The following is a 58,125-nucleotide window of genomic DNA, read 5'->3' as shown; positions in this document are numbered from 1 at the left end:
CCAGACAAAAGGTGCCACCACAGAAAGGTCTTGCTGCCCAAGAAGTGCCCAGGCTGCCCCACCAATTACACCTGAAGCCAAAGCTTCCAGTTTTTTTTTCCTTAGGGAAAGAGCTGCTGTTCTCTTTTTCAGCCCTGCTCTGCAATGACTGGTCCCACCTCCTGGAAAATGGAATTTAAATGAAGATTCCTGCCAGACAAAAGGTGCCACCACAGAAAGTTCTTCCTGGCCAAGAAGTGCACAGGATGGCCCAATAACTGCACCTGAAGCCAAAGCTTCCAGCCTTTTTTTCCTGGTGGAAAGAGCTGCTGTTCCCTTTTTTCACCCCTGCGCTGCAATGGCCTGTCCCACTCTGAAAAACTGAATCCAAATGACGATTCATGCCAGCCAACCGTGCTCACCACCGAAAGCGTTCTTGCTGCCCAAGAATTTCCCCGGCTGCAAACCCAATCCACACCTGACAGCAAGTTTCCGCTTTTTTCCTGGTGGAAAAAGTGGAAAGAGCTGCTGTTCCCTTTTTTCAGGCCTGTGATTCAATGGCCTGTCCCACCTTTTGAAGAATTAAATCCAACAGAAGATTCCTGCCAGACAAAAGGTGCCACCACAGAAAATTCTTCCTTCCCAAGAAGTTCCCAGGCTGCCCCAACAACTGTACCTGAAGCCAGAGGATCCAGACTTTTTTCCTTAGGGAAAGAGCTGCTGTTCCATTTTTCAGCCCTGCGCTGCAATGGCCGGTCCCACCTCCTGAAAACTTGAATCCAAATAAAGATTCCTGTCAGACAAAAGGTGCCACCACAGAAAACTCTTCCTGTCCAAGAAGCGTTTAGGCTGCCCCAACAACTGCACCTCAAAGCCAAAGCTTCCAGCCTTTTTTTCCTGGTGGAAAGAGCTGCTGTTCCCTTTTTTCAGCCCTGCGCTGCAATGACCGGTCCCACCTCCTGAAAAATTCAATGCAAATGAAGATTCCTGCCAGACAAAAGGTGCCACCACAGAAAGCTCTTGCTACCCCAGAAGTGCCCAGGCTGCCCCAACAACTGCACCTCAAAGCCAAAGCTTCCAGCCTTTTTTTCCTGGTGGAAAGAGCTGCTATTCCCTTTTTCAGCCCTGCGCTGCTGTTGCACAGCAATTTAAATTAGTAGTAGAATGGCTAAGGCTTAGTAGAAGAGTAGGCCTAGAAAGCAACTTTGTTTGTGTGTGAAGTGGAAACCATAATCAAAAGATCTAGTCAGGCATGTATGCAACGATTTGTTACCTAGGATGAGGTTAAGGTCTGTTAAACAGTTTCTAGGGATAAGACAACTTAAGCAGATTTATGATTGGAGTAGATGATTATTAATTGTTATCAGTATGAAGTATGAGCTTGTTTGCAACTGCACCTGGTTTGCTGTGGAAACTGTAACTGTTTTGCCGTGGAAACTGCACGTAAACTTGTTTCTGTATAAAAGCTGAACTGAAAATGAGGGTCTTCGGAATCCTGACTTTGGACGCTAGTCCTCAGGTTCCCGGGGCCCCGAATAAAGCACCGCATAAACCGGCACTCTGTTGGTTTGTGTTTCTTTTAGTTACGGGCAACAGTTTTCTGGCGACCCAGACTGGGGACTCCGGGGGTAGCTGGGGCGGCTCACGAGCTGATCTACTCCACGCCGGCAACCAGGTGATTTCTGGGGAGACATCGACCCGTGCCCGACCCCGCACCTGCCGGACAACCCATCCAGGTAAGCCCGGAGGTGCTTTATTCTTTTAGGTTTGTTGGTTGGGAGCCTGCCTATAAGACGGGACCGTGAGTTACCCGCTGGGTTGGGCTAAAGGTACCTTGGTTGGGAAGCCTAGGCGCTGGTCGTAAGACGTAGCGAAAGCCGCGCTGTACCAGCACTCGCCACTCAGAGGGAGAATCGGCGAGTTGGTTTTGGTTTTGGTATTGGAATATGTACTTGGTTTATGTTGTTGTGTTGTCGTGCTGGTCGTTAAACGTATTGTTTTGTATGATTGTGGTATTGTGAATTTGAGGAATTCACATTGTGGTGTATTGTGAATTTGAGGAATTCACATTACGGTGTATGTGTGAGCCGGTATGATGCCGTTTAAAACTTTTAGAGCATTATCTTGTGCAGAAAAAGATATCCCTAGCGATTCTCCGCTTGGTTGCTTGTTAAAACATTGGAAGGAGGGAAATTTTGGACAAGAGTTAAACAAGAAACAATTGATTGATTACTGTAATAATGTATGGCCTCAATATGAGACAGAAGGAATGCAGTGGCCTAGAAATGGTTCATTGACTTTGGAAATTATAACCCCTTTGATGCGATATTTACGAGAGAATGAGAAGTGGGATGAAATACCGTATCTAGACTTGTTTTATTATTTAAAACGTAAGACTGAATGGCAAAAAGAATGTGGTATGTTGATTTTGAAAGAATTAGATGATAAATGTAAAGAATGTCAAGAGCGGAGTATAATGATATTGAAAGGATTGGATGATAAATATGAGCGGAAATTACGGTTTTCAGAACCAGAGGAGGATGTGTCTTTGTTAGTCTCCCCCAGCATAACTCCAAGTGCGCCCCCGAGAGATAGTCTCCCTTCACGTGTGAGGGCACAGTCACCCACCATGCCCCCGCTAGAATCGTCCTCGGATGAGGAAGAAAAGAGAAAGGGAGAATGTGATTTTGATAGAACTCCTTTAGCTGAACGAACGCGGAGAGCACGAAGAGAACGAGGGAGGAGTAGAGAAAGATGGCGGGGGGGGGGAAAGTTGAGGGAAGTTTCGCTTTCACCCCCGAGATTAATGGTCCCTTCGCGGGAAGCAGTTGGAGCGGACGGGGGAAAAGTCATGATGAAAGTTTCTTTTTTTACCTAATGATATATTAATTTGGAAACAGTCAGCTGGGTCATACAGAGAAAATCCGGAGCAGGTGACTTGTATTATAAAAATGGTTAGAAAAACTCAAAATCTAGACTGGAATGATTTACAGGTATTGTTAGATACAATTCTAGATTCAACTGAAAAAGAAATGGTATTAAGAGTGATGGTGGAAAGAGCGAAAGAAAGAATGCGAACTCTGTCCCGGGCGGCGGGGGGAGCAGTGGATGATTTTGTGCCGCGGGAGGATCCCGGGTGAGATCCAAATGTGTCTGGAGATTGTAGAAAGTTGAGAATTTACCGAGAATTGTTGGTGGAGGGAGTGCAAAGTGAGATACCAGGGACGCTGGACTGGTCAGGGCTGTGCTCGGTGGGACGGAATAGGGGAGAATCTCTTTCAGCCTTTTTAGAGAAGTTAAAAGAGGAACCTCTGAATGAAGTTAAAAGTAGTAAAAAAAAAAAAGAGGAACCTCAGAGAGAGATTACAAATAGCCCTCTGATAAGAAGATTAGTAAAAGGTGACTTTGAGGCTAGGACGCTGAGGATTCCCCCTGAAAGTCCCTTGGGAACCTCTTAGAGAACCGGAGTTGTTATTCCAGCACTTATAGAAGATCAAAGGAGAAAATGATTAAGTATTGTATTGAAGTGTGGGGAGGTAGAAGAATAGGAAATAATACTTACTGGCCCATATATGGTACTTTTAAGAATTGGGTCTGTGAACTTTTAATTTGGTATGTTAGCAATAAAAACCCTTTTGCCCAGAGGAGAGTTTTTATGCCGATATATGGTTAGAAGCCAGTGAAGATATTTACTTGTTTTCTTTAAGAGAAAGAAGGAGCACAACCCGTTAGAGTGCGACAATACCCAATTAGTTTAGAAGCCAGGAAAGGAATAGCTCCTATGATCACACAGTTTTTAATTTTAGGGATATTAAAAGAATGTGAGTCAGAGTTTAATACTCCCATTTTTCCGATAAAAAGCAAAATGGTAAGTATAGGTTAGTGCAAGACTTTAGAGCAGTAAACCTCATCACAAAAGATATCCACCCGGTTGTAGCTAACCCTTACACCTTGTTAACATCTGTTTCTGAGAGATTTCAGTGGTTTACAGTGATTGATCTAAAGGATGCCTTCTTCTGCATACCACTGGCACGGGAAAGTTGGAAAATCTTTGCCTTTGAATGGGAGAACCCAGAGACTGGACGGAAGTGACAGCTTACTTGGACTCGATTACCACAAGGATTCAAATGCTCACCCACGATATTTGGTAATCAGTTAGCAAAGGAACTTGAAGAATGGAAGACTACTCAGGTAAAAGAATCTCCTTTTTCATATATAATACTTCAATATGTTGATGACATCTTTTTGAGAAATACAGAGCAGGGACTCTGTCGTCAATTAACCATTGAACTGTTAAACATGCTGGGACAAGCAGGCTACCGAGTCTCAAAAGAAAAAGCACAACTAGTAAAACAGAAAGTTATTTATCTAGGATGTGAAATCTCCCAAGGAACCCGACGCTTAGGAACAAATAGGGTTCAAGCAATATGTGCTATTCCTGTGCCCCGAAATAATCAGGAACTGAGATCTTTTTTAGGAATGGTCGGATGGTGCAGACTGTGGATTCCCAACTTTGGACTAATTGCCAGACCCTTATATGAAGCAGCAAAGGAGCCCAAGCTGACCTGGGGGACGAAGCAAGAGAAAGCGTTCCAGGAATTGAAGAGAGCCCTCCAGGAAGCACCTGCCCTGGGACTGCCGGACCCAACCAAGGAGTTTCAGCTCTATGTCTGCGAGAGACAACGAATGGCTTTAGGAGTCCTCACTCAGCGTCTAGGATCCTGGAAAAGACCGGTTGGATATTTCTCCAAACGGCTAGACGCAGTAAGTGGGGGATGGCCAGGGTGTCTCAGAGCTGTGGCAGCAACGGTTATTTTAATACAAGAAGCACGAAAATTGACTCTGGGAAAACACATGGTAGTGTACGTACCCCACATGGTCATAGCAGTCTTGGAACAAAAAGGGGGGCATTGGCTCTCATCTAGCCGTATGTTACAGTATCAAGCTTTGTTGAGAGAACAAGATGATGTTGAACTGAAAATCACTAACCATCTCAACCCAGCAGAATTCCTTAGGTCTACACAGGAAGAAGGTATTCTGGAGCATGACTGTGTAGAGACCATTGAACAAGTCTACGCGAGCAGAAGAGACTTGAAGGACGAGCCATTGACAGATCCTGACTGGGAATTGTTCACTGATGGATCTAGCTTTGTGGAGAACGGTACCAGGTATGCTGGGTATGCAGTGGTCACTGAACAAGAAGTGATAGAAGCAAATGCACTACCCCCAGGTACGTCTGCACAAAAGGCCGAAATATGGGCATTGGTGAGAGCTTTAATATTAAGCCAAGGAAAGAGAGTTAACATATGGACTGACTCCAAATATGCTTTTGGGGTAGTTCATGTTCACGGAGCACTCTGGAAAGAGAGAGGACTTCTTACTTCTCAAGGGACAATGATTAAACATCGGGAAGAAATTTTACAATTGCTAGAGGCAATACACAAGCCCTCAGCAGTGGCAATAATGCATGTAAAAGGACATCAGAGAGATCCCGGACGAGAATTTCGAGGTAATCGACAGGCGGACCAAGCGGCTAAGCAGGCCGCAAGAGAAGTATGGACTCAGATGGTTCTTTTGCCTGTTCGAAATAATCCAGCAATACCATATATGGAAGAAAAACCACATTATTCACAGGAAGATGAGAAATTAGCTCAAATGACAAATGCAAAGAAAAATGTTAAAGGGTGGTACATTTCCCCCATAGGACAAGTGATTCCACCTGTCAGAATAATGAAAGCAGTGCTTGAAGCAGAACACAATAAGTGCCACTGGGGTGCAGAAGCATTGGTAAAATTTTTGAAAAATGAGGTTCTCTCAAACCAGATGTTAACATTGGCAAAAAGGGTAAATGCAATGTGTCCTATGTGCATAAAGAATAACCCAGTAGTCAGGAAGCAGGTGCAGATGGGAAAATTACAGATAGGTCAGTTACCGGGAGATTACTGGCAAGTAGATTTTTCTGAGTTGCCTAAAGCCCAATCCTATAAGTATTTGTTAGTATATGTCTGCACCTTTTCAGGATGGCCTGAGGCTTTTCCCTGTAGGACTAATCAAGCAAAGGAAGTGGTAAAAACTCTCTTGAGGGAAATCATCCCAAGATTTGGAGTTCCCCTAGGGTTGTCCTCTGATCGAGGACCGCACTTTATAGCAGGAATAGTACAAGATGGGTCAGTTGTATTAGGGATAACATGGAATCTCCATACACCATGGAGACCACAGTCTAGTGGACAAGTTGAAAGGATGAATCAGACATTGAAAGGTCAATTGAAGAAAATTTGTCAGGAGGCAAAGATTCCGTGGCCCCAAGCAGTATCCATTGCCTTGTTGAGAATTAGGATCAAACCAAGGGAGAGAATAGGAGTAAGTCCATATGAAATATTATATGGCAAACCTTATCATGCAGCTACTTACCAAGGGGATCCTCATATAGTAGGTGATCAAGCAGTGTTTAATTATGTGTTATCTTTAAATAAGACTCTCACAGCCCTCAGAGGAGCATTGCAGTGGAATCGACCTCTGCCCCTGGAGAATCCAGTGCACGACATTTCTCCGGGAGATCATGTCTACGTGAGAAACTGGTCGGTGGAGCCGCTGAAAGAAACATGGGACGGTCCTCACCAGGTGATAATGACGACCTACACCGCAGTAAAAGTCGAAGGAATCGACAGCTGGATCCATTATACTCGGGTCAAGAAAGTTCCAGTTTCGTGGTCGGTAGAACCTCTCTCACCCACAAGAATGGTATTTCGAGCCAACCATTGAGGATCATAGTGTTCCTGGGGTTGATAAGTTTAGCAGAAACCACCGTGAGAATTGAGACCCCAGATCCTTATTTATTTGTACCAGAACACACTGATGTAAACTTAACTTGTCTATTTTCAGATGACCAGGGAGCTGAATTAAGAGATATCCATGTCAAGTGGAGATGGAGAGATCAAGACCAAATTATGACAGAAGGAGTGACAACAGTTTGGGATGCTACACAACAAAAAGGTTACACCGTTCTGCAGGTACCCAAAGTGTACAAAGCTATGGAAGGGACATATATGTGTGTAGTTTGGATTTGGGAAAGTTTTGATTATGGACATATAGAAATACAGACAATAAACACGACTCAGAAGACGGTGACCAAAGTGCGAGTTTTACCCACTAGGAAACAATCAGACATGTGGGATGGTCCTCCTTTAAAAATCAATTGTACCTTCCAATTTGATGATTGTCGAAAATCAGTTAAAGTAAAGTGGTGGAAATTAAATGTGGCAAATCAATCTTGGGAATCACAAAGTCAAGGAGTTAGCTGGTGGTCAAATAGTAAAGGAGGTAAAGGGTGGCTGAATATTTCTAATCCCAGAGTAGGAAAGACAGAAGGTACATTTCTTTGTGTAGTCTCATGTGGAAAAGAAAAAGATCACGGGATAAGGACAGCAGTAGCCGTATCACATCAAGGAATAAGAGTTAGACCAGAACATAGTGTTTATTCGACCCAGGAAGGAAGAGATCTGATTCTAAGTTGCAAAATTCCAGAAGGACAGTATTCTGAATATGGGTGGTGGTTTAAGGGACAGAACTTGAAAGTTGGGAAGAGACATCAGATTGGAAAGAGAGCAGACGCAATAGTTTTGAAAATCAAAGAAATACAAAGAGGAGAAGATGAAGGCCAATATACTTGCTAGATAAGTAAAGATGACTGGTGAGATACTGGAATTACTGTCGTCCACGTAAGGATTGAAAGAATAACCCGACAAGTAAGTAACCTGCAGATTCTAGATAGAGAAGTAGAACAAGAAAACCTAGTTGTAGGCCTAATTCGTGATTTTGGGAGAGTACAGAATGTCACAAAAATTACTGCATGTCTCCCTATGCCTCATGCTGCAGGAGACCCAATCCCATGGGGAATAATTCCAGTACCAGAAATTCCTAAAGTGTTTAAGAATACTACATAGAATTGCAGATTTGTAACCAAAACATGGAATGAAATGATAGATGCATGTCTACTCAAGAACGAGATGACTAAGAAACAATGTGAACAAGTGCCTGGATTTTTCCTATGGGTAGTAGTTGGAACATGGGTAACAAGCAAAAACATTGATTGCCGTACCACCACAGTTAAGAGCCCAGGAAATTTAGTGTGGGTCGTGGGACATGGTCAGTGGACCACCCACATGCCAATAGATGGTCCAGTTGTACCTGTCACACTAGGGATACCTACTCTCTGTCCATTCTGGAAGCAAGATAAGTTAACATCAGTAGAAATACAACCACGAAGGAAAAGAGAAGTTGGTAAAGATATTGATGACCTGGGGTTGGGAGATTGGCATGAACCATCAGCAGGAGTTAAATTTGGATGAGCATTAGAGTCTCTATTTGCACCAATCTCAACATACCGGAACAGAGAAATGTTGTTTAAATTAATGGGACAAACTGAAAGGTTAGCAGCAGTCACTAAGAAGGGATTTAAAGATCTAAATTTACAATTACAAGCCACCTCTAGAATGACCATACAAAACCGCATGGCATTAGACCTAATATTACTTAAGGAACATGGAGTTTGCGGCTACCTGCATGCAAAGGACGAGCATTGTTGTGTACACATCCCAAATGTCACTCAAGAAGTAGAAAAAGATATTAGTCAATTAGAACAAATTGACGAGAATGTTCATGAACTGCAAAAAGAAGCAGAACATAATTGGATAAGACAATTATTCAGCTCCCTAGGTCTTCATGTGTCAGGATAGATATCTTCTGTTATCCAGTACGGAATATTAATTGTAATAATTATTGTCATAGCCATAACTGTTTACAAGTGTCTTTTAGGAATGATTGTAAAAGAAGGTCAACATACGAGACGCATCATGAAAGCTATAACAAGAAAAGAAATAATCTCACCGCAAAATGAATCACCTCCTACCTACCAAGAAACTACAGCCTGAAGATTGCTGTATTTGAGCATCCTTGCAAGCAAAGCCTGAAGAATGCTCAAAAGGGGGGACATGTTGCACAGCAATTTAAATTAGTAGTAGAATGGCTAAGGCTTAGTAGAAGAGTAGGCCTAGAAAGCAACTTTGTTTGTGTGTGAAGTGGAAACCATAATCAAAGGATCTAGTCAGGCATGTATGCAACGATTTGTTACCTAGGATGTGGTTAAGGTCTGTTAAACAGTTTCTAGGGGTAAGACAACTTAAGCAGATTTATGATTAGAGTAGATGATTATTAATTGTTATCAGTATGGAGCATGAGCTTGTTTGTAACTGCACCTGGTTTGCTGTGGAAACTGTAACTGGTTTGCCGTGGAAACTGCACGTAAACTTGTTTGTGTATAAAAGCTGAACTGAAAATGAGGGTCTTCGGAATCCTGACTTTGGACGCTAGTCCTCAGGTTCCCGGGGCCCCGAATAAAGCACCGCATAAACCGGTACTCTGTTGGTTTGTGTTTCTTCTGGTTACGGGCAACACTAGAATCTTGATAGTTATTTATAGACAAGAGGCAGAGCCTGGGAACACCTCCTTGGCAAAAATACTCCACCAACCCCACCCCTCAGTCTTTTAAACAAGGTCACAGACAGGCAATACCAGTCTGAGTATGCATCTTCTGGTGAGGGAGAGCCTATCTTCTTGTCCAGGAAAAAATACCCACTCCACAAAATTGCCATCACTGTCCACTGTTAATCAGCAGAAGATCAAGTAATACCAGAAATAAACCACTGTAGATCTGATGAGTGTTTCTATGCAGAACGTATGTATATTCGTTCTTTATGGTTCTTGATTCTGAAGAAGTACATTCATTAATGCAAATCACTGCTTTTTACTAAGTTTTGCAGTTCTTCTTACATTTCTAAGACAGTAGAAGCATATTTTTAATGAACCTATGTATCAGAGCAGAGAATATAACATAACACAACACAGGACAATCCAGTGCTAACTGATTAATTTCCTTCATGGGTTTTCATCCCCTGTGCTAATTAGAGCTCCTTCTTGCCTAATACATCCAAAGATAAACAATCCTCTAAGGTTTAAAAGTAAAAGGTAAACTACACTTCAGCCAGTCAGATGGGGAAAAAATCCTTAGACTGTCAAATCTCTGTGCTTTCAGATAAGTAGGAAATGTGGTTTCTGGTTCATCATTCCCGATTCCTTTCATTGCCACAGCTTAATGTAATGGATATGTGAACTTGACATTCAGCTGCCATGGTTTAGAGCTTGGCATAACAAAATAAATGGAAGTAGATGAGTGTAAGGGGGGTACTTTTGAATTAGATGATCAATGGAGCATAGAGGCATGAGAAAGGAATCATATTAGGATGTGAAACCAGCTAGAGTATGGTACAATGTAACTTCATGGCACAAGCGAATTGTAAGGTCCATTGTGCTTTTTAGCAAGTCAGCTTAATATCCCCTATTATCAGAGCTGAGTTCTTCCTTGGTTTTGCTACATATTGCAAGATAGATACATCTACCCTTGAAACACAATGGTAGAGGTCATACATAGGGGTGAGAAAGATGATGATGGGAGGAAGATTATGAGGGCAGGGGTCGCTGGCCCCTTGCCCTACAAGTAGGGCAGGCCCAGACTGTTGCCATCAGGCAATGATCGGGCGGTGTTTGGCTGCCATTCAGGCATCACCTTACACTGCGTCCTGGCCCTACGTAGTGTAACGTGGAGCTGATAAAAATGGGGTGTCGGGACTGCTGAGCTGAGCGATCCTCATCCTGCCACCGAGCCTGTGTTGCTCCGCGGGGACGCCCGCTAAGGGATGGGCACCGACCAGCTGCTGCAGATCCTGACAGCCCTGGCCTGTCTGTGTGGGTAAGCACAGTTTTTTGATAGGAAGCAACTGAGAGAACAAACTTTTTAATATCCTTTTAGTGTTCCTTTAATTCCCCTTTTTATTATTGAATATTGTTACATAAATAAGTTGTTCATAGTATTTCCCTTTAATTTCCCTTTTTACTAACCAATATCGTGTTAATAGTTATCCATAATATTGTGTTAAGATCCCTTTTTTGGTATCCCTTTAACCCCCTTTTCACTAGTTAATACTGTATTAAATGCTGTTCGTAGTATTTGTTTCAATGCCACCCGATAAGGTAGTTAGTTTGTAACCTTTTTTTTAGTTTTTAATTCCTCTTGCTAAGTTTATGACTATTATTATTATTCTTACTGTAATAAAAGATATTTTGTGTGTTTGAATATTTCTGGCACTTGTCTTTATTCCGGACATGTATCCAAACGAACTGTTACAATGAGGGCTTCGGTTCATGTGCTGGACTGTGAATGGCAGATGGTAAGGTGCATTCTCAGTGCCTGTTTTCTGCCTCTGTTACAGGGGTAGTTTCATGAACCAAGAGGTAAGGAAAGTAACCTTGTACTCAACCAACCATTTGCCATGGCCCCTAGTTTGGGAACTGAATACAGTAAGGTACAGTCTCCCTGACTCATAAATATAACTGAACAGAAAAAAATAGGGATTTTTTCCTTCAGTTGAATATTTCAAGTCTCCTCATGTGCTAACATCTCATGACTAATGACATAAATGACAAATCAAACATATGAAGTAATGACAACCTGATTTCCACCTTATGCAGCCAATGAACACTGGTTAACCTTGGATCCTTGGGCATGCTAAAACTTGCCTGCCAAGTCAAGGAAATCAAAGGTATTCAGATACAGTAGACATATCTTTACTACCTCTTTGCCAAAAGGGGATTATGACTGAAAAACTTCCGACCTTGTCAGCCTAGAAAATAGTTACAGAATCAAGAACCTAACATCTGCTGAAGAAAAATACACAGTATAATCTCAGAAAGAGGTGTCTGTCACAAGTACAGCACTATAATACTTTATGTTTTCTTTTTTTCCTTTTACATCAGAAACACTAGAATTGTTCTGTAAAAAAGCAGAAGGGTTTTCATAAAGCAGTTCAACTGACAGTAAATCTACCACAACCAGAAGGGGAGCCCAGGCATGCTTTAATTATTTTGTATGCAGCCTCTTAAAGTGTGCCTCTTTTGTATGTGCCTCTTAAAATTCTTCATTGTTGTCGTTGCTATGTGTTTAACCTGGTTAAATTTCCTCCTTCCCCAATCCCTATTGGTTTTGTTTCTATGCATTGCAGAACTTTATCATCTTTCTCCAACTGCACTTATTTAATTGGATTCAGGAAATGTGCTGTAGTGCCATGTTCTCTATATGTACAGTTAAATACAAGAGCAGACAAACTTCAAATGGAATAGTGACCTTCCTTTTTCTGTGACCTAAACTGTTGCAGAAAATACAGTAAAATTGCACTTTTTTAGTGAAACTTCAATCTGTAAGACTCAATAATTTTTCTAAATGTCAAAGACTGGAGTAGTTGCAGAAGTCATGTAAGAGGATTAATGCTAGCTCAGAACTCTCTCTTTTAACTTGAGAAACTTATGTGCAACTAAGGTAACAAATATATTTGGGAAAAAATATTGGGCTCTGAAAATATCCACTATATCACTTATGATTTTCTGCTCTTTTTTCATTTTCCAGTTGCATCATCCATAAATATTGAGTCTAGGCACACTAAATGTAGTAAAAGTTGTAATTTTTTAAGCGAGAAGCATAAAAAAATGTTCTCTCAGTGAGAAGGAACCCAGGGACAAAGAAAATGTGACAAGCTTCTTGGAAAGGCCTTCTGGGCATGGAGAGTGATTTTAATGGTAATGTTTCGGGGTTTTGTTGTTTTCTGCTGTCAAATGCCAGCCCTAGATGTGGGGTTTGTGTTGACGTAAGGGAATTAGAAAAACACATCCCTGTTATGTACAAATTAAACATCTCTGCTCTCTTAGGGCACAAAAATGGTACAAAGGGTGAAAAAAAGTATAGCAAAGTAAGTGTCTACACTTTTTTGCTCTGCTGCTGTTGCATAACACTGTTCTGAAAACCACATTGTACAGGAATCTAGCAGTCCAGATAAGCTGCTGAAGTGAGAGATTTCCATGACATTCTAGCCTAAAATTTATATCCTCAGTATGCATGTGTAGGACTCATTTACCATAGCAGACACACTGGGAAGACATAAAAGTAGCTATAGCTGTGAATAGCAGGAAAAATTATCCCCTTGCCATCTGATCCATAATTCCAGGAACCTTTCTGTCTGAAATATTCTAAACTTCAGATCACACATTGCTCACTGGTGCAGTCACCTAGAAACATGGATTGTGCCTAAGTGTTTTACTAGAGCAGTGGTGACACAACCACCATGAAACTTCCATCAGCTTTCTGAAATCAAGATGTGAGCATTGCAAGAAGTTCTTTGCTCAGTGCCCACTGTGGAAGCATTACTTTGATACTGTACATACCAGTCACTGCTACTTAAACCCAAAATCCTTCAGCTTCCCTAGCACCCTGGTGCCAAAGATCATGACAAAGGTTTTACGGTCATAACCCCTAGTACTGGTGCTGTTGCTCACTTGAGTGGATGATGATGATTTCCACATCTTTGACAGGAGTAGAATTCAGAGGAGATTGTTCTTCTCCTAAAATTTCTTGCTGGTATCAAAGAAAGAATGAAAACAAAATTTTAAGAAAGGAAAAAATGGTGAGACATCTAAATATTCAAGTCATACTACTTGGTGAGAATCCCAGTCACAGATTCATAGCAATTCTGCATTCACCCTCTCCAAACTGAGCTGTTGCCACTGTCTGCTCAAGCCAAAGTTTTCAAAAAAGCTAGAGCTTTTGTTCCATGTAGTGGCCAACATCCCATGGAACTGGGTGCTAAAATATTCAATGGCTTCCAATTTGTTATCTATTCTGTATCACACTAATGGTCCTCCTTTAATGGTGTTTCTGAGAAATTACTTCATTGCTGTGTTGCTACAATTGCCTCAGACACAGTGACTGAGGGAAACTAAACCTGATAAAGATTTTAATAACAGATTGCAAGATTTTATTAGCTATTGATCTTATGTCACCTATAGGAGAAAACCTGGAGCAGATGACCGCATCTTGAAAAATTCTAATCATTAGAGAAAAATGATCTCTTTGTAAAAGGGAGCAGAGGAAATAAATTATGGCAGTTCATGGGTAAGAAATAAAAATGGAGAAGATATGGGTCACACCACTTTTATACATTGACATGCTTGTTCATTCAACACGCTGTGTCAGAATTTTGCAGATGGGAACCCAGTAAGGAGTCCTGTAACTCAGAGATCATCTGAAACTACTTGTAATTACTATTTTGTCAAAGAGGGATGGACTGGATTAAACATTTGGGATTGATGATTATTCGTATTATTATTTAAGAAATCAACTGGACAATTCCATTAGTTTGATCAACAGGAAAATTCGTGGGGGAAAACTATTTTCTCATATAGCGGGAGCTGTGGATGAAGCTCTGGGGGGAAAAAAATCCACGGCTGCAGTTAGGAATTATTTTACTTCATTTATATGAAACTTGGGTCTTCACGGTTTGCAAGTTCCTGAAAGAAGCAACACCGTGCAACAGCGCAATCCCTGCGGGACCAGTCCCACGCTCCCTCGGCTGCGCGAGACGCGCTCCCCCAGTCTTCCATCCCTGCGGGAGCAGTTCCGCGCTTCCCTCGCGCCCCGCGGCGCGGCGCCAACGGGCTCCGGGAGCGGGCGGGCAGGCGGCGCGGCGGGCGGGCTGAGGGGCTCCCACCTGCCCCCGACCGCCTCCACTCCCGGTGCCGCGGGGCGGGCGATGCGAGGGCCCCTCGCCCGCCCACCCGCGATGTTCGGGGCGGGCAGGTACAGCATCCCGCGGCCCGTCACCAGGAACCTCGAGGACCTGGACTCGGTGCAGAGCGTCCTGCTGCACAGGTCAGTGGCGGGGACGGGGAGGCGGCTCTTGCGAGGGGGGGCGTCTGCCTTCGCTTCCCGAGCTCTGGAGGCTCCAGCGCCCTGCGCGCTCCGACCGGTTACCCTGAGAGACTCGCCTCTGCCCCTCCGCAGAGCAGGACTGGCCGGGCGGAGGGACAGAGGAGCACCCGGCTCCCCGGCAGGCTCCCCTTTTGTTGTGGTGGCAGAAAGGGCGAGGGGCCGTGTCCTGCCGCCCCGGGCGCCGGTGGGCGCAGGCAGGGGGCTACGGGAGCCGGGGCTGCCGCGGCGGACCGGGAAGGGAAGGGACTGCTGCCCGCGAAGCGCCGAGGCGCCCTCGGGTTTCCCCCTCTCCTTCCTGGAGAAAGAGGAGCATCTGCAGGTGAGGGGAGCTACGGGAGCAACGCCTGGGTCTCTTACATGTGTAAGGAAGGGTCTGATATGGATTGATGTTCTTGCATCAGTGCCGTAAGCATTTTGAACCTTCTTTAGGGGGAGGGAAAAACGTATCCTAAGGTCCAAGGGGGGTGGAAAAAAAATCATTCAGTGGATGTGCAGGAGGAGTGCTGTGTGAGAAGCAGCTGCTTTTCCCCCTGCCTTCGCAATTCCTAACATGCGATTTTCCACAGTATCCCCCCACAAAGACATCCCGACAATAAGATCTGGCCCAATGGGCCCAAGCCAGACTTTGAAAAGCCACCCTTAAAGCCATTTTTCGTGCACTAGCTGAGAGCCGCTTACACTTTACAAAGAAAACAGCATCCCATTCAACAGTATCCAAGAGAAGCTCATCTCCAGTCGTTGAGTAAAGTGTCTGTCTCCTATGTCGCAGCTACACTGATTTCTTTCCTATTGTAAAAGCACACGGGTACTCCCAGTGCCAGCTCCAAACAGCTCTTGCTATGGAAACTAACAACTGATTATTAACTCCAGCTCAAGGCGTCACTTAAAATCCATTGCTATGAACACTGGGGATGCAAACACAGAGTACAGCAAGGAGGGCATGCCAGAATCAGCCTGCTCCTGCGTGGCAGTCTGAAGCTGCTTTATGAGCAATAAATGTATCCATCTGCTAACAGGGACCCTCTGGTTGCATGGATTTGTGCATGGATTTGTCAGTGACTTAACAGAAAATGTTCCATTTCAAAGCTGGATTAAAAACATGCTGCCCCATGGTATTGCTTATATTAATATACTCTAAGTGTAATAAGGGTATTCATGCTTGAAACATTTGCATGTTGACTGACTGCAAATAATGGTTTTCTTTCATGCTTGACATGCCTGCTACGCATAGCAGGCGATCCTAAAAAAACCCTGTAGATTTAAAGTGAAGTAAAAACAGTAGAAAAAAAAAGTCATATTTGAAGTTAGAGCTGCTTTTCATGCTAGAGGGAACTCTTAACTCTATAGGACTGCTTTCCAAAAGAATGAGATGGGTTGAACTAGTCTTCCCAGATTCTTCATGGCTGTCTTCTTGTTGGTTTTGTGTTCTTGTAAAATACTTTCTGTGATCCAGCAGAGTTGATACAGAAAGCTTAAGAAGTCAGAAAGAACAGTCTATTTTAATTATTGAACACTGGAGTGTTTTCTCACAAAATTTCTGTTCCTTTGGTCCCAAAGGTAGTCTTCATTCTCCATTTAGTCTGTTTATATGTAAATATCCCAATAAAAATGACAGTCCAGTGTTACTGTTCAATTCATGCTACTTTGCTGTGGATGGTCTTGATGCAATCATAAAGTTGTGAACAGAAGATGCTGTAATCACAATCTTATTCACGTAGTTTTATGGAAACCTTGTAATAAAAAATCTTATTTAATAAGAAGTGCTTGTGAAATGTGCCTTTTGTCCTTTAAGAAAGACTTTGGCAGGGCACGAGAAAGCTGTGCTGTTGTCATGAACTTTTAAAAAGAGGAAATTATTTCTGTTATATTTTTGCTGATGCTGTGCACTGGAGGAATAAAAAAATAAATAGGGATCAATAGATGAAAAGTATATAATGCCACTCTTTAGCATTCCATTTTTTCTTGTTAGTTTTTCTTTCAGTAAAGCAGGTGTTAGCATCAAGAAACAGAACTGATAAACAAACTATTTTCCTCTTAGTTTTCTCTGTTAGTAATGTATCAAGTTACATATGTAATGTATCATTTGTGTCCAGTTGTTGATAGAGCCTTTCTGGAAATAGTAATGGATTTGAAAACAAGCAGAAAGGAAAAAATGAAACAATAACAAGTCACTTAGGCCTTCTTAGTTCTTTATCACTAATGAAGAGCTGTAATTTGAAGTATGGAAGGAAAAAGCAAAGGGACACTTAAAATGCTGTTGATACCCTTATAGTAAGAAAGACAGATTCTACTATAGTCCAGGTGTATCCAGTGAGATTTGTCTTGCAGGGTTACTATGGCCTGTTTCTAGCGCCTGAACTGTACAAAAGAGCCAGGGAGCTGGCAGATCCAATCTTTGGAGAATTCTTCCAGTTTGGAGCACTGTTCAGATATTACAGGAACAGCACTGCAGTCATTGCTCTTCCTCACCCACACTGGCAGTCACTAGGGGGAATGACCCTGAAGAAGAAGGGGAAATAGCTGAAAAATCAGGGATCTGATATAATTCCTGGATAGCACATTGGCACCTCACAGGCTTAAAGCAGGTGCTCCTAAGTATCAGGTAGCATCACTCATAGCACAGGGTACCAAGGGCATAATGCTGTCCCAGTTTTCAGCTGTGTGTTGAAAAAAGCCCAAGTACATCCGTGATTCAGGCCCAACACACCTGCAGAATGTGAATCAGTGAAATATTTTGGAATACCATCAGTGAATTATAGGTCCTGGGAACATTGCTAAGATTAGGCCTGACTATACCAAACACAATAAGTTAGTCATAAACACTAATCTTAAATTTCCCTGTGCTCTTCCATCTAGGCACTAGGAAAGACTCTAACTCCAGCCTCTTTTCTTTATCGTCAGGTTGAAAAAATCAGCTGTCAGTATATAACAATGAAAAATACTAGTAGTTGAAATTGGGCAGTGGTTGGAGTATCCATGCAACTGCACCAAAAAAATAAAGTTGCACTCTAGTTATTTTAGTAGTTTATTAGACAGAACCAGTATATCTCTTTAGTTTGTCCTATACTCTGTCTTCTTTTAACTTCAGTCTATTTCTGAATATTTTTCTGTTGTTTTCTGTTATTTTTAAAACACAGCAACTTTTGAAGCAGGTTAAGCTGAAAACAGTAACAAGAAACTCTTGTTCCGGAATAAATTTATACACATGGATTTAGTTCTTTGGAGGAACAGCTAATCAGAACAACCTTAAGGCAAAAGGGAGTGCTTTTTAATTATCCACTTTTAAGTGTTCATTAACCAGTTGTCCAGTGAGGGTGAGCAGTACTATTGATGCCAATGATACCCTGTGGCAAGTTTTTACCATCTGCTTGTTAATAACAGCAACTTAGCCTAGAAGGCTTATGGGTTCCCTAGCAAGAAGCATCAGCCCAGCTACTTGGACTAAGTAGCCAAAAGACAAATTATTTCAAGTCTTTTCCTAATACTTATGCCCAAGAAATGAGAGGCTTTCCTCTCAAGAGGGATTGTATGGGAAAATCTGTGTCTTCACTAAAATAAAATCCTGCTGTGTGAGATATATGCCTTGCAGTCTTTAATTGTTCCCAGAGCAGCAAAAATTCCACATTTGTTTCAGAAAAATACTTAGGTGACTCCCAACTACCCCTCTCAGTGGACCAAATCTTCCATCACTCTTCCATTCATAATGAGCTTATTCCTATAAAACAGCAAGTGGTGTAAGACCACTGCCTCCTTGAGAGAGCCTGTATTTCTCACTTAGAGAGCAAACAACTGGAAACAATTAACCAGCTCTTGAACTCAGTGAAATTTAACTAACACAGGACCATCTGGCATTGACTATCACTTCTCTACAGAAACGCTTCAGCGTGCTGCTCAGCATATTTAAAGTGCTTGCAAATGTAAGCAGAATTAGGGAGGGTGGGACAGTGTATCTCACCTACTTCTCCTAAAATTCTAACTCCTGCAGTATTGCTCTTAGGAAATCTTAACTCATTAGGCTCTTTGGGAAATGCTGATTATGCAGACTATTTTGTTTTCACAAAGTAAATTGTCTGGGAAGTGGGGTACTTGAAAAATATTTTTTCTGCCTGTTCTTCTGGAAGTTCTAGACAGAATGAAAGTTGGTGCATAACTTGGAGTCTGACAATTGCAAACAACCAAAGATCTGATTTTTAATTTTATTTTTTTTTTACCATGCATGGGTTATGTATTTTGTGTGGCGTGGTTGTTGCCTGCTCAGATAGGGGAAAAAAGCCCCTTAAAGTAACTACACTGTCCTGTCCTAAACCAAATAAAACCATAGCAGAACAAACTTTTTACTTTAGATAGGGAATGTTTCTGTCTTCCCCCTTTGGATAGTTTTGTAGTCTTAAAAACTATAAACCAGTGATTTATCTGCAAAATCAGGTCTTGAAAAGGGACTTCAGAATGGCCACAGTATTCAATATAGGTATCTTTAACAACTGCAGTTGAAGCCTAATCACATGGATACGAATCCAAAACATTTCTTTCTGTTAATTCACTTGGAATCACACTTATTAACAAATGCTTCCCTAAAGCAGTTTCAAGCACAGGGATTTCATACTAGAATTCTGTGATTCCTACATAGTACTCCAGCATTATAAAACCCTGCTGGCAAAGCTGTGCAAATATCCCACTGAGCAGACCTTAAATCCAACATATTAAAAATGTTCCAACAATTATTCTCCATCCTTTCCCTATTCACCATGCGTGTCCTGATGGGTTTTACTGACATAGCTACACAGCAAGTTGCCTGTGGGGTTGCCATGGGTCTTGTTTTTCATGGATGGGAATAATTTATGTCCTGAAAACAGAGTAGAGGTTTTTTGTCTCTCCTTTGACTGCATGATTTTCACGTGTAGATTGCATGGGCTGGTTTAAGGTGCTTGTTTGGGTCTGTCACATCCTTGTTTCTCCTGAACCCCACTGTTCTCCTGACTAACCTAAAAACAAGTTACCTCAGTTTCTCACAACTCCATAAACAAATATAAGAGTATAAAATAAAGCAGAGAGGTATCCCACTGCTACGTATTTGACTTGACAGTCACTTCTGAGCTCCCGTTTCCCCCTCCAGATTAGTGTTTGATTACAAGCAATGCTCTGGCCCAGGACTCCGAGTTTCACTGCCAATCTCGTTTATGGGACAGATGTGGGACCTTGACATCGGGCAACTAAATAAATAGTCTGGTCATTTGCGTTCCATATCGACCTACTGAAAGACTTTCAAGGGATCGCTAAGGCAGTTTTTTTGTTTCGAGGAGGCGAACGGGGGAGGTTGGGCATTACTTTCAGGTGGCGCACTGAAGGCGCAATTTCCCCCGGTCGAGGCGGGGGCGGTGCTGCCCCTCCCGGCCCGGGCCCCTCGCGCTTCCCGCCGTCTCCATGGCGCGCGGGGGCGCGGCCAATGGGAGGGCGCGGCGCGGGCCACGTGGCCGCCCGGCGTGGGGGGTGTAATGGCGTCCGGGGGGCCCGGCGGGAGTGGAGCCGCCGAGGCGATGGAGCCGCTGAGGGGAGAAGGCGCTGAGCCTGCGGGCACCGGCAGCGAGAGTGACTCCTGCGGCTCCTCGCTGTCTGCGAGCTCCGAGTAAGGGGCCGGGAAGGGCGAGCCGCGGGCCCTGGGTCGGGGGCGTTCGTGGGGTTGCGCCGCCCCGGCGCAGCGGTCGGAGTCCCCCGGCGCTGTGAGTGTAGCGGTGATGGTTCTAGTAGCAGAGAACGCTCTGTGCTTTCTGAGACGTCTCTCTGCCGAGCCCTGACGGTAACGCGGCTAGCAGCAGCGTTAGTTCAGCTGCGGGCAGTCCTTGGGATGGGTCCTGTATCCCAGCTGGACACGGCCTGCGAACCAGAGGGGAAGGAGGGACATCGCACGTGTGTTATAAGTGCCAAGCTCAGACAGAGCTGAGAAGTGAATGGTTACATGTGCCAGCGGGAAAATAGCGTGTTTGTGTTTTTAGTAGTTCTATTTTAACAGAGTTTAACATTTTCTGTCACTAAGTCAGAATCCTTCTGGGCAGCTATAGCCAGTTAGAGGATGGCAGCTTTGCCTATACCAAATCGATGCCTCAGCATGAAGTTGTACTTTGTTGTGGCACAGCCAAAGGTTTGAAAAACTAAAGATGACGAACTTCACTTCTGCAGAGTCTCATACGGGTGGAATTTAACTCGAGTGCAGTTACCTAAAAGTAGTTAATCCTTGATTTGTTGTTTAATTGCTTTAAAACAGGCTCAAAGGCTCACAGAATCACAGAATGGTTTGGATTGGAAAGGACCTTAAAGATCGTCCAATTCCAACCCCCTGCCTTTGGCAGAGACAAGATTATAATGGTTTTATTGTTTCAGTTTCCATGGGTGAGAAGAGCCTTCTCTTGCTTCAGAAACAGAACTTGGATCCTTTATTTCTGGTATATCTTTCTTCCATACATGGGCAATTTCAATTGGCACAGTTTTTCGGGCAATGGAGGAAATAAATACCTGTGTGTGATCAGTGAAACTGCTCTTAAAGGAGTGTGGGTCTTTCAGAGTTTTAGATCCCTTAACTGAAGCTTCCAGACCTAGATGGAAGCACTTGTTTTGACACAAGGGAAGAGAGATGGAAATGAGATTTTTTTTTTTCCTTGCTTAATTTAAATCAATTGTGACACTACAACATTAGGGGGAAAAATGTGTCATCGTACATGTAGATTTCTTGTTTCAGACTTTGCTTTTCCAGATGTCTGTACAGATATGTATTTCAAAAGTGATAGTTCCTTTACATTATAATGTAAATACTACAAATGGCCACCCCTTTTTTTTTCTTAGTCCATAATGTACATTGTGGTAAGAATACACAACAAAGCTGGAGAATGTGAGTGTATGAACTGACATCCAAGTTGAAATTTTGACATTATCCCGAAGATGAAAGAGCTTTTTTACTAAGAGCACAATCCTTTTTTATAGAGGGAGTAAAATGGCTATCATACATCACAGGAGTTTCTGCTAATCCACATGTTATTTCTTTGTAAATTTCTAGTGTTTCCTTCGTTGATTTTGGTTTTTCCTAATTTTGCTTACATGTACCAGAATGGAGAACTACTTAAAAAACAAAACAAGGAAAAACTCTGGCATGTTATTTCTTGCCTACCACCTTTTGAAAGATGTCGGATCAGATATTGTCTGGCCTTAGCAGCCTTGAGTAAGATACACAAGATCTTGAGTAAGACTTAGTAGTAAGTTGCAAACTGACTTACTGATGACCATTGGGATTAGCCAAATCCTCACAAGTCATGACTCTTCTTTTAAAACTATCAACTTGGGCACAAAAAATTAATAAATGCAGAGGAAGTATATGATGTTTCTTCCTGTGCAACATCCATATAGTTCTCACAGTAGTTGGGGCTCCAGGAAGAGAGTAATGCCAATGTTTTCTATGTTCTTAGTCCAACCAGATCTTTGAGCCCTTAAAGGTGCTATGGCGCAATGTCTTTGCATAGTGTTCTCTGTTCAGCTATAATTTGAAGCTGTTTCATTTATCTGCACTATTTGAATTATTTAATACTAGTTCTAAACACAACTCGCACTCATTATTCTGTAAAATTAGTTCTTGTATAAAACGTATGAATGTATGTTAACTTTAAACGATGAATGAGATGAATTCTGATGTAAATCATAGACCTAGTTTTTCCTTATAAGATTTTTATGAAACACGGAGACCTGTTTGTTGTCTAGTTGGGATGAATGAACTGTCTTTGTCTGTTCCTGGAAGTCTTCCATACAGAACATTTTAGATAATTAAAATGCTAAGTACTCCTACTTATTGATCCTCATCCTGTAGTAACATTTGGTGGTTCACCTTGGGGTTCATTTGGCCTGTTGCCTCTCAGCAACCCTTTTTCTGGTTGCTTTGTTTTTTTTTCTCAGCCAAAAGAGCATGATTTTCTTCAGTCTCTTTCCCTTTAAAACATGTTTATACACTACTTACTATTTGTCTCTGTGCTCTGGATATGTTCCAGTTATTCCATGTTTCTTAAAATGTACTATCCGAAACTGGACATGGTTGACATATTATTGTTGCCAAATTAGGACAAAAAATTTTTTGTGCTGTGCAGATGATACTTTTGGTAATACGTCGTGGAGCCGCTTTGCCTTTGCTTTGCAGCAGCATGTTGCTTGTGACTTAAAGTGATCCACTCCAGCTGTCAGAACTGTTTCTATAGCAGTGCTGCCTCTTTTTAGCATGTATTTTTGCATGTGAGCGTGAATGTGCTATTTGGAACTTGACTTTTAAAAAGTGTTACCTCAATTTCGTGTTGCGTTGTTTGGGGATTTTTTTTGTTAAAATTAAGTGACTTTAAAATGTTAATCTTGTCTTGCCAAAAGGCTGACAGTACAATCTGTCTTCCCATAGCATCCTTAATTAGAAGGGACCTACAAGAATCATCAAGTTCAGCTTCAGACTCTGCACAGGACAACCCCAAAAATCACACCGTGATTACATTATAAAGGCAAAAATAATATGAGAGAACTAATAGGATGGCATTTTTTCTCCAAGAGAAAGCCCCATCACGCCCATTAATGTAATTAATAATTAAAACAAGTTTGTGGTTGTATTTTGTTGTTTGTTATCAGAAAAGGGAATATTGCTTTTTGCAATGGCTGTTTTTCTGTAAGGCACTTGAAGAAACTATTTTAAGTTCTGGGAGGGGTGTCTTTCCTTGCCATTTCCATCATTTGTCTAAGACAAGCACTAATCCTTATAGCAGACTTAAGCAGTTGAACTGTCAGTGTTCAGGAGGCAACTATTTTTTTTCCTTTTTTTATCCCTTGCACACTCTGTCCCCTTCCTACTTAAAACAATCAGATGTCACTTGCATAGCAGTCTTCCTCATCAGAACTGTCACTGATCATTCTTCTTTCTTTCCCAGTGATCTTGAGCCTGAATGGTTGGATGGTGTGCAGAAAAACGGGGAATTATTTTATTTAGAATTGAGTGAAAGTGAAGAAGAAACTTTGTTCCAGAACAGCTGTCCAGAAATGCCAGCAGTGAATCATGTCAGGTTTCGTGAAAATGAAGCTGAAATTATTCAAGAGGAATCACGAAAGGAAAGAAAGTATGAACTGAAGAAATGGACCAAAATATTAAAAAAGAAAAATCTTTTACCAAAGCATTCTAGTAAGAAAGGCAGTGGAAGCTGTAATGTGCACTCCACTGGTCCTACTTCCATATTGAAACACCCATCCACACAGAAAATAGGTATCACTGTTCCGCAAAAGTACAAAGATGTGTATGTTTATGTAAATCCCAGAAAACTGTACAGTGCTGGAGAAGAGGAGCAGCAGAGGCTGCTGGAGGCCTTAGTGGGAATTGTCCATCAGTCCTCATGGAGCAGCAGAAGAGTGGAGAAACAAGGCAGGAAGGATAAAGTCGTCAGAGGAGTTGGTGAAGAGAAACTTGTGGTACATGGCTTGGTGCCAGGTAGTTCTGCAGTGAAAACAGGTCAAATCTTGATCGGTAAGTAATCAGAGGAATAGTCAACTTCTGCAATCTTCTGTTGAAATGAAGACTTACGGGTTTTTTTGCTTTTTTAAGCAGCTGATTTGAATATTCCTGAGACATAAGCAGTTACATCAGTTCTTGAGGGATAATTTTAAATCAATGTCATGGCATCTGATGCTTTGTTACCTAGTCAATTTTACTATATTAGTGGTTTTAAGAACACGTGGCATAATATAAAAGGTGTTACTACAATAAGGAGACAACTATCCCTTAGTGTACAGGGATTGAGCAGCTTGAACATGGAGCAAGAAATACACCACCACCAGCGCCCCCCCCTTTAATTTAATGCAGGATTTAATCCCTAGATAAGTGGGCCTGGGGAAAGCCTACAGTCTGCCAAATACTGTATTTAGTTTTCAGTCTTTTCAACATCATCCCTCTTGGATGAAAAGCTTTACTGTATATCCTTTAAATGGATTTTGTATCATAAAAATTAGGAAAAAATACCAAGTAAGATATATGTTTCTGCGTAGCCTTGTTTGGTTATTTTTCTGTTTAGCAAGTCTAACAGCTGCTTCCTCAGCAGTTGTGATCAGGGGACTCCAAATCTATAATGGTGCTGCAGTTTAGGAAGGCAGTGAGCCAGCTTACTCACTCTTCTTTGCGTTGGTTTGGCTCATCAGACGCTTCCTTGAGCTGATACAACTAAATAACCTGGCAGGAAACTAACCCCAAAGAAAAACTGGCTGTGTAGTTTTTTGTGGGTGTAGTACGTTAAACCTGGGTCACAGAAGGTCTGACAAGCACCCAGATGTGAATAATTGAGAGGAATGAACTGCTGGGAGTGAAAATGAGGGAGCAGAAATACTCCCACTTTAATTGAGGCCATTAAAAGGACTTGGCACTCACAGGACACCAACCTTGGAGACAGTAAATGTGAGACAACCAGGCCACCTCTGCAAAGGGCGGAAGGTTGTTTAATTACCCTTGAAGTTGGTCCCTCATGGAGCAAGAGAGCAAAGATGTGATGTTGGTTAGAAGATCATGAAAATCTTAATACTATAGTAGCACAAATCCCACAAAGTCAGCATGAGTTCTTTTGAAATTCCAGTGTCGTGTGTGTAAAAAGGCAAATCGTGCTTTGACTAGCTGATTCTTCCAGCACGTGTTTTTGGTAGGGATCCTAAAGAATACTCCAGAGGGAAAACTGGATAACTTTCACATTTTGCCAGCAAGAACTGATTAGTCAAGAAGTGGGGCATGTGGATTGAGGGGGAGGAGTGAATGAGTTTGATCTGTTTAATGGTATTTAATCTAATTAGTGCAAGACTGTGTATTTATAACCTCTAAGTTAATTTTGGGACACAAATTTGTATATAGCCTGTTCATAAGAGCAAGTGTGAAGTCAAAACAGTGTAGGCAAATACCAGATCCTGGAGATCAAGTGAACCTAAACAGAGATAGTATTTCATCTAATGCACTTACTGATTCAGAGCTAGTGAGGACAAAATCTGTGGGGTTTTCGTTTTGTTTCAAATAGAAGAAAATTTACCTTAATCTAAAAAGAGTCTTGCAGTTTAGTGTGTCCTAGGCTATCACCAACCCTTGCCTTGGTTTTGCACATTGAAAACAAAATAGTTTTAAGCGTACTGGAGTTATTCAGCTCTTAACTAGGAAAATGAGCTGTATTCAGCGCCAACAGTATAAAATATATAATTTTCATATAAAAATACTTTCAAACTATGTCTCTATAGCGAAGTTGAGTACTTTGGGATTTTTATGTGGTGTCTAGAAATAGGGATGCTTTGCATGAATTAGATGCTCAGATTTCAGTGCTGTCTGCCTAAAGAATATACAGTAAAATTTTTGTTCTTGTCAAAAACTGTCTGGTTTACTGCATCTGTATTGCACGTCAGAGGATGGGATAGCTGTGGTATACACCCAAAGCCTGGTTTTGAAGCAACTGTAGTTCAGTAGATCCTCACAAGAGCAAAGGTTGGACAGAAAGTTCAAAAACATACAGTAGAACTTTGCCTTCCTGTTGTTGTTGATAAAAGTAGGTTTTAGGAATCCTGTTCTGAATTGTGGAAACAGTCAATAAAGAATATTTTTGTGGTCAGGCTAAAATTGAAGAATTAGCACAAAAGTGACCAGCTTCTTGAGCTATCACAAATGAGGAATATCTGATCAGTACAGCATGGTACCTGCTGGCTGGTGTGGTTATAACTCTGTTCATCTTCATTTACATGTGTAGGCATAGACGTTAACCTGTTCTTGTTTTGCTTTTTAGTATTTTAATGGCCTCCAGTGGTGCAGACCAGTTTTTGTAGTCTTCCGTGAGGCAAATACAAACTATATTTTCCTTTTAAAATACATGCTTTAAATGAGATCCAGTGATCTTCCTTGTGACCAGTTTGCAGCGCTCATTTTGACTCACAAAGTGGTTATTGCTTTAACATTTTTAGTAGAAATAGCCACCTTTTCCATCCTTAATAATCACTTTCCTCAGGTGGCTTCTTTTATTTATTTTGAAATGTGTATCCCTTATAGCTTTGAACACTTAAAACATCTGTTTATTATTTGTGCACTGCACTTTAATTTTTGTTTTCAAGATTGCATATGGAAGTCGTAAGTCTTTTTGCTGTACTTTATTAACCAAGTAGAATGCAGACACTGACCATATGAAAGTAAATACAATGGTTTTTCAAGCTTAAAAAACCCTGCTGCTTCGTAACTCTAAAAAGATGGCACTCCATCCATGTGGGTTTTATCAGTTCATTTATCTTTTTTTATTAATATTTAGCAGTTCAGTATCCATCTTAAATTTTCAAAATGGAAAAGCCCTCATTGATTTTTAAACTCTTGCTGTCAATTTCATTTTGGTTAAGATGAAATACAGTTGGTTTTATCTCATGTTTTTAAAGTGTCTTTTGTATTTTTGGCAAAACATTTTCTTTGCCTTATTTTCAACAATATATAAAGCTTGGTCTGCTATGGAGAACTTTCTAATTTCGTCTTTGAGTGTATTTTCAAAAAGGAAAATGTCCCCAAAATACTCAATTTTAGATCCAGACAAATAAGGGGTATGATAGGAAATGCTGTTATGATTTGCTTCCCGTCCCCCTTCAAGTTGAAATCTGTCCTACTCACAGCAGGGAAAACTTCTTGTAAATGCTGATGAGCATCATCTTTACTATAGTACAAATGAAAAAGTAATTTCAATCACACTGAAAGTACAGCAAAGCTCTTGTCACTAGCAGAACGTACTATTGTTACCCTCTTTGAAACTGTCTTACTGCTCTCATCACCAAATATCTCAGCAGGAATCTTGTCACCTTATCAGTACGTGCAATTGTCAGAAAAAGTGAAAACTCCTCAGGGACAGCAATTAATTGTGGATGATAGTAAAAGTGGACTCTAATAATCCAGTTTTGAACAGGTATGCAAAAGCTACAGGCTGCTGTTTCTCTTGAGAAGTCTATATCCTTAGAGTCCTGTTAGGAAAATACGTCCTTGAAAGGACCAAAATACGGTGAGAGTTCGAGATTTTTATGTGGAGTTACATGGTGTATTTCTGGAGAAGATTCTCCAAAGCAGAGACTTCGGGCATGCAAGATGGAAACACAGTGCTTGCATAAGCTTAGCTGTGTTCTCACTGTGGTGTTTGGGATATGATTTATATTCTTTTAATCTTCTCTTGAAGCATAGCAGCATTGGTTTGGGCAGAAGCAGCCTGCTAACATATAAAACAAGTAATTGATCTGGCTTTCTTCAGAAGGAATGTGTTCCATAGTTTGCCTTTTTTGGAAAGAGTATGTGAACTTTTGTGCATACTTCCACCAGGTCATTACCAAGAACAGGGGAAACCAAATACTAGGACTCCATGACAAAAGTGTCCTCCGTCCTCTCCCATGTGAACAACTTGATTCAGAAAAAATGTTCATTTTCCATCACAGTATGGAAGGATCACCAATCATTGTCCCTTAGCTTAATGCATTAAGGGACATACATACCGATACATAAGGGACATGCATACAGATCTGCTTTTAGAAATGGTACTTGCAGGTTTATCATTAGGGAATGGATAGTTAACAGAAGTAACAGTCCTGTGCCTTGCCTCATGTGGCAAAGAGATAGGCAGTTCTGAAATAAACATTCTAGGGATGTCAGCAGTGCCAAAGACTTTTCTAAACTTTGTCTTTAATGAGGCAGGAATAATTTCGTCAGCTGTGTTTAAACTGGGTGTTTGAGATCAATACACACTGTTCTGAGCTGCTGCTGACTGGATGGGAGAAGTCTCTTCTCATGAGAAGATGGCAAGACAGAACAAATAAAACAGGAAAGAATTCCTGCCTCACCTCTCCTTTTCCATCAATCAAGTAAAATTGAGTTGTGCTTAACATTGTGTGGAGAACATTTATGGGTATCTTATAGCTTCTTTGCGGACTGAGAATCATAGAATGGTTTGGGTTGGAAGAGATCTTACAGATGATCTAGCAACACACCAAGTCTCTCAGAGCTCTACTCAACCTGACCTTGAACACTTCCAGGGGTGAGACATCCATAACTTCTCTGGACAACCTGTTTCAGTGCCTCATCACCCTCACAGGGAAGAATTTCTTCCTAATACCTAATATAAATCTACTCTCTTTCAGAAGGACATATATTTTTTCTAACAATAAGTTTGTTAACTCAAGGTCTGATATCTTGGAGCTGCCTGAAGATAATTCATTTCCTCTATTGTAGTTGCTCAATGTGTCTCTAAAAATGGAACTAAGATTTTTTTTTCCTAATGTTTCTGTCTACATCTGTAATTCACCAATATTTAGTCTGGGATAATTCGACTTGACTCTGCAGACTATCGAGTTAGATGAACTTAAACAATTGCAATCGCTATTTAGACTTTTATTTCATTTAACCTAAATTGGTTGAGCATTAAGTGAACTCAGATTAAACTTTATACATTTGTGCAATTTTTTTTACATACCTAATGTCTAAAGACCTAAGTCAGTCTCACTGTCTGGAAGTTTTTCACACTGCTAAAGGAGAGAAGACAATTCTCAAATAAAATGTAGATGGGAAGCTCTAACAAAGTTAACTTGCATGTATAAACTCTTTCACTGCAATTATCACACTGGGTAGGTCTTGGTCATGTCCTACTTTAAAGATATTTGGTATTCATAATTTTACATACTTCTTACTTTTCCTAGTGATGTAGTTTATTCTGTTATTTCATAATCTCTATTCTTTGAATGCTGTTGTGTTTGGCAAAAAGAAGGAAAAAATGCAAATGCTCACCCCCACCACCTCTCAGCGCCAATTCTGGAAAGTCCATACTGATGCATATAGATTTTCTCAGCTATATATCAAGTTGCTCTTCCTTGATAGCGACATAGTATTTTCAGGCAGAAAAAAAGGCAGCCTTACAGGACTGCTTTGGCTGTGTCTTCTGGAAAGCTGTTCCATTTATGATATGTGATTACATTTTTTACTAATTGAATGGAATAAATATTTATTGCTGCAATGAAAGTTTTACATACGTGCCTTAGGGATACAATAAATAATACACTTTGAGTCATCATCATCATCATGGCTGGGCTTCGCGAACGAAGATTTGGGAAGGCTCTATCCACATTTGTTACAAGCACGCTGGTGGCTAATAAGGCCAGTACGAGATAGACATGTCTGATTGCAAAAGGCACAGCAGAAAGACTCCTTGGGTGGTATATTCTGCAAGACACGATTCTTTCTGCGTTGCCTTTTCTCCTCAAGGGTGATCCTGCGTGCGTTCTCAAAGGCATCAGCAGCGTTATAGATGGTGTGTCTCCAGGCCTCCCGATTGGAGGCCAGAGTAGACCAGTTATGATGATCAATATGGCCAAGGCTGAGATGTTGTTTCAGGGAGTCTTTGTATCATTTCTTCAGGACTCCTCTCTTGCGGCAGCCAGTGGCAAGACACTTTGAGTATGTAACATGTAAATAGTGATGGCTCTTCTTTCAAAAATTTCTTTGTGTATTCCACCCTGGGAGATGTGGTTCCAAAAGTGCTAAGGTGCATATGGCTTCACAAAGCGTGTGCAGCTCCTTTGAATGGCTTTGTGAATCAGATGACTGTTCTCTTTACAACAGAATTCCTAAGGTCTCTAGAAGTTACTAAACAAACAGAACACAAAACAACTTTTGTTTAAACAGTGCTTCAGTTAAGTAGAAGAGCAGTTTATGCTTTCTTTTGTAGTTTTGTGAGTGATTATTTTTAATATAGTGTTCTTAATAAAGAACATAATAATTCTGTTCATAATTCTTGTTATATTAGAGTAGTCTGAATGCTCTGCCTTTCGTTACTAATTTTCAAGTCCCTGACCTCTGGCATGGACTTAGTGAATTGCTTTTAAATGCTTTTTAAGTCTCAGCTTTTCTGTCTTCGAATTACTGTTGTGTTGAAGATTCGCTAGGCTAGAACTTCACTGTACTGTGCATCAAGAAACACATAAGTTAGTGAGAGAACTACTACTACTGAAAGAGAAAAAACAATTTAACTTATTCCAAGGGGAGATAACTTATTTATGTATATAATACAACTTAACCTTTTCTTGGTTTTGCTGTCAGAAAGAGTAGGAATGAATTTTTCTTTAATGTAAATAAGAGTGAGTGGTTGGTTGTTGTCTGGTGTATTAAAGAGGAATATTGCTTGCATTTTTGGGGAATTCAGTATTTCCTTAGTGCTGGTTAGTTAAGAAGAATGTTCTTTCATTAACTGTGTGTTGCACTGATTTGGAGCAATCAACCTTGTACTTGGGAAGAATTCCCGTCGCATTTGATGGTACTTAACAAGAAGACAGAACATAGAAATAATGATAAAGTGTCAGTATTCTTCTAAACTTTCACATTCTGTGGCCTTTAGTAGATTCTCAGGAAATGGAGAGACCTTAGAGCCACAGGTTGTGCTTTTCCTTAGTACGCATGTCGTTATCATCACCATGTCAGTTTGAGCTGAGCAAGTCTTCTCCCTTGAAAATTGAAAAACATACTGAACCTTACAGTGGTTCAGTACTTTTATTTCTGCAGTTACTCACATTTTTGTTGCCAAGTGAAGGCTTAAAATATAATTATACTAACATGCACATTTGCTACAAATCCATATCCTTTTTCTAATGTCTTTACACTGCCTGAGTGATGAACACTATATTAATAATCTTGGAAAGGATGTGGAGGTAGTTTAAGGGAGTCTTTGTGCAGCTGAAGCAAAATGAGGCTTGATTTTCAATTTGCTCTTCCAGAGGAGCTCTTGGTATTTTTAGTTCACACGTAAGAATGACCTTGAAATCAAGTGACTTTCAGTGTTAAGAAGCTAATTTCTTTATTTCCCTTTCTACAGACAGAAGGTACCACCTAAAAACTAAGCAGGTTTTTCACCTGATAGGAGAGAAAGCAGAGACAACTGAAAGTGACACCAAAGAAATCAAGTAGAAAATAAAGGCCTATTTTGTTACTCTGAAGTTGAATATTTGGCTCAGGAAAGGACCTAATGAAGCATCAAATCCTATATCCTAGTGCCACTGGCAGTCACCTCATATAATTCTTGTCATGAATTTATGCTGCCTCATCTGATCACGACAGATTGTAAGGAGGACTCTATGGGATCACTTACCTACCTTCTAAGGAAAGGCCTTTTCTGATGCATCCAAGTATTACGTTTGTCTTTTTCATGTTTTATGTTACTCGACTACCTTCCTGAGAATGAGTATCCTATTTAATTCCATTATATTTCTGTTACTCCAGTAATATTTGTTGGTTTCTTCCTCTGTGATATAGTCTGTCTTTTATACTGAACAGTGCTTCCAGCTTCAGATGTTGACATTAGAGAAACCATGAAGGACTGTCCTTTTAGTGAGAGTTTTTCTGACTTAGGTTCAACCAAAAATCTCACCTTAAGCACTGGACTGATGTTCTAAATTGCCAGCTTAAGTAATCAAATTCTTTGGGTTTAGTCTCCGGCTACCACAGCTAAAATATCTTTAATATGTATCCTTTTTTTAATGCTGCTTCCTTTTTTTATTTTCTTAATGAAAGTAGATGAATGGTAAAAAACCTTCTATTTTTACTTTGCAATTTCTATTTCTTTTGACAGGTCTATATAGTTTTATCTTTTGATGTTATTTTACTTTTATGTTTTCTAACTTCACAGGTTGGTTTCCATTTCCCCTGGTCTCATATTTTTCTTGCACACTGTGCTTAAATATGCATCTCTCTGAGGGGGATGAGGCAGAGGTTATCAACTAATTATCACTGGGTTACTTCTTGAGAATATTTTCCTTCAGAGAGAAATCCCAGTTTGGTGTTTGTACTTTAAACTTGAATGTTAATTTTAAGTCTGTAAGCTCTAATTTGGTTCTGTTTGTTTTTGTGATTGGTGCCCTTAATTTTTCAAAGTTTTTCCATTTGCAGTTAATGACTTTTTCTTTGGGATCCTGAGTTTTTTCCCATTCCCAGTGATGGTAAGAGTGTCAGATGTAGAAAACACAAGATGCCGTTAGGCAGGAAGAATGGGCAGATAAAAGTATGGAGAGAGCAGAATAAGAAGCCACAGCAGTGGACAAGGAATGGAAAAGAAGGGAAAGGACTAAATTGTGGTGTGGCTTGAGAGACGAAGGAGAAATGAGGAAGAATGAATGGTTTTCTGCCAGTTCAGTGAACTAAGCTAAGAGTTACTAATGTGCACGATAACTGCCAGGACTTCTTCAAAGAGGGGAGCTCAGGGTGGTGAGATTCTTCCAGAGTTAGGCTCAACCAACACTTGAAATCTTTGGTGTAAGTGATGGCCTAGAACTTGTAAGCTGCTACAGGAAGAGTGAATTTTGGAGTGCTTTTGGAAACAGTGTTTTTATCAGTGGCAGTAGCACTGGAGAAGGCTTGGCAAGTGAACAGAGGTGGTTTCAGAGCAGGGCAAGGGAAATAACCTGATTGATGAAATTGTTGTGTTTTCTGGTAAAGGAACACGAGTGTAATATAAGCCTGGGTGGAAGGAAGAAGCTTGGACAGTTGCTATATAGGGGGACCACCAAGATGGTCAGGGGGATGGAGCACCTCTCCTATGAGGAAAGGCTGAGAGAATTGAGTTTGTTCAGCCTGGAAAAGAGAAGGCCTTGGAGTGACCTAATTGTGACCTTCCAGTCACAGAAGGGAGCCTACAAGAAAGATGGAGAGAGACTATTTACAAGGGCTTGTAGTGAAGGCACAAGGGGAAATGGATTCAAACTGAAAGAGGGTGGATTTAGATTAGATATTAGAAAGAAATTCTTCATTATGAGGGTGGTGACGCACTGGAACAGGTTGCCCAGAGAAGCTGTGGTTGCCCCATCCCTGGAAGTGTTCAACGACAGCTTGGACAGACTTTGAGCAACCTGGTCTAGTGGAATGTGTCTCTGCCCGTGGCAGGCGGGGTTGGAACTGGATGGTCTTTAAGGTCCCTTCCAGCCCAAACCATTCCGTGCTTCAGTGATTTTTGTAAAATGATACAAGCATGGCAGCAAGGCCTTAAGAGCATTGAGGTGCAAGACTAATGTTTCTAAACACAGTAAATGTTGCATGTAGAAACCATCTTCTTAAATGTAACAAATATACATTTATGACTGTTTGAATGTCATACTCATTTTTAAAACAAGACACTTTGGCTGTGTATTGTGGTGTGATACCAACTAACTTCCTCATGTTTTGTCTGTTTCACCTCCAGGAGATGCTTTAATTGCTGTAAATGATGTCGATGTGAATTCTGAAAATATAGAAAGGGTTTTGTCTTGCATTCCAGGTCCTATGCAGGTATAGTAGTTGAATGTTTATTCCAAATGTCCTCTGTAAATGTTAATATTGTTTCTAGCCTTTTTTTCCTGAGGAAACAGAACTTAGGGCTGGAGATGTGCAGCACTAGCATGCATGAAGCAAGATATTGATGTCTAGCTTAAATATAAATATGTCAACAAAATAGTAGTGGGTCTTTTTTGTCAATTACTGTTCTTAAAATGGTAATAATTGCTCTGGAAATACTTAACTAAAATAATTATATATTCATTAATATAAACAAGATTTACAAACCACGAGAGAATAAAAGCAAGCCTGAATTAACAAGTTAGTACCATTAAAATATTTAAGAGCACTTAAATGGAGAAATTGATACTACTTTAATATTTAAATAGAAAGAAGTCTCGAGGTTTTAAGAGTTTTTAGATTAAATACTTTAAGATCTTTCAAAACTTAACAGTGATGAAAATTGATAGAAGCCAGTAATAAAAGTTGATAGAAAAAAAATCCAAAAACCTGACCTGATGAATAATGTTTCTTCCCTCCAAACCTACTGCATATATCTTTTCTTCTAGCTGAATAATAATTTTGGAACTATAACGAAGAATTAAATAACTAATAAATAATTACATAGCTACTTCAGAGCTAAATCAGGAGAGTTGTTACTTATATAGGATGTTAATAGCATAAAATTTAGTATTTTGCGTTATTTTGTGCAAATCCACTTCCTGGTGGACAGGAAGACAAAATAAAAGTTGCAACTAACAGATATGAGAAGGAGCAGTTTAAAAATTGTAGTGTCTTTTGGTAGTTTTTCTTGAGGTAGAATAGACAAGGTGATGATGATAGTAGAAATGTTTTACAGTCCAGAGATAAAAAGTGAAAATTTTAGATTTTCTTAAACATGCCTCTGTTTGCAACTTATGTAGTGCAAGTGCCTGTGGAACTATATCTGTAACTGCAGTGAGATTGAGTACTGGGTTGTCAGTTCAGGAAGCTTTCCAAGATATTTGACAGTATGAAGCTACCAGAGTTGTGGTCAGGTATTGGCAGAGCTCCATGGGAGAAAAACCTTGTCTTGTCTGTCTTTGACCAAATATGGAGTTGCTGTAACTGCTATTAAATACAGAATGATTAAAAAAGCAGAGATTATATAGTTTATGTAATAGTATCCTTGCTAGATTAGAGTATATGTATTACTTATTGGTAAAATACAGTGCAGCTCTTTACAGAGTAGTTACTTTTAATGCAATGTTAATGTTTAAATTGTCAGTAAATCTGTCAAGTAGACAGCAATTATTTGAAATGTGTAACAGTTTGGCATGTTGGCTTTCCAAACCCTTTTATTAAAGTGCAATTATTCCTTTTTTACTGTGCAGTTTGAGTCAAGCCAGTAGAATGACTGCTGGAATAGACCAGAGGAGATTTAAATACAGAGTTCAGGAGTTTTTTGCAGAGTAGAACACTGGGTTCATGCTGCTAAAGAAACAGAGGGTTGTTGTATCTGAGATTTTGTAATACATGCAGAATTGTTAATGTATTCTCATTCATCTTGCATTGCAAAATATCAAATAAGAAGCAGTTTCAAGACTTGTTACTTAAATACAAGTTATTTCCATAAGAGAAGTCCCTGCTCTTCTGAATTCAATGTTAAAAATCGCTGGAATTAATTAAAAAACTTAACTCCCTATATTCTCAGTTTCAGCATGTGACATAACATAACTCATTATTATATTTCCAGAATTTTGTTTTCTTTGCCTCAGTTTAGGCAACTAGATCTAGGCATGTAAGGGCTAGTTTAGTAAATTTATTGAGCAATAGAAGTCCAAATGCTACATCAGTCCTTCTTTTTCTCCCTTTCTGTAATCAAAATAGCTGCTGCTTCCTTGTACCAGAAGACAGAATAGGAAGGGCAAGATATGCTAAAAGAATATGCTCTTCCTTACTGTGATATTCAGAAGTTGCAGAACCATTTTACCCAAAACTTTCTAAAAATATTCAGCCTGAGGCAGACAGTCAGAATCAAAAATTCCAGCCTGAAATTTTGAGTTACAGTTGTGCAAACGGTAAGCACATGGAAAACAGAGCCTTAAAACAGGAAATGGCAGGCAGTTTTTAAAATGCAGGCCATGCCACCAGCTCTGTCTGTAATAAAATCCACATTCTCAGCCATACACTTTCCTGCAGATGAACACAAATCATGCCTTTCTGCGGCAGATGAATGGTATAACAGCTACATTTTCTCTTTCTATACTGACAAATGTATAAGAGTATTAAGAAACAAATAAGAGAGTGACCTTCCAATCATTATTTTCCAGCAGTTAATAGTTAGGGTCACTTACAGGTTTGCACATTCTCCTTTGTTAATCTAGTTCTTAAAATTCCTTTGACCTCCACAGCATCCTGTAGCAGTGATTTTATGTACCTGATTTGTGTTATGTTCATTAACATTGACTTTCAAATTGCCATCTAATTAAGTGCATTTTATACCCCCATGTTTCTGTGTTATTAGAAAAAGTTAACTGTTCACGTCTTACTCTTCATATCATTGCGTGGCTTAGGAGAACTCTGTCACGTTCCACTTTGGTCACATATTTTCTAAGCAGAAAATTCCCATCCATGTCCCTCACAGTTTTCTGTCCCTGCCACCTTCATCAGTTCCTTTTTGCCATTTGATTAAATTCTTTTTGAGAACTGTTCTAAGCATTGAGAATGTGGGCGTGATATATAGAGTAGAATACTAATGTTTTCTGTGCTTTTCCCATTCTTTCTGTCATTTCCTTTTCTGTTTTTCTGCTGTGCATTGATCTGATTGTCTTTAGGAGAAATGGAATCAAAGCTATGGAAGGTTTCATAGTCAGTACTTATAAAAGGGAACTTCAGTAGTCATACTTAATCAGATCCGGTGCACTGCTCAAAATGAAGATTCATTTCTCCTCCACAAAAAAAAGAATAGGTTTTAGGGTACGTAGAAATACAGTCTCTTGTTCCTTTTCTATTACGGTGATGTGGGAGGCAGCATGGATGCCTCCAAGAGGAGGGACAGTTAAAAGTTCTGTTTGGCCCAGTTTGTTTTGAGCTCTTCCCTGGAGGACCATATGGTGATGACTTTACGACAAGACAGACTGAGTTTATTTTTTAAAAAACTGAGAGACTAAAAGATTGCAGCAAGAATTATATCTGTGCATCGTTAATGTAGAGACTGTAGCCTAAGTGTCATGTATAAGTGTCCACAGACAAGATGTAATAGAAGTTAAGAGAAATAACTATTGAGCCTTAAGGAAATCTGCAAAAAGTTAAACGGGATATGAGGAAAATGCTCTGAAATATGCTCTGCTCATGCAGATGGCATGAGAAAGAAAGAGAACTGAATCACAAAATGCTGGAGAAGAAAACATACACCTCTGCAACTGTGAACTATCAAGTTACTGGGTCTTAAAAAGCAGCTTCTTCTTAGTTGGATGTTTCTGCTCCTCAAGCCCTGTTATGTGCAGTGTAAGGAATCAAAACTGATGAGGAGAGGGCGAGGGATGAGTGACTGTAAGAAAAGACAGGGGTAGCACAGAGCAGGAGAGCAGGATGGAGGGCAGTGCTGTTCCAGGGAACAGGAAGAGAAAAGAGAAAAAAGCTGATAGCAGCCAAAATAGGAGAGGAGAAGTGGAGTGGAATGGGAAGGTGGCAGCCAATGACATAAATGTTGTAGCTGTAAGAGCTGATGATAGCACTTCTCTCCAAGCCAGTTTGACGGGCCCTGGGTGTTTTAAAGCATCCTTATTTCTTACTGGCACTCCTCTCTTGAAATATGTGCATACACATACAAAATTATGAAAATGAGAATGATCGCCATTTAAATGTATAAATTACCTCTGCCTGGGCTTCTCAGTTTTATTGCAACTGGGACAATATAAACTTTTTTGTTGCATCAATCCTTAGGCTAAGCTGTCACGGACTTAACAGAGAAGCAGGATTTGGTGTGATGTGTTATGTTCAGAAATTCCCAGTCAATAGGCATGTTACGGTTATTTTAAGGTAGACAAACCATCTTGAGTAAAACATATGAAAGGGGGAACTGAGAGCATGCCTGCTTAGTCCAAATATGTCTTCAGTCACTTTAAACACTGATAAAAACTTGAGGTATCATCCGAGAAAATAAATCAAGTTTTTCTCCTTGGAAATGACAATTTTATGCTCAGTCAAGAGCTAAATGTTTCTCACTTCTCCTTCTTTCATACTTAGGATATCAGCATTCATTCACAAAAAAATTTAAAAATTGCTCTTTCATCACTGCCGGAACAACTAGCAAACATAATTTTTGTAAGGCAGTGATAATAAAAGGTATGAAAAATATAAAGCAAATTCTGAAACATATTTCAACATAGTTTGGATTATGTGTTGCTTGTTAGTCAGGAAATACGTGTTTCTTCTAATATTCCTGGTTTTTACTTTATTTGGAAAATAAAGACAGAAAACATAATTCTTTGGCAAAGTAAGCTTGATCATTTAAACTTTTGTTATTTAAGAGAGGATACTCTATGCTTTGATCTTTTTTTTTCTTCTAAAGACAGCACAGCAAAGTATGTAAACAATTTTTATGCTTGTGAATTGTTAAATACAGCAACAAAACTCTTATATGCTGATTTTACAGTTAAAAAAATTAACATGGTGAAAATGAAAGATTGAAAGAGTTGCTACTGTTACAATTTAACAGACTTTTTCAGTCTAATGTAAATTTAAACCGATTTTCCTGTGCACTCAAAATGGCAAAAAAGTGGTCCAGAAAGAGCCTTGAGGATATATACTTAGGAAAGTGCTGACATTTCAAAAGAAGTCAAATAGTATGTGTTTTTCAAAGTCAGGGTAGTATAGGTTTTGCGTTCAAAGTAAGTATATTTTTCCATTCTCAAGACCATAAGAATTAAGCATGAAAACAGAGCAAACCACATGCTTACTCACATGGTTCATAGACCATGTAATAGCTAGCTTTGTCCTCTGTAATAGATGGTTATATGATCCTAAATGTACAGTTGGTTTTCTTGTAACAGGAGGAACTTTTGTGTGCTTACATGTCAGTAAAGCTAAGAAAACTTAATCTCTTAAAGGGCTCAAACTGCATCTCTTTCATTTGATGTTGGGACATAATTGTAAGTACAGCCTCGTTTTCACAATAATTAATTATCTTAATAGGTTAAACTTACATTTGAAACCTCAGTATTTGAGCCTGAAGTAACTTCTCAGCAAATGAACAAACAGGCACAGTCAAGTATGAACAATCTGGTTCGGCTCCTGTGGGGAGAAGACAGTACGGACCTTCAGCAGGCTGTTCAGGACGTGCCTCATATTGTCATGTTCCTCACACTGAAACTGGACTCTGAAACATCCAAGGATGAGGTATGTGGCTGACTGAATAAATCTGAAGTGAAATAACAACTGACAACAGCAACTGCTGTGACATTTGATGTTAAATACATAAATGAATAAATAAATAATCTTGCTAAATGTTTCGAGTAGTGAGTCATCTCTGCAAAATGTCCCTTTTGGCAGAAATAAGGCCTGAAATTCCAGAGGGATAAAAAATAGCATCAGTGCTGACAATGTCTAATTGGACCTAAACTCAGTTCAGGTCAGCACATGAGGAGAGGCCAGAGGTGTAACTGCAAAGCCGAGGTACGTTCACCGGTGCAGTGTCGTGTCTCGTGTCCTCTCTCACATGCTGGACGGGGTGTTTTCAACGCCTCTCCAACTTGGAACTGTGGAATCTGCCGAGCCAAAAGAATTTCCCCCAGCAGGAGATGTTGGCAGTCCACATTCATAATCTGTCTGGCTCCTGTTTTGAAATGCTAATGTGCCTTTTCTTAGAGGACTCTGGCCTGCCTGCTGTTTGCAATCAGCGGCTGATTCTTGCTTGGGGCAGTGGTTTAGAGCTACTGAAGTACTTTCCCTTTGTCCTGTAAAGCTTCCTTTCACACCTCTTTCCTTTCTGTGTTCAGAAAAATTTTGCCAGTGTAGATGTAAGCCATTGTAAGTTTGTGTAGATGTTGTCCATGTTGTAGCCATAGCTACAGATACTCCTCTTAATGCCGGGACACAGAGCAGTGCGAGGGGGGGGGAGGGTTGGTGCTGAGTTTGGCCTCTTGCCTAATCTAAAAATGACAAATGGACAAAGTAGACTTTTAGGGACAAACATTTGGAAAAAGACTCTTCTCTTCTCCCCTTGTGTGAATTCTCAAATTTAGCATTGTGCCCCAGTGATCTTATATTATCTGTGATGAGGAGATATCAAACAAAGTACAAGTTTTGCCAGTCCTCGGGGACTGGGATGGCAAGACAGTGATGGAGTGGGGAGCAGAAAAAAAGACATTTTGATTTCTTTCCCCTGGAATTTATCCTTAGATTCACTCAGTGCTCCATCCCTTCTCTGAAATATCTTTACTTCCTTTATACTATTTTTCAACTGGTACAAGTCTGTGTTGTTCTGTTAGTGATGTATGATAGAGAAGAAGTGTTACAGCTGCACATAATGGAGTTTAATTTTACTTTCTAGAGACAGGGCTCAGAAGAGAACCCTAGAAAATTACATGATATCATAATACATAAAATATCACAGTGTTTTTCTTCTTTAGTATTTTCTTACAATAAAAATTAAAAGAGCTCATTTAACTGTAAATTAAATAAACTTAAGATTCTTTATCAAAGTTCACTTGCATATTTCAAATATTTCTCTTTTTCTTCAGTTCTGAGTTTTCAGTAGTCCAAGATTGCTATGTTATGTGGATAGAACACTTGTGGATGGTTGTTGTGGACTTAAAGACCAGTATTTTCTTGATCCCATAAACTTTATGAAATATTAAAAAAAATAATTTCAGGATCGCCGGCTCCTCTGTTGGTAGGGAAATAGACATGCAAATGCCTAATTGCAATTCCTCCACTGCAGTGTAGATCCAGTACTGCTTTCTTGTCCCATTATTTCTTTAAGCTCTCCCAAGAAACGGGATTAATCCTGAACATTGAGCAGAGGTAAAAGAGGAATTGTAATGCACATGTTGTCCCTTCACACCGTGAAATAATTGTTTCCCTGAGAAGTCTTGGCAGTTACGCAGCCCCAAATAGTCTAATGTGGAGGGATGCTTTGCTGGTGTAATCAAGCTCTTTATAACATTTCATTACAAAAAAAAATGCTGCCTTCTTCAAGGCATTTGTCTTTTTACTGAACATTAAGCAACTTATAGCCTGTAGATGTACTGTCCCAAATTTAGTTTATATGGTACTTTAAATTAACACTGAAGTTATGATACACCTATGCCATACTGCACAACAAAAATATAATGATCCTTTACTAAACTGCTTTACCCATATCCAAAGGAGGCACGGTATGCAGATCACATCCATGTAAACTATGGCAACTGGAACTAGTAACTAATTCTTCCACTTGTGAGCTTTTGGCACCTAAAAATAGAATTAATGAGCTTTAAGACTTGTAAGCTCTGTCTATTCAGCTATAAAAGAAAGTAGTGTTGGAAATCATTTGGGATGTGTGTACGCCTGTGGGGGGTGTCACAGATGGCAACAGTTTCAGTAAGATTGATCCTGTCTTTTTTAGATTTTAGTTTAAGGTAAGTATTACAGTTATACATTATTCGTACTAGTGTGCAACTATAACATCTTTGCGTTTGACCTGATTTTTGGTGATACCAGGTCTAAAAAGGAGTAATGTTCATATTCCTCCTACACGATAGTGTAGAAGCCATTAGTTCGGAGTCTGTCCAGGTCTGGATTTTTGGGTTAAGGAAGGGTTTACACTTTTTAAGGAATGAGCTGCTTGTCGTTTATTAGTTCCACTGTGTTTGGCCTGTGACCTTTGGGCTCGCTTTTGAGACAGCTGACCTGGTATGGTGGCATGTGCTGAACCTTGCTAAATCAGTGTATACAGATGTGATACTGCTCTGCCCTTTTGTTACAGTTGGCTTTTCTTTCCCTGGGAAAGTGTACAGATAATTCACAAATTAATTCAGTGTAAAGGCCCCAGTTCATAGTGAGGGGTGGAAAAAGGCTCTTTCTAGCCCTCTGCACTGCTGTAATTAGAAAACAGCAGGGTTTCTCCAGTTGAGGGATTGATTCCAGAAAAAAAGATCCTTGTCACTAATGAGTATTTGTAAATAGAGCTAATTAAATTGGATAAGAATGAAGAGTTTCCAGGTCCTTCTGTAATGAAACTTCTTTTAGTCTTGATGAGGAAAATTTTCTAATGGCACTGGCAGAATGTGCTTAGTGACATAAATAGGGAACTTAATCATGCTTATGTTTCTTTTGTTCATGTAAAAAGATAATTTACTATACTCTTTGCAGTGGATATGCCTAATACTACATGCATTATTTTTGGTCCATTATGATTTGGCAGAAAGCAATAAATTACGAAGAATCGTGTTTGCCTATTACTGTATTTTTATGGTTGCTGAAATAATACAAAATTTTTAAAAGTGCTTACATAAAAAGATTATTTAAAAAAACTGGTTAGAAAAAGAAAAATAATTGTCACAAATATTTATCTGAGCTTTAAGATGACTTATTTTACTGAGCGTCAGGATGACCTGTTTAAGAATATGTTGACACAGATGGTCAGAGGTTTCATGAGAAATGTTAATGGCGTATGTTGAGTATATATCTCAGTTATATTTTATGCTGTACAGGTAAAGCAGTTAGGTAGGGTTATATAGAGAGACTGGAGTTTTCATATTCTTACTGTTGGTTTTGAAGAGCTGTATGTTTGATGATGATTTAAATCAGAATTTAAACACAGAAAGAACCATACAAATAGAATCAGAGAAGGCTAGGATGGCTTGGGTTGGAAGGGACCTTAAAGATCATCTTGTTTCAGCTGCTTGCCATGGGCAGGGAGACCTTCACTAGACCAGGTTGCTCAAAGCCTGTCCAGCCTGTCCTTGAACACTCCTAGGGATGGGGCATCCAAGCTTCTCTGGGCAACCCGTTCCAGTGTGTCACCACCCTGACAATAAAGAATTTCTTCCTATCTCTTGGAATCAGACTGGTAACAGTGTACTTAAAGCTTTAAAATGCAGTGGCCATACTGTTTGTCGTTTTATGTTTCTTCATGTAATAATGATTCTAAGTAAGTTGTGCTTTTCTATAAAATAAAAAATTTAAAACTGTCAGAAACATTCATGTGCATTTTAGAACTTTCCAGTATGCCCATGCAGCTCACTGCTTGTTTCACTACCATATGAAACTATATGAGAAAAGTTTTCATGTTTAAAAAAAACCCTGTTACCACAAAAAAAAAATTATCTTGTTTTCTGTGGGGATTCTTTTTTGGGGGGGATTGGTTTTGCTTTGCTTAACTAACAGCTAACTTTCTTCACAGCAAGAAATTCTTTATCAGTACCCCATATCTGAAGCATCCCAAAAACTGAAAAGTGTGAGAGGAATATTTCTCACACTGTCTGACATACTGGAAAATGTTACTGGTACCGAGATTATCAGGTAAAAGTATTTGAAATGTAATGTATTGTTATTTTTATTACTTTATACATACATGTACAGCAGACAGGGGTTATGTGTCAAGTTATAGACAAAACCAGAGTGACTCAACCTGTTTAGGCAGTAACGTTTTAACTAGAACAACATGCCTGAAGTTGGACTGCTCAGCCTGCAGGTACATTGGTATGGGGGAATTTCCTTGTAGTGGGTAGCAGTGACTAGTGGGATTTTCACTTCAGTGAAATTGTTTTTAACTCTTTTATAACTTCATACTGTTAACAGAAGTATTTCTGGTTTAATTTTTCTAGTTCCTCCCTTTTCTTATGTGAAAAACTGATTCAAGTTGTTTACTGGAAAGAATCTGACAAGTTGCTCATAATTGGCCTTCCTGAAGAGAAGTGAGTTTCAGAGAAAAGATTTTGTTTTCCCTTAAATTTTATTTTGTGTCCTCAAATTGTACTCTTCTAACAAAAAAGCAAGAAAGGGCTTACAATGTACTCTTTTTACTAAAACTAGTCTTTATACCTGTGATTCTTATTTTTTGATTGACTTTATTCTCATCTTTTATATATCCATTGTTATATATCTTTTATATCTATATATAAAGATATATGTTATTCATCTTTTTCATTTGCTCTGAAGGAATAAGATCTCAGAAATACATGTAGGTTAGAAAACAGTAATATTTTATAGTATTTGGTAAATTCAAGTACTTCGTAGAGACTGCTGTATAACATCAGTAATATTACACACCTAGGAGGACTACTTATTCATAGTAAAGCTGTACGTTTTAATTTTTTTTTTTTAGTGTGCCACTTTCTCAGCTGAGGAACATGATTGAAGATGTTGTCAGGACCTTAACGTTTATGTACGGTTCTTTGGACAGGTGAGTTCTTTCAAAAGTATTTTCTTTTCACTCACATATTTCTCATTGGTGCTCACGGAAAAAGACAAATAGTAGCATTAATTTTAATGTCTACATGGAATTTCTTTGCCTGTGCCTTTACACTTGCATAAAAAACAGAATTATGTTCTTCTTGCCTTTTGCTTTCAGTCTGAACACTAGTAAGACACTTTTTAAACAGTCTTTGTCAATTCAGGAAGTTTTGTCCTTGATTAGGTTAAATCATTCACATAATCTAAGTCCCGGTGGATATCAACAGCACTCTGCAAATGTTATCCTTTACGTTCAAGCACTGTCTGTAAAATATACATATGAATCAGTATTATATTTTTAATAAAGTAAACACTCTGGACTTGCAGTGACTGTCTTTCTCTGCATTTGGAAATCACCCAGAAAATTTTGAGTCTTGACCTAGATAAAATTGCCAAGATAGATTATTCATATGCTTGCATCAATTCATGCTTAACGTGTGTATGCCATAGAGAAAGAAAAAGAATAAATCTCAGTTTCCAGAAGGATGAGACTGATGTTTAAATCATATCAAGTTGCTCTAAGACATCTACTATGATACTGTACTGCTTTAGTTTGTTCTTTATTTTTAGCTACTGCCTGGATATTAGCCTAGTGGATTGTTTCATGTTAAAAATACATCCAAATGTAGCATCATGATGCAAAGAGACTTGTGTAGCACTGAGGGTTATATAAATAAACTGCAAGTTTCTCAGTGTTATTCTAACTTGGAGTTCATGTTTGTTCAGTGCTTTTTGCCAGGTGGAAAATGTTTCTCGCCTCGATCATTTTTTCAACCTGTTCTTCCAGCGTGCACTTCAGCCTGTGAGGCTCGAGCCAAGTGCCAGCCCCAGTGCTCAGCACTATGAGACCTGCAGTGCCTTGTTCTTGGACAATCTCCCAGGCCTGCGCTGGCTGACGCTGCCTCGGGAGATCAAGGTAATGTCCTTTTCACATCTCTTTGGAAAAATTTGTATATGAGAGACCAAAAAATCTTCTGCTGTTATTGTGTAATTTACCTTTGCTCATCCAAGACCATCCATTTTCCTACCAGATCCTTTATTCAGGTTTGGAGCTACACTGTCATTCCCACAGTGTGTTTAGTGGCTTTAGAGTTATCGAGGAAGAGATTATGATGACAGAGGACTTAAAACTTTATTTAAAATATATACACACGCATCTCTAAGAACTAGGATATAGAGTAGGGAAAGCAGCCCATAGTATGTAGCTTTATGTTTGATTTTGACCACTGAAATATTTTTCCAGGTAGGAAATACTACTCCAGAAGCCCATAGCTTGTAATTTAGGAGAGTTATAAATGGCTGTTGCAAAATCAAAATAAATATCCACATGTCATTTGTGTGACACATACAGGTACAGCTTTTCTGCACCATTCCACTGTGTCTGGTTACCTCCCAATTAGAAACTAGGTTGTGCATTAAGCACTAGTAAGACAAAAGGTAGATCATAGTAAATGGAATTATAGCTGTCAGTCATAAATGTCATTTTCATGGCTTTAATATCTATGATTCTGGTTTAGAATATGTTAGTCTTGTCATGGTAGATTTTGTTTTTTAATGAGTATTTGCCACGATTCAATGCAAATAAAACAGCTTGGAAGTTTTAAGCTCAGAGTTTCCTTTCATTTTTGGATAGACCCAAAATATTTGTAAGTTTGTAGATAACATAGTTAAGGCTAATTCTAATTATTAGACAATGATTGTAATCTGAGTTGACCATAAACTCCATTATCCAAACTTATTTCATCAGCAACAATAAGAGAAATGAACATTGTACTTGCTGAACTTCATGGAAAATTGCAAGTGTTTCTCAGAACGGCTTTGTGAAAGGACTGAATTTGGATGTTCAAAATGACCTTTCTTCTGCAGTAGCATATTCTGTAATTTATACAGTCTTTATTTGAAGATAATATTAACTAGGACTTTCCTGGGTTTCTGATTTTTATGTTTAATAAGACCTCACTGTATAATTTTTATAAGTGTGTTTGGAAGGGAAGGGATGAAGGGGTAAGTCTTTCAACTTTACAGGTTTGCTGTGATTCAGTAATAGAAATTGCCCTGAATGTTGCAGGTTGTGCATCAGTCAGTGCTGTTAGTTTCCAAACATATTTCTGTGGTCTTCTCTCTTTTCTTCTTTAAAAGAGAATTGTCTCCTCTTTTATCTTTAGTTGCAGACTGATAGTTATTTAGTTCTTTCTACCTTACCCTGTAGTATGTGTCCAGATACATTTTTGATAAATATGCGCTTGAGGACAATATGTTTGCAATTATTTTAATCCAACCTCTGCTTTTATAATATGTATGAACACTGTTATATATGTTTTAGCTATAGAAGTGCATATTTATGGAGTGTCTCAGAAGAGATTAGGTTTTTTCCTCCATGCTTTTTTCTTCTCTCTCAAGTGTCTATAGAAAGACTCTATTGCACTTTGTTCTATAGTTCCGCTTCCAGGTTGTTTCTTTCTTGAAAAATAGTTAAGTTTTAAAGGGATTTAGACAACAGCATCATTTATATTTGTGATACGGACATCACTTTCCAAAGTTGTCTGAGATCATTCATATTTTCCAGAAAAAATGTTATTGTTGCAGAACATGACATTTCCAGTTAACATTTTGGTGAAGATATTTATATCCTATAAGGAATATAAAACTAAAAATGTCAGTTCTTTGGGCAGAAAGCCATTTAAATTTTGGCTGGGGAAAAGCTGAGAGACTGGTTAATTTTTGACTGCCAGCAGCCCCGCTGACATTGCTTAGTTTGAAAACTGGCTGTTTCAATTAGAGGCAGCCTGTTAATACAGCCCAAGAAGTTTGTAATTACGGGGTTTAGGTTCTTTGCATTAAGTACTACCTTTACATCAGGGGTTTCAGTGCCTAGTACTATGTTTCTTGAAGTACTCTTAATAAAATTTACATTAACCAGCAGCTTTTGTAGTTACAGAAATTAGGACACCTAAAGCAGTTTTAGTAGAACAAAGATAATGCGTGAGAAAGTTTTGGCAATTTCCATAGAGACAAAAAACCTAAATCCATTGTGTAAAAGATTTTTCTGATAACTCAGTTTGATGCAATAGTGTGCCAGATTTGAGATTTGTCTCTAGGCATCTAAAGCACCTTTGCGCCAAACACTATGTTCAGCAGGCACACAAGGAGGGAAATTGTACAGTTTCAAAGAGCAGGGGGATAGACAGCATTTAAGAAGGATTTTCCTTTAATCTGATGGCTCAAGGTGTTCTTGATATTTGATGTTACTATTGAAAAGTACATGCAAATTTTTATCCACTTACTTTGTTACTTCTAATCTGAGACCAGCGAGACAGAGCAACCTATGCTATTATGAGAAATTAATGTGTTGGAAATGTCTATTAAGAAGTACTGTTTAAATATTTCAGATGGAAATTGACACGGCACTGAGTGATCTGGAAGCAGCTGACTTCGCAGAGCTGGTAAACATCTTATTTTTGTTTGCATTGCACACTATGTCTTTGCCTTAGTGTCATATTCAGCACTAATTTCAAACTCATCTACTTTTTCTCATCAAGTGGGAGTCAAAGCAAAGGAATGTTGTATTATTCTTTAAAGATAGATCCATTTACCCATTCTATTTATCCTGAATTTTGTCTCCATGGTTAATATTACAACATATTATAATCCTGTAGGATTGGATTAATCACTGGAAATCCATGATTTAATGTAACTTAAGTCCAGGGATGTTGTCTCGGTTTGAGACAATTTGGAGGGGCAGAGACCTTGGACAGAAGTCTCCTTCCTCCGATTCAATACCCCTGCTTCTCTCCAACAGAAAGAGAGAGAGAGATCAAACACGCCCAGATGTAAGTGAAAAAATAGCTCTTTATCAAGAAGAATGCTGAACAATACTGATAAAACTGGGATAAGCTAACCAGAAAAATTTCCAAGCTCTGCCCATTGGACCAAAACAAGATGGCATCCGGCCTCCCCCCACCTGGTAAAGCCTGGCAGGAGTGGTTTGGAGGGTCAGTGCTGGCGTGAGGCTGCAGTGCCAGCACAGGCAGTTACTGGAGCAGGGCTGTGGACCTCTCAGGCAACTGGAAGGACCCACAAGACACCTGCTGGGTCCAGTGATGAGACCTGTTTGCTGCAACTCTGATGATGGCTGTAGTCCTGATCCGCTGAGGAGGTGGGAGGAGGTCCAGGTGGGAGAAGTCTCATGGAGTGAGGGAAGAAGACCTTGGTCTGCCGAGTGAAGTCCAAATGTGGTCTTTTATTGGGCTCAGGGTGGGTGAGAACACCTCTGGTACCTCCCTAGGGGCAGGGAGTTCTTCCCTGGATGATTAACACTGGATCATGGGACATTTCAAGAGTCTTTGACACCTTCTAAGCACATGTGGATTCATTATGGCCATCAGCAGAGATTAATTTGTGTGTGTGTGTGTGTGTGTGTGTGTGAACTGTCCTGATGCCTCCCCAAGGGGAGTTATCGCAGATGAGTCATTTGTGTAAGGACAAAGAGACAATACTCAGCTCATTGCCTGAGGTGGCAGGTGTAGGTGTCCTCTGAGTCATCAGCCTTCCAGTCTTTTCACACTGGTGGATACATTCTTCCTCTGGGATAATAGAGTACCACCCTTATCTTAAGTCCCTCCCCACAGCCTAAATTAGTAGGCATATTTGGAGAAAAGAGAAAAGGTGGATACCAGAGTCTTTGTGTAACCCAGGACATATGTTTACAAAAGCACTTTAATTTTAACACAGCTGATTGTTGTTACATTTCTTCTTTGTGTATATAGTTGTCTCCTTCCCAAGCAATTGTGAATAAACCTGAAAACACCTGTGGAGCAATGAGAACTTAAATTTTCCAGTTTACAGAAAATAATTACAAATTATGCTTATTTTTAATACTGTTAAAGGAGACTGTAGTAATTTACTTAAGTAACTCTTGCTGTGCGAGGTGTAAACATATTGAAATTTCAGCTTTACTTTGTCATGAAAAAGCTCTCTTAAACTCATGTTTCAGAACAGTTACTTTAAAATTCTATTCAAGAGAATCACTGTTCTAAACAACCTGGATGAATACTTACAGAAAGCAGTGTTTGTAAGTTACAGTTTATTGCACAGAAATTGATTGCACCTACTTAATTTAAACTACAGCTAAACAGAGTGTTACTAATCAGAGACCACTGGGCATTAAAAGATCAATGAATGGGTATATTTTAGGTAAAATGTCAAGTACTGGAAAAAAATGCTTTGACTTGAAAATTTTACTCTACGAGGGCCCCTGGTGTCAATAGTTACACTGCAGGTACTTTGCTGTTAAGACCTGTGAGAGTGAGCAAATCCTAACAAAAATTGTTAATGGACAAATAACTATTAAATAGGAAACTTGTTATTTTCAGCTGGAATTTTTTGAGAAAATTTTAATGATATGAAAATTAATAATGGAGGCTAAAAATTTGGTATTTCCCTTTACTGCTCAGTATTAATTGCTGTACTAGTAATAAGAGGTGGTCAAATATGAAAACATTAAGTAATATATTGATTACAATTTACCAGAAGTAGTTCACTTGCATTTGGTAAATAAAATAAAAATTCTGAATTAAAAACAATACAATTATTTTTTCCCCCACAGTCTGAAGATTATTATGACATGAGAAGATTATATATGATTTTGGGCTCTTGTCTCTTCTACAAGGTAACATTAATGATTATTAACGATTAAGACCTAAAGATTAGCAAAAAAATAAAAATCTAATTTATTCCTGGAATTACCCTTTCAGAACCTCACAAATATGAAATAAATGTATGACTGCTTTAAACATGTATTTCTAGTACCAGAACTCAAACACTATAACAGAAAAAAATTTTGAAAGGCAATTATATGTACTGTATGATCATAAGAACAAAATACATCTTTGAAACTGGAGTTTTTTGGTGTGTGATCAGAGGATTAGAGAGAGTGAGTAATAAAGCAATAAGAATCAATTCAAGTGAGACTGTAGGATATTCCAATAGGAATTTTTTTGTTCACTGCAATTTTTTATCAGCAGGCAATCTATCTTTAGTCCATCTTTAAATGCAAGACTTGAGAAATTGTATCAACAGCTTTTTTCACTTTGACCTCATTCGTAAATTTATTTAGTAAATATAGACGGTGTAATCAACAGTATAAAGAGGAAGATAAGTACCTTTACTTAAAGAAAACTTTGGTGATTTTATCATGCAATTGTTCTTTATGTTGGTAGTGTCACAAGACTAAACTGTTCCCACAAATGGACCTGCACAGTATCTACCATGATAACACTTGAACTGTAAAGCTCTTAGTGCTAAAACCGCTGCTGTACTATGTATCTTCTTTGGAAATTTTATTAATTCCAGTGAGAGCTCACTAATTTTGGAGAGAGAATTAAATGAGAGCAACTTAACGCTGTAGGTGTTTTCAAGCTGTTAAAGCCATGCATTTCCCAACTCACCTTTGATAATTTGCATATATGCTGATGGTTTATTTGTGTATATTTCAGTATTTTGAGTCTTTAGATGTGGTGCAAAAGCTCAGTGTTATCTGTTGTACAACTGTATACCAAGATGACAGTCTATGGGCAGATAGCTTAAGATGACAGTGCATGTGGGGCAGGGATACCTCTACATAGAGAGTACTCTGAAGTGATATATGGTGGTGTTGTATTTCTTACTGAATACACTTCCTTTTTTGTGTTTACTTAAGGGTTACTTGATTGGTAATCACTTGCCAAAGGAAGATCTTATTGATATAGGTTTATACTGTCGGCACTACTGTCTGTTACCCTTGGCAGCAGAACGGAGAATCGGTCAGTTAGTGATGTGGCGGGAAGTATTTCCACAGCATCATATCCAGCCATGCGAAGGTTCAAGTTTTACAGGATACAGGGAACCTGAAGCAAGATACTTCTTACTGATAGTTGGCTTGGTAAGTTAACAACTGCAATATGCCCATTCTCTGGGTCTCTTCTTTGCTGTTGTGTCTTGCCTATTGTTCACTAAGATATATATATTACATGCATTTTCTTTGGTAATTTTACAAAATACTTATATTGTAGTTGTTTTATGGGATAGAATTTCTCAGAGAGTAGCATTATTTATACATCTGCAAAGCTTGCAAAGGTTAAGTATAAATTCTGATCATTTTTATGCCTTTTCAATTCAGTTGAAAGTATTTTTACCTTCATGATCTTGTCTTTTCAGACAACTAATTTCAGAAATGTGTCTGGTTTTGTTTTTTTAAATGTAGACTTTCTTTAAAGCAAACAGCTAATGAGTTTGTAAACAATAGCTTTTATGTTTGGGTCATTAACTTAAATAACACAATAACAGAAAGATGTCCATGGATGTGATTTGATTAGAAGAAAATAACTCCTCTGAAGGTGAGGAAGGAGTGTTGAATATAGTGCTGTATTTTACCCAAATCTCAGATAAGATATAACACAGCACATACTGTACATTAAACCAAAGGCTAATGTTACTCCCTTCATATTTGCAGAGACACTTCATGTTGTGTGTCCTACTAGAGGCAGGAGGCTGTGCATCCAAAGCTATTGGGAATCCAGGACCAGACTGTATATATGTAGATCAGGTCAAAGCAACCATACTCCAACTGGAAGGAATAGATGCCAGCATAGAGGAAAGGCTGGATTCTCCTTCCATTCCACCTTTAGCTTGTGCTGACTGGTTCCTTCCTGCAACACGTGACAAACTGGAGAGCTTGACCACCTCGCCTATCCTAAGCAAAATACAAAACACTTGCAAACCAGCGACTACTCCAGCGAGCAGAAGATCTCTGTTTGGGGACTCTTCCCTAACAACACAGATGCTGAGTCCTACAAGAAACAGTGGAGGACCCCAACAGGGTAACGAAGGTCCTGCAGAAGATGAAAGCACTAATCCACAACCTGTAGTGGATCAGGTCTGAGAATAAAGGCAGAGAGAATTGATAAAGTTCTGGTGGGCTTAGGGGGCGGTGTTCTTTCAATGTAAAAGAATAAATCTAAGAATCCCTGAATTCAGTAGCAAATACTTCTGTTGGCTTGGAAAGCTTTGGGTCAGCCTAAGAGCCATCATGTGGTTTTTTATTTTATCATTGCTTATAAATATTTGGGGTTTTCACATGACTGAAGTGGGCACAGCTGCATTTGAATCAGCAGAAATAATTGGAGAAGATCCCTGAAATAATGATGTAAACATAAGTTACCAGGACAAATTGCTGTACAATTGTCCAACTGCTTTTAACTCATTTTAGTCTAAAATAGGCTATAAAATACATTTAACTTAGTTGATGCAACTGTTTCAGCCTTTTCAAAAAATGCTGCATTATTTTCTTCTAAGTTGGTCATTTGTTGGTTTGATTCTGTTTTTCCTTTAGCTGTGTTTTCTCTGTTATTTCATCTATCTGCGTGTTTTTCAGGCCACTAGAAAAAAACACACCCTGCCAAATCCATGTCATTTAGGAAATCTAAAAAAGAACCTTTCAGAGAAAGATAAAGAACTTCTTAATGCTATCAAGTAAGAAATTATTTTTTGTTAAGTAGTTCATATTTTAGGCCATACTTGGATCGTTTTTTGAATATACACAGATCACAGAAGTTCCTGCATAATTTTATTCTAATCAAAGCTTCACTATGCAAGGATTATCAGAAGTGAAGCTCTTAAATTGAGAGCTTAATTAAAGAAAAAATACAAAATAATACAATAAAACACTGTTTCTGAACAATATGTCACTGTTGTATGCATATATCTCACATCTATATGACCTTGAAAGTTCAAATAAAAGTTCTGAGCCACACATATACATACCTTGTGCTCCTTGGTGTCTCTAGGTAGGTGTACAAAGGACAAAGTTTTTATTTTTCTTTCCATTTTTCTTTGTTGGGGCAAATTTTGAGAACACAAATGCAGTACCTAACTAGTACCATGATTTTTTGATTTGTTGTTAGTTGTTTTTTTAAAATTAATATTAACAGTCCGAATCAGCAGGATTTCCTTGGTGTAGAGAAAATACCTGTATCCATTTTTTAACTCTGTTACAGTTACCAGAAAAACAATTCTGTCTTAAGAAACAAAGTATATGTTGATAAACTGGAATTTCTGAATTCTGATTTAATTTTTTTAAGGTTGACATCTGGTCCTGAGAATACTCTCTTCCACTATCTCTCTTTGGAAACGATGCAAGGAATCTTTATTACTCCAACTCACAAAGAAGTAGCACAGCTCGGTGGCTCCATCCACCCTCAGTTAATCAAGAATTTCTATCGGTGCTGTCTTTCAATTCGTTCCATTTTTCAGCAATCCATAAGGAAAGAGGTACAGAAACTTTGCTTTTGTTTTTCTATTTACATTCTCAACTCAGTGTTTCAAGATTGTTTTCACTTAATTATTTCAATGCTTTGCTGTATTTGCATGTGTGTCGTTTTTAAAGCTTCTGATATTACTGTTATGGGCAGGTTCTCAATTTATAAGATACTCCATTCAGATCAGTCATTTTGTGTTCAGTGCGCACTTTTATTGTGCTAAAAGTCTGCTTTGCTAATTGCACAGTTGATTTTTTACTGACATGAAACAATTTTATGTACTAAGGAAAGATACAGGAAGGGTTGTCTATTGTGAAATCTCTGTGAACCTATGAGTAATTTAGACTATGCTTTATTAATTTAATCCAAAGCATGCTTAAGGAAATTCAAGGCACTCAGACAAATACTACCTGTTTTGCTTATGAACTGCTAAGATGCATTTCACTTTTTCTTCTTCCATTTTTGAGAAATTAGGACAGTGGTGTTTTGACCATCTTTTCTAGATGTTCAGCTCCCATATCTTCAGTATTGTAGGCAGTTGAAAGTTGTGGTTTCTGGGTTTGCGTATGGCAGACATAAGTTCCTTGAGATTTTTTTCCAAGAAAACCTTTTATTTCGCCTTTGAAGCAACTGATTGGAATAGGAGTTTCATTTGCAGATCCAGAGATTAACTGAACTTTAAGGTTTATTCAAAAGCTTTGTATAAGACATGACTCTAAAAGCTCAACTAAACACAAAAATATCTTTATTTTCTATAAATCTTATGCCCTCATACTGAGTAAGAGTAAGAAAATACTCTGAGCAAAGTGCTTCAGCTGTTTATTTACAAAAAGAAATTCCTGCCTGGACAAGTTTATTCAATGGACTTTTACTAGTACAGTTAGGGAGGCACACAGAGAAAGAAAGATGAGAGCTTTAGCTGTTTTAACAGTTTTTTAAAGGAGCTGTATTATTTCAGATGTCTAAAATACAGAAATAGTGTTCAGCTAGAAGGAAAAAAAAAAGTCAAAAAAGGGAGCATGCTTTTAACTCCAAATTGTGTAACAATGGAAAAGCCTTTTGATGCCAGAGGAACAAAACCATGGGGAGAAGAATCATGTAAGCAAGTTAGTTACGTATTCTAAGCCTGGCTTTTTGATAGCAATGTCATTCATCAGAGAGTCTTGAAGAAATCACATAGTTATATTTGCTAGTGTTTTGTAAACATGTTTCCTTCTCTACTAATGTTTCAGCAATTGTTTTACAGAAAAAGGAAAAGGCAGGCAGTGGAATTTCAGAATTTAGTAAGGCAGCTGAGGACACAGGTCTCGTAAGAGAACATGGTGTTTTGTTTGAGTGCTCTCCTGATAACTGGACTGACCAGAAGAAACCACCACCAACAATGAATTACTGGGTTGTGGGGTAAGTTTAAAGACAAATTTTGTCTCCAGCTTTTGAGTGTGCCATTGTACTCTTCAAGAATAAATACTGTAGCACATCACCGAAGTGCTTGAGCAGACTGACTGAGGTATCTTTAATTTGGGACTGGGAAGTTGCCCTGGTGTGAAGTTCCACCTTTAACTGGGGGGAGCACCGAGCCAATGTGAAAACAGCATGGAGCTGACAGCTTTTGCAGAGGGGAGGGAAGATGTTTAAAGAGAAAAAAAAAAGCAGTTGTTTCCCACAAAGAATGTACATAAATGCAGTTTGCATGGAAAAATTAAAATTGTTAATTTAAACATTTAAAAAATGTTTATGCTACTGTTGATATCTTTAAAAATAATTATAATGCTACACAAGGTTATGCACAGGTATTAACAGCTTTCTATTTTAGCTCTTTCCCTAAAAGAGCTCATTGGATTAGTATGTGGGAATTAGTAAATTTTTGAATTCTCGGGCTTGCTCCCGAGGACCTTGATTGCAGCTTGTCGCTCAGAAACCTGGATTGCTACAAACACACTAGTACCACACAAATAGATCCTGAAATCCTAAAGATTTTTTTCCATGCACAGCCATGAGAAAACTGAGCAGAGAATAACTTGATTTAAAAATTAAATGCAGGAGAGACACTGAAATTTGCCAGCTGTCTTACACAGGAGCTGGTTTTAACTTCTTACTGAAACCTCAGAATACAACAAGAATTTATCATTTGAGGAGAAAAAAACAACTCTGAAGATTTTCTTCTTTTTATTGTTTTTTTTTTCCCAGGAGACTCATTTTACATCCAAAACCTCAGGAGTGTTACGTCTGTTTTCATGACTCAGTCACAGAAGCTGCTGTTGAACTGGCCTTTAAACTGTCTTTTGGCTTAGCTACATAGATGAGCTTCCTGGACACTCAGCCATCCTTCATGGTGGTGTTAGTTCTTTAAAGTATTCCATATAAAGGGAATGAACTTAATTTAGGTGCCCACCCACAGTGTATCTTTGAAATGCTTTAGAAAAACATAAATACCTTGTGGTATGACATAGGTAAAACTTCTGTGGTGATTCCAATGATCTTATCAATTGAATACTTAAAAATATTTCAGAGAACCAAAATTCCTATTTTTATATGCTGTCAATTTTTTTATCCTGATCATAACTTTATTACATGAAAACATCACATAATTTGTACAGTCACTGCTGTCAGTGCACAATATGCAATGTAAAATGATAAGCTGATCCTCAGAAGTACTCTCTGAACATCTGGCAATTGGTGATGAACGAAAAAAAACTTTTTCCAATTAGTTAAAATTTTGTTTCTCTAAGGGCCTTGAAAATACTGAATGTTTTCAGTAGCATTGTGTTGATCAACACAGAAAGAAATCCTTTAGACAATGCATGGCACTTAGCCTCAAAAAACTAATGACTAATCATTTTTGCCCTTATGCTCTCCTGCACACTCAAGGACTATAGTGTGGTTGATTGTTTTACTTGACTTTGTGAGTTTTAACTATAAATAATACTTATATTTGTTAAAATGTAATTTTGAAGACACAAAAAAAGATGGGGGGCAGGGTAGATGGTTTTAAGACTTCTGCATGGACTTGGCTTATTTTATATTCCTAATTTCTTAATAAAAATGTATATTTGTTAAAAACAGTAGCGCATTCATCTATTTTTTTTTACTTCACATATTTTCTCCTTTGTTTATTTAAACATAATTTGTCTAGTTAGATCTTCCACAATTTACAGCTGGATATTACAAAACCTGTTAGGTTATATCCATGTGTAGGGCAAGAGTAGGCAAGATGTTTGCAAAATCAGAATTTTTCTACAAAATTTAACTTATTATTAAAATATTTGTAAATTACAGATCAGTTGCTCCTAAAGCTTTTTTTTACTTAAGTTTGGGTTAAAATGTAAGATTTTGGGTCTTTTTACCCCCAGCCTGCATATTTAGATCTGGTCATTTGCACATTTCATTGTGTTCCATGTCAACCGTGCACTTTTTTTTTCTGCTGTTTCTACTTGCTTTTCGTAAAATGCATGACTGAAGTTGCATTTTGAACAGCAGGATCAAAAAGTTTAAGTGTTCAGGAAAGTAAATTCATTTCATAGGCATCATGACCAAATCATTAGATCTTGTTTTCACTTGAAGTTACAGCTGTCAGGAGCAGTTCTGAAATAGTCAATCAAATGCTTATAAGAGTCCACTCTTATGGAGTGATTTACAGCTTGTCTTGATACTTAACAGTTGCTTTAGTTCCAAGCAGTACAAGTCTTAGGCCTGAAGTTTAGGCATATGATTGAAGATTTTGTTGATCAGCTTTTTCCAGAAGTTATTGTTCTTAGCACATAAGCAACAGTATTTCACTTTGAGACATACAAAACTGAGTTATATCAGTAACGTGTTAGATTTGTTCCCCGTCTGTAAATTCTGTGATGTGAGATGTAACTCATGTTTGAAAAATGAAAATATATAATTGTATGGATGACATCTGAACAGCACCTCTGAAAAGTCTAAAATACATGAGGTTTGGATATTAGATTTTGTAATAGATGGAAGGAGGAACATATAGAAAAGCAAGCAGTCCTTGCTGCACTGCTTTTAGCAGAAGTGTGCACAGAAGTGTGTATATGTATGGAAAAAGGTAATTTTGCTGATGTTTGTCTCGTTTCAGCCTTTTAAAAGCAAGGCTATATGGTTTGAATGCTAAAAAGAGGGTATTTAAATGCTTTAAAAAGAGGGCAACTACCATCTAGATCCTTGTGTTCAGTCAGACAGGGTTACTCTGCTGCCAGTTACTGGGTTAAACTGGGTTTGACTCAGCTGGACCAAACACACAAGTG

General features: G+C 39.0%; 2 protein-coding genes across 5 annotated transcripts; both read left to right on the top strand.

The window, feature by feature from the left end:
* Positions 1–1,562: 1,562 nt before the first annotated feature.
* On the top strand, positions 1,563–6,741 carry LOC120325227 (the record flags this gene model as incomplete). The annotated part of the gene is given in 4 exon segments (XM_039390959.1): positions 1,563–1,715; positions 2,112–2,723; positions 3,687–3,839; positions 3,842–6,741. Coding segments are annotated over 4 exon segments (3,818 nt in total), but the record flags the coding sequence as incomplete, so codon positions are not given.
* A 7,899-nt stretch (positions 6,742–14,640) lies between these two features.
* On the top strand, positions 14,641–56,934 carry LOC113985327 (protein inturned). 4 transcript variants are annotated; one of them, XM_027715998.2, is made up of 16 exons: positions 14,641–14,788; positions 23,785–24,371; positions 34,087–34,172; positions 39,336–39,539; positions 43,528–43,646; positions 43,952–44,041; positions 44,452–44,529; positions 45,306–45,495; positions 47,969–48,022; positions 50,185–50,247; positions 51,277–51,498; positions 52,069–52,491; positions 52,990–53,087; positions 53,696–53,885; positions 55,119–55,273; positions 56,060–56,934. In XM_027715998.2, the coding sequence occupies exons 1-16, from the start codon at positions 14,670–14,672 to the stop codon at positions 56,169–56,171; spliced, it is 2,790 nt and encodes a 929-aa protein (XP_027571799.1). In that variant the 5' UTR covers positions 14,641–14,669; the 3' UTR covers positions 56,172–56,934. The 4 variants fall into 4 exon arrangements, with proteins under 4 accessions (XP_027571799.1, XP_039246894.1, XP_027571798.1 ...); XM_027715997.2 differs by lacking the exon at positions 14,641–14,788 and adding an exon at positions 20,341–20,471; XM_027715999.1 differs by lacking the exon at positions 14,641–14,788 and adding an exon at positions 23,347–23,436.
* The last annotated feature ends 1,191 nt before the right edge of the window (positions 56,935–58,125 follow it).

Source organism: Pipra filicauda, unplaced genomic scaffold, assembly GCF_003945595.2.
Source record: "Pipra filicauda isolate LSUMZ 115617 unplaced genomic scaffold, ASM394559v2 scaffold890_size58122_pilon, whole genome shotgun sequence".
Classification (NCBI taxonomy): Eukaryota; Metazoa; Chordata; class Aves; order Passeriformes; family Pipridae; genus Pipra; species Pipra filicauda.
Note: the sequence above shows the minus strand (reverse complement) of the source record. Positions and strands in the feature narration are given on the sequence as shown.

Excerpts from the sequence above, each read along its gene's own strand:
- LOC113985327 (XM_027715997.2), top strand. The coding sequence starts at position 20,341 with ATGGCGTCCGGGGGGCCCGGCGGGAGTGGAGCCGCCGAGGCGATGGAG. Across the intron at positions 48,023-50,184 it reads CAGCTGACTTCGCAGAGCTG|TCTGAAGATTATTATGACAT; the intron begins GTAAACATCTTA and ends TTTCCCCCACAG. Across the intron at positions 55,274-56,059 it reads ATGAATTACTGGGTTGTGGG|GAGACTCATTTTACATCCAA; the intron begins GTAAGTTTAAAG and ends TTTTTTTCCCAG.